The sequence below is a fragment of the Solanum pennellii genome, chromosome 12 (assembly GCF_001406875.1).
Source record: "Solanum pennellii chromosome 12, SPENNV200".
NCBI classification, from domain to species: domain Eukaryota; kingdom Viridiplantae; phylum Streptophyta; class Magnoliopsida; order Solanales; family Solanaceae; genus Solanum; species Solanum pennellii.
The window spans coordinates 7,815,695-7,887,783 of NC_028648.1; the positions used below are offsets into that span (position 1 = coordinate 7,815,695).

The 72,089-nt window shown below is 36.1% G+C and overlaps 2 protein-coding genes across 5 annotated transcripts in view; both read left to right on the forward strand.

Moving 5' to 3' along the window:
• The first annotated feature begins 1,068 nt into the window (after positions 1-1,068).
• On the forward strand, positions 1,069-38,207 carry LOC107007115 (brefeldin A-inhibited guanine nucleotide-exchange protein 5). 2 transcript variants are annotated; one of them, XM_027913658.1, is made up of 34 exons: positions 1,069-1,445; positions 6,441-6,516; positions 6,924-7,170; positions 7,655-7,776; positions 7,932-7,990; positions 11,949-12,006; positions 12,086-12,170; positions 12,282-12,488; positions 12,588-12,646; positions 12,752-12,821; positions 12,895-12,963; positions 16,260-16,382; positions 16,486-16,539; positions 16,623-16,705; positions 19,671-19,767; positions 19,888-19,986; positions 20,085-20,285; positions 20,449-20,559; positions 20,639-20,823; positions 21,808-22,434; positions 22,636-23,053; positions 25,189-25,428; positions 25,506-25,629; positions 25,738-25,886; positions 26,345-26,698; positions 29,210-29,376; positions 29,471-29,549; positions 29,634-29,730; positions 29,814-29,989; positions 30,725-30,844; positions 34,972-35,108; positions 35,221-35,566; positions 36,872-36,967; positions 37,600-38,207. In XM_027913658.1, exons 1-34 carry the CDS (start codon positions 1,334-1,336, stop codon positions 37,660-37,662), a joined length of 5,310 nt encoding a protein of 1,769 aa, XP_027769459.1. In that variant the 5' UTR covers positions 1,069-1,333; the 3' UTR covers positions 37,663-38,207. The 2 variants fall into 2 exon arrangements, with proteins under 2 accessions (XP_027769459.1, XP_015061075.1); XM_015205589.2 differs by having other exon boundaries at positions 1,070-1,445; positions 29,631-29,730.
• Positions 38,208-67,941: 29,734 nt separating this feature from the next.
• Positions 67,942-72,089, forward strand: part of LOC107006817 (U-box domain-containing protein 35-like) — a 6,026-nt gene continuing 1,878 nt past the window's right edge. Inside the window, exons 1-7 of one of the 3 annotated variants that reach the window (XM_027913413.1) lie at positions 67,942-68,304; positions 68,410-68,498; positions 68,587-68,708; positions 68,890-69,081; positions 69,183-69,265; positions 69,378-69,510; positions 72,032-72,089. The exon at positions 72,032-72,089 is cut by the window's right edge and continues 57 nt beyond it. In XM_027913413.1, the coding sequence (XP_027769214.1) occupies positions 68,115-68,304; positions 68,410-68,498; positions 68,587-68,708; positions 68,890-69,081; positions 69,183-69,265; positions 69,378-69,510; positions 72,032-72,089 (867 nt within the window). In that variant the 5' untranslated portion in view covers positions 67,942-68,114. Of the gene's footprint in view, positions 68,305-68,409; positions 68,499-68,586; positions 68,709-68,889; positions 69,082-69,182; positions 69,511-72,031 lie in introns of all 3 variants that reach the window. The other 2 variants (XM_015205336.2, XM_027913414.1) reach the window with 2 other exon arrangements.

Genomic DNA, 72,089 nt, shown 5'->3' on the forward strand with positions numbered 1-72,089 from the left:
TTTTTTGGATGTCACTAAATGATTGAATGCGTCCATAAGATAGAAAGTTGAAAAATAAAAACACCAGGGTAGTGTGGAACTACCATATCTTTTGAACACTCAAGGTCCCTTTTGAGACATCACATGAATCTTTTAGCCACTGAAAACTCTATAAATATCAAACTTATTTATTTTATAAGTTAAAAATTCTAATTTACATGACACCAATAGTTTAATGATTACATCAAACACTTGATTAACATATCTTTACTTCAACATAATGATCAAAAGTAAAAACATAAACAATAAAGTTTAAAACATGTACTCAAAACAAAAATCTATAGCATAAGCATAAATTAATGACCGTAAAAAACATACCAGGATTTGTAATAATAAAATGAAACATAAAGAAAAAATTCGAGCCCACTGAATGGACATTTTCCTCTTAAGGAAAATTTTCCATTCTAGTACCGAGGATTAAATAAATTGATCAACTCAGAACAAAATGATTCTATTCACAAGTATGTTGATACAAAAACAATTTTGTCAGTGAGTCACTCAATAGAAGCAATGTACATAAATATTTAATTGTGCAGAAGAACAAGAAGTTTAGAATTTTTCGTTATTTTAAAATGAGAAGAAATTCCTCTATTAATAGACTACAAAGGGTAGCTGAAATAAATGTTTATTGTGCCTTATCGGAAATGTCACAACTCTTTAGACAAATCACACTCTTTCATAAAAGTCATAATTTTTCATTAAAGTTGCAATTCTTCGTAAACATTGCAATTTTTCATTAAAAATTTCAATTTGTTTTAAAAGTCACAACTTTTCATAAAAATCACAATTTTTAATAAAAGTCACAACTTTTCATGACAAGGAAGACTAGTTTTGAAAATAAATAAGTTAAAAGGAAATCCTGATTTATGATGGCGCCATATAGACGGGTCTAAGGTCTCTTTTACATATATATATATATATATATATATATTTATTTATTTATTTATTTATTTTAGAAATATTTATACTTCTTAAAAAATAAAATTTACTAATATGAGGATTATCAAGTTCTTGGTGAAAAAACTTACAAAAGAATAAAGGAAGGATCAGTCTATAAATCAAAGAGAGTAAAATACACGGAATCTGTGTTCTTTTTTCTCACTTTTGTTAATTTATAAACAGATCCGGAGGTGGTAGCACTCTGAACCCACCTTCCCGTCGTCTTTCTTCCATTTTCAGATCTCTGAGTTTTCTCAACAAGATCTCAACAATTCTTCTTTCTACAGTGTTACAGGGATTGCATTGATGCTTTCAAATCGACCCTTTTGATTAAAGATTGAAAACACAAACAAAAATGGCTGGTGGTGCTGCGGGAGGTTTCATCACTCGAGCATTGGAATCAATGCTCAAAGAGTGTTCTAATAAGAAGTATTCTGCTCTTCAGATAGCTATCCAATCCTATATTGGTTCGTACCTTCATTTGCTTTGCTTTACTTGATTTCATTTCAGATCTTAGTTTTTTTTTTGTTCATGTTTCAATTTGGAAGTAGATTCAAGCCTTTGAGTGATTTAATGGAAAATGGAGAGGAACAATTTAGTATTTTTAGAACATTGGTGGTGGGAAAAATATTTATTAAGTGAGAATTGTTACTTAGTCATTTAGGTGAACACTATTTATACTTCTTGTAGCATGGGTGCCAACAGACATAAATATATACATGAAATATCTTATACAACGGATCATGGGTTCACTTGGCTCATATTTTATCTCTAAATTCTCCCCTGCCTGCAATCACTACTATTTAGAAAGGTTTCCCCCCCGAAAGTGAAATGCTTCTCTTGGTTGGTTCTGTTTGCTACAAGTGTATCATGGGAAGAGCCGAAGAGCAATATGAGGACAACAATTATCTGATTATTCGTAGCTCAATCTACTTTGTTGTCATGGTTTGATCATGATCAATTCACAAATGTGATTGTTAGAAGTGATTGGGAGTAAAAATTATAGAAGAATTTAGTATCCCAATATGGTTAGAAGTTCTCAAGTAAAAAACTTAAGGTCCAAAAGTGGAAGTTTGAAAATCACAAGCAACATGATTATTGTTTGAGCGATTGATGAAAATGACTAGTTAAGCTCCTTTTATTAAAAAAACTCATCATCATCTACTCTGGTAAGACATCATACTGCTGCTTTAATTATGAAGTCTCATGTGCTTGGAACCAGATATTCCAAATCTAACCAACATGTTTTAGATTGAAGAAAGTATCAATTTTGAAAATGATATTCTGAAGAATTGAAGTAACATATAAAAAGATATACAGAAAATTATCAGAGCTTTCCCTTCACTTCACCTTTAGGTTTCTTCTTCCTAGTTTCTCTAAAGATATGACAAGTGAAATACATGCCCTTCATCTGTGGGCTCAGATAGGCTACCACTGACCAAACTCTTGGGAGGCTCTTTCGCAATGCAGCACAATACTCTAATCAAAGATAATCATTGACTAGGATACTGGTAGACATGGGGAATTCAGTTTTCTTATCTTCAAGGATAAGCAATCCATTAGGAGATACTATCAAGGGGATGAATGCGCCAAAACACCTTGACGGTCGTAACATACGGTGAACGGAACTCAGTCCTGTGAAGCAACAAATATAGTGTTTATCGCGGGGAAGGCATGGTGGAGGATATGGAGGTGGCAGTCATGAAGGTGGATATGGCGGTGACTGTTATAATGACTGTATCTCGCTAGAAAGGTGGTGCTGGTGCCTCAAATGGGAACTGGATGAGTTAGATTTTCCGCTCCTTTTTGATTGTTTTGAAGTATGTGGGAACTGGGTTTGGTTGAAGTTCCATTATGGTTTATTAGTTCCTGTTACTGTCCTAGTGTTTGATTGGGATTGTTACTATATGAATCTGTAAGTCATTGTTCTCTGGAATCAACTAAATGAAGATTTACAGTTTTTAAAAAAACATGAGAACAATTGTTGAGAATTGATTGAAGACATGCCAGGATGCTGAATCGAACTTGCGGGAAGGATTACCAAAAAGTTACTAGAAATATAAACCTAAAATTTTTTTGATGCTAAAAATTGTTGGAAGTGGCTGGAAAATAGAATGGTTACTAGGATTTTACTGGTGGAATAGTTGTGGAATACCAGATAGGCTACCATTGACCAAAAACTTGGGAGTCTCTTTCGCCATGCAGCACAATACTCTAATCAAAGATAATCATTGACTAGGATACTGGTAGACATAGAGAATTCGGCTTTCTTATCTTCAAGGAAGGATAATCAATCCATTGGGGGATACTATCGAGGGGATGAATGGGCCAAAACCTTGACGGTCGTAACATCACGTTGAACAGGAACTCAATCCGCGAAACAACGAATATAGTGGTTACAGCGGGGAAGGCATGGTGGAGGATATGGATGTGGCAGTAATGAAGGTGGATATGGCTGTGACTGTTATAATGACTGTATCTTGCTACAAAGGTGGTGGTGGTGCCTCAAATGGAAACTTGATGAGTCAGATTTTCCACTGGTTTTAGATTATTTTGATGTAAGTGGTAACTGGGTTTAGTTAGATTTCCATTATGGTTCATTAGTTCCTGTTACTGTCCTAGTGTTTGATCGGTATTGTTACCGTTTGAATCTGTTATTCAATGTTCTCTGGTATCATCTAAATGAAGATTTACTATTTTCCCCCAAAAAAATGAGAGCAATTGTTGAGAATTGATTGAAGACATGCCAGGATGCTGAGTTGAACTTGATGGAAGGATTACCAAAAAATTACTAGAAATATAAACCTAAAATGTTTTTGATGCTAGCAATTGTTGGAAGTGGCTCGAAATAGAATGGTTACTAGGAGTTCTGCTGGTGGAATACCCCCCCCCCCTCCCCCCAAATAACAGAAGATATTTTTAAATTCGGGTTTTTCTATGGTTACTTTTCATAAAGTATACACAATCAATCCATACTACCAGTATTGGCCACACTACATATTTACACTTGTGACTAACACCAACCCTGTTTTGACATAACTACCTATTCTAACAGCTCCTTTGAATGGATTGTGAATGAGGCTATCTAGAGTACTAGGGAAACTATTCTGATTTATTCCCCCATTAAATTATGATTTACATCTTGCTTTTGTTTTTCTATGAAGAGGAAGGAATGCAAAATTTTAGGACGTGCTGCTTCTTTGGCTTGACGCTGGATTATATGGCTAGAAAGAACTCTAAAACCTCAAAACTAGTATATGCCGGTAGATTTGACTTGTAGAAAGTAGTACTGTTTTACTTCCTTTGTGGTTCAACGGTATGGGTGTGTTTGGGGGTATAGCCTGTTAGATTTTCAATGAAGGTGGAGGAAATTGTAGAGCGGAATGTCATTGTTGCTAATCTTACTGGTACTTTTGGGAGATATGTACTGTTTGATGCGCGATGAAACTAGAGGGATTTGTAGAACATAATGCTATTGCTAGTCTTATTAATCAATTTTTTGTTGCTAATCTTATTGTTGGCTTTTTTTACAGTTGAGGACATTTTTTTTTACCACATATTTTTTCTTATGTTCTTTTAACATATATATTTTTTTTCCAGTTTAAAACGTCATCATCATTATCATCAAGAACATCATAATGTATATGTTCTATATAACCATGAATAACCTGTGTATAACTATGTATAAACAATGTATCCACGTTGTTATATAGAAAATCAAAGGTTAAACAAGTCGTCTTCTTCATCAGTTTTTCAGCTGCTTGAATCGATTCAAATGAGTTTCAGTCGCTACAAATCTATATTTCCCAAGCTAGATTTCCAGATCTTGGATGAGTGGCGAATGATTACGTGAAATTGGCAAGGTTTTCCATTCTACAAAATAATTATTAATTGGATTTATTTTATTGTTACAGACGGAAACCAGAAAGGAGAAAAGAACAAGTTAATGACTAAAGATATGGATTAACAATCATTTGTGGAAAAGAAACAAAGATGTGTTTTTTTCTAAGTATAGCGGCTGCAGGTCTCCCTAGTCATAAAAAAAAATAAAAATTCCAAGATGTTTTCCAATATTAAAGAGAAAACGCCTTAGCAAATAGAAGATCTGAACGCAACAATTGATTCTGGCTAGCAACAGTGATTGATGAACGTAGAGAGACTTGGTTTTCTTGTCATTAAATGAAGGTGTGTGTGTGTGTGTGTGTGTGTGTGTGTGTGTATAAAGAGAGAGAGAGGGAGAGAGAGACAGATTGGGTTTGAAACTTGAATGAAAAGAATTTCAAGATATAGATACATAAATTGGCCTAAAAGCGGGTAGTTAAATAACAATTGGCCAAAATTTGTTAACTAGATGCCCATAGGCATCTGACCGTAATTTTTTCTTTCGTCTTCTGTTGGCTTGACATGACATGGATTTGAAGTGTCTTGAGAAAAATTTAGGATCACGTCAATATTAAGAGTTATATGAGAACTGTTAAAAAAGTTTGCGAGATCCTCTTAGTAAGGAACTTTGGTAACATAAACTGGTCAAACAAAAAATGCGGGTATTTCATGGAGAGCCTTCATCAACCTTCTCAAAGCTCTTGCATAAGTAGGAAAGTTGTACTGTTGTTGACAAACGCGGAGGAATTTTACCCCGTCTAAGATGTAGATGTACAACAACAAGAAAAGAAGGATATGCTTTAAACATGATACATGTTGACTTTGATTTGTAGTGTCTTCGGATATTTTATGATTACATGAATATTAATTGTCATATGAGCCATGTGAAATTTGTTTGCGATACTAATAACTTTCACAAAGACAATAGTTTATATTAGATTTGTCGGCTGACGCTACCAAAGTTCCTTTCGACTTAGTCTACTGTATAGAGGAAGTAATAGTTTGGTTATGTATCTGGATGCTGGGAGTGTTTGTTACAAATGATATACAATTTTGAGCAGGTAGTCTATTGACTCGAGTGAGGTTGAATGTCTCGAAAGCTAGTTTATGGGGGGATAAAATTTTCCAGATGGATGGCGTTGAATCACCCTAGGCTCTTATAAGATCATAAATAGACCATATATTGAAATTCAATATTGTTTTTGTTTCATTTTTCTTGTGTATTTCTATGCTTGTGTGGATCTGATTCTATTGCATCTCTTAGTGTTAAATGTGTCATTGAACTTCCCTCTGTAAATTTGCTGAACAGTTTCTGGATTTTGTTAGCATAGCCTCCCATTTTTTTTCTTCAGCCATTGTCCCTTATGGACACTGTTAGCTCCTTTTCTAGCATAGACAAATGTATTGTAGCTAACAATACTTCTTTTGTAACCATTACTTCTTCATGCTAGTAGAACAATTTTTGAAAAAAAGTTATTGAACTGCTTCTTGTTTTGGAACATCTTTTTTTGCTTCTGTCCCTTGTTAAATGAAGTGATTCTTCTGATTTACTGTGTATTCCGGTTTTGTCTGCTCTACAGACAATTCAAAAGCATCTAGTCAGCAAAGCTTATCCACTGAGAGTGATGCTGCAACATCTTCAGCTGTAGATCAGAGGTAGGCACTATCACATTGTTTGCTCTTATATACTTTATCTTCCAATCTTTAACTTTATTGTTTCTTGACTTTCTTCAGTTTCCTCCTATTATTAGCTCAGGGCATATATCTTTTTTTTCTGTTCAAATTTCATGCCATTGAAAATTATAGCTTCGACCAGATTTTATTTGCTACAGTCAAAAGTAGTTCGATTTTATTGAAAATTATAGCTATGGGTACTCTACTGATCAGAATGCTATATGATTTTTTGGTAGAAATGAGATTACAGTCAAAAGTAGTTCGATTTTGGATATTGTTTCTAATCCATTAGTTGACTGGGCTGAACCTCTAGTTCTATTATTTTTTCGTTGACTTCTCCTACTCTATATGTCATATTAATTTACTACACGGAATCACCTCTCATGCAGTTCTACTGACACTGGAGCCTCGGGAAATGAAGCAGCACCAGTTGACTCAACTACTGCTTTGCCTAGTGGTGAGGGTGCAGAACAGATAAGCAGGCCATCAAACCAAAGTGGAACTATAGTGACAGCTTTAGCTCAAGCAGGCAATACTTTAAGCCAAGCACAGGCAGAACTCGTGCTAAATCCACTTCGGCTGGCTTTTGAGACGAAGAATGGAAAGATCATGGAGCTTGCTTTGGATTGTCTTCATGTAGGTTCTTGCTGCTGTACTTTAGCATTCTTTTGGGGCTGGACACTTGAAAATTTATTTTTCTTTATTATTTATGTTAAGCATCATTAGTTTCTTCCTTCTTTAGAAATTCCTCGCCATCATCCAGGTTATAAACCTGGGTAGGTGCAATGGAGCTTAACAAGGGGGAGGGGACTGATTACTATTGAATTACAGCTATTTAATTTCATTTGTACATGCATCATGAGCCTCATTTGCTCTATTTATTTGTCGCTATCCTCAAAGCTGAGTCATTTATACCAGTCTTTCTGGTACCTGTTTTTTTACATTATATGCGTGAATGAGCATGAATGACTTAAGTGAATATGCCAACTGTTTCATATTGATAAAACAGGTATCTTCGTATATTTCATAGATTGAATATCTAAGAACATTCTTTCGGGTGCTCAGAGATTCTCAAAAGCGTATCCAAAAATCCGTGATAACTTTCTCTGTATATCTGCAGAAACTGATTGCCTACGACCATCTAGAGGGAGATCTTGGCTTAGATGGTGGGGAAAACGTGACGCTGTTTACAGACATCCTGAACAGGGTCTGTGGCTGTGTGGATAATTTGTCTACCGATAGGTAGAAACCTCCCTTTTTTGACTTTTTCTTATGTATATTTCCTTTTAAGTTATCAGCAAATCGTTTGCTCCTGTTAACTATGTGCCTCTTTTATTTGATATATATTTTAACTTAATATTTCTTGAATGATAAATCTCTTGAGGATTTCTATGCAGTACGACTCTTCAGGTTCTGAAGGTACTTCTTACCGCTGTAGCATCCGCCAAGTTTAGAGGTATGCAACTTTTGAAAGAGATTCATTTCTTCACCTTTTGTTACTCTTGAGACTTATCCCAACTACTTTATGTCTTTACCCTCTTTCTATCTTGAGTTTGTTCCAGATTCCTCAACTGGTTAATTTTATATATGTAGATGTCCAACTTTTGAAAACTAGGACTACCTTTGTCCCATTATCTTTGAAATTTGCACTGTGCCATATTTTTTTATGACACCATTCACTACTAATAGTTTCACTTCAATTTTCACAACTTTTGATAATTTAGCTTTATTTAGTAAATAAAATCTAGCTTGGATGTGATGTGCTTATTCAATTTTTGTTTTAAAATTTTCTTTCACCGTTACGTATAAAATATATGTAGGTCAAATTAATATCTTAAACTCTGTCAAAATTCGTCATATGAAATAAGATGGAGGAGTAATATTTTACACTCCTTTGTATCCTAATGACATCATTTTTGTCGGTGGTAAACTTAGAAAGGGTTATAATCATAGTGATCCTCCTATTTAACTACTTAGACCATTTTCAAGCACCTTATCTTTTTTGGAGCGTCCAATGATTTGATCTTTTAAGATGATTTTTCTTGCACTACTCTTTCCAATGTTTTTCGACTATAAAAATCCTTCATTGATTAACCCATAAACTGACCTAGGTAAATCCATGAATTCCATTGGATCATTCCTTCTGACTAAGCATATGAATCATGAATTGTCCTAATGACGATCAATCAATACTTTGTATTGAAAAAACTCTTCAAGGATCAAGCAATTTCCTTCACATCAAAACTAGAAGCTGCAATGGTGTTTGAGGAGGTACATAGGTGGAGAGGCCGGACAGATGGCATGACAGCTCTGGTTGTGTAAAGAGAAGGGCTGGAGAGGGGTATGATGCGATCAAAATTGTTAGGAGTTCTGATTCACCTATGGTGTGTGAACTTTTTGAAGAAGGCGGAAGATTTTTGGCCGCAGTTCCGTGGATGTGAGGTGTTGTATGAGTAATATGTCAAGAGCTAAGGTGTATGTTAAAAATGAGGGAAAAATTCCAATTTCAATCATCTCTGAGGATGGATGTAGGAGTTTTAGGGTACGGCTATACCCATAATTCTTCCTTAAAAGTGTTGGAGAATTCTGGGCAGAGGAGGGGAAACGAAGAAGGGAGAGGGAGAAGGAATAGGAAGGAGGAGGGGGGAAGATAGAAGGGAGGGAGATTTAATGAGGAGAGTCTGGCCTAGTAAAAAATAGGTCCTTTGCCATTTATGGAATGACGGAGCTGGGAAGATGAAGGAGATTTCAAATTGGTGACGTACAAAAATAGAAATAAGAGGGCAAAAGGATTACTTTACCCTTGGTTAACTGAGAAAGGGTAGAAAAAAGAATCAGGACCAGTTCAATAGCAGAGAAACGGCTAAATGGACTGGGTCAAACCGAAGAAACCCTAACAAAGCATTCAACTCATACTCGCAACCAGCCAGCAAAAGGGAAGAATTCGATGGGTGTGATTTCATATCAAGGGGCTTGGAATACCTCTACCATTGTAATACCTCTAAGAATGAGCCTTGTTTGAAAGATAAAAGGGTTCGAGGGCAGTGTTCACCTTCCCTATGTGATTCTGGCAAGGTCAATGACTCGATGGCCAGAAAAGTGATTTTGGTGACCTTGAAAATGGTAAGAAAAGGGTGGGGTCTGGTCGGAATAGTTTTGTATGGCTGGTGGGGGATTGGTTTTCACTGAAAAAGACATATGAAGGGTACTGTACTTGCAAACAGCAGGGTCAGTTTTCTACTTGCCAGATTTTGACCTCTGGCGACCTTGAAATTAGAGAAATCTAGCTTGGGACTTGCTTGGATGGCACAGACATCTTTGGACCAAATTATGGATGGAGGGCATTTTTGTTCATTTCACATAGTTTAAGGGTACTTTTGACCCATTCCAGTTCAAAAATTTAAGAGTTCATTAATAGCCTCATATATTCTCCTAACAAATACTTAACTAACATTTCACTCTTTTCTTATTCCCCGCGCTAGATCAAACTATAGGACTATTAAGTTTGGATGAATGGAGCATAATTTCAAGTGTATTGTTTTTTGATGACAAAATTTCAAGTGTATTGTTAACTATCACTCATTTAAACTATGTGTATAGTTAACACATAATTTTAAGTGTATTGCCAACATCACTCAATTATCCATCTATAGTTAAATTCGTTTAGCTTACATAGTCAAGCAGGTCCAACACAATGTAGTCAATTGCGAGATAACATTGAAACACTCAAGTGTCTGCTTGGACATTAAGCACAAATAAAACTGAAATGTGCAGTTTACTGTACATAAGTGCATAGTAAAATAAGCTAAGTTGCTCGAACTTGGGTGGTTATTTGATATCTGTGCTGATTTAAATGTCGGATTCTTCAGTCACTTATGTTTTAGGATTTGGGGTTATGGATCCGAGTGCAGGTACTGGTGCTAGTATACAACCAACAAGTGTATATTCCAACATATGAAGTATACATCACAATTAATTAAAATATTGAACTAAACCTAGTAAAGTTTAATTCTTTATAAACACATAATGTGTTATTCACAAGATATATGTAATAGCAAAATTTCCTCATACTTTGTATAACTATATATATATATATATATACATACATGACATTAACTTTTGGTTTTGGTACCTTCTTGGTACTTAGTCAATAAACCTTTACCTTATCAAAAAATAAATAAATATATATACATGACATAAATAAAAAAATCAGTCTAAACACTCGGACAATCTGTACTTCTCGGTTATAGATGTAGTCAAAGCAACCAAGGTAAGTTGACCAAATCTGATGTGGATCCCACACCCACACGCACATCGAGTCGACATGGTTGCAACAATATTGTCAAAGATGCGCTTGAAGTGTCCATAAGTCCTGAGGCGAGGCTCAAAACGCTCAACGCGTTTTGCCTCGCTTTATGTGTGCTTTAGTGTTGTTATCAAGGTTCTAGGCATTTTTTTCCTTGCCAATGAGCCTCTTCTAAATAGGGTCCCTAAATACTTGATATTTCACTTTATCTTAATCTTTGTTTTCAATTTCTTTGTTCATATACTTCCCGTTCATGTTTATAGTTACGGTTGCCAGTTTCAAAAAAAAACAATTCATGTTTATAGTTATTGTAATCCTTTTTTTTTTTGAGAAAGGTAACATTTATAGTTATTATTATTATTATTATTAGTCTTATTTACAATTATGTTTCTTTCTCAAAAAAAGTTATTATTCGTTTTGGACTAAACATATATATTTGTATTTTTTCTCCCTTTGCACCTCTTTTCATTAAAGTTCATGCTTCATTTGCGCTTAAAGCCCCAACAAACCTTAGAGCTTTTTTGCCTTTGATAACACTGGGGTGCGGCAAGAATTTTGAAGAGTTTGAACAATATAGAAAAAAGTACTATGTAATGCAAAAAAATTAGCAATATACACTAACAACAATTATATAGACCAAAAAAATGAAAAAAAAACAAGTGAATATATGAAGTAAAAATCATCTCAATTGAATTTAACCATTTTAAATTTCTGGTTCAAATGGAAAAACGCTGTTTTAAGTTCAGACTTCAGATCAGTGCCTAATTTCCTTTTCCCCCTCAAATACACACTCCGTGAGCATTGAATTCTATGCCTAAGTGCCTTGGTAATTGTACTTAAGTGCTGCCTAAGCAAACAAAGATCCCGATCTGTGCTAAGTAGTTTTATGGCTTAAGTCTCGAACAGGCATTTTGGCAACATTGTCCAATGTAAATGACGAAGTACAACATCTTGAAGTACCTTAATGTGTCCACCTTTTTAAAGCTATTGCATGTAACATTGAACATTTATTGCTTATTTGAATTAAAGTTGGTATGAATAGGATTTACTGCAAGTGGCAAACAGGAGTCCTTAAACAATTTTTCTGTATGCTTTGTCCAAAATGCAGTTCATGGGGAATCGTTGCTCGGAGTTATCAGGGTCTGTTACAATATTGCTCTTAACAGGTATTGGTGTAATCCTTTGTTTGAAGATGATTATTTTATATATCAAATGAAGCTAATGGCAATTTGTTTGGATGTTTAGCAAAAGTCCTATAAACCAAGCAACATCAAAGGCCATGTTGACACAAATGCTTAGTATTATATTCAGACGGATGGAAAATGATCTGGTATGTGAATGAATAGTGGATGAACAAAGTTTTTCGTTTCTTTGTTGAGATGGTAGAGGGGGGAATAGTGGATTCTACTTTATAGACCCTTAATAGCTTCTTGCAAATCAGGGTTCTAGATCAGATGGATCTGTTGCACACCAAGAAACTACTGATACTAATGGACCAAACGTAAAGGTTGAGGAAGTTTCACATAATGATCCGGAATATAAAGAAATAACAGAAGGGGGAGATGCACCTAACGTTGTTCAGGCTAAAGATGCATCTGTTGCATCAGTTGAGGAACTTCAGAGTTTTGTTGGTGGGGCTGATATCAAGGTGTACATACCTGAAACTTTACTATTACTAACACGATTACGGTATTGTCATGTAAAAGCTTATGATATGTACCTATTATGACCATTCCTTGGAATACAGGGTTTAGAAGCTGCTCTTGAGAAGGCTGTGCATCTTGGAGATGGTGAAAAGGTTACAAAGTATGGTTTCGCAGTTGAGGAAATGATTCTCGTAAAGAGAACTTGTTTTATTGTGATGTTTAACTTCAATTTTCAAATCTCGTGACAATTTGTAACTTTAACCAGAGGAATTGAGCTTGAAAGCATGAGTCCTGGAGAGCATGATGCCTTACTTCTTTTCCGAACCCTTTGCAAGGTTTGCATGACTGGTCATAGATGTAAGGTTTAGGAAATCTGTGAATTTTGTGTTAATAGAAGTGCGTTTGCAGATGGGCATAAAGGAAGACAATGATGAAGTTACTGTTAAGACACGTATTTTGTCCCTGGAGCTACTTCAGGTGAGCTTTCTTCTACATGCTGTTGAGTCATTGTTTCCGATGGTTTCTTAATGTATTACTCCTTCTGTCCCTAATTACTTGTCCACTTTGCCTTAGTTGTCCCTAATTACTTATCTATTTTGACAAATTAAGAAAGGGCAATATTTTTACCTATTATACCCTCAATTAATTACTCCCTACGTCCCATTTTATGTGACACCATTTCCTTTTTGGTCAGTCCCAAAAAGAATGTCACATTTCCTTATGTGGTAAGTATTTAAAGGTATAATTTCTTTTTTACCCTTGTTGGTCCCACTTAATTTTAAAAATAATACTCAAATACATTTATGATGTGAGAGGAAAGTGAGTCTACTTTTGAAGGGCAATTTGGTAAACATTTCAAAGTCTTCATTTATTTCTTAAACTCCATGCCCGTCAAATGTTGCCACATAAATGAGACGGAGGGAGTACTTTGAAAATGGTAGAACTTTTTGTAAAGCTTAAATTTTTAATTCACCCACTTCATAATTAATAGGGGTAAAATGGTAAAGTCACTGTGTCAATTATTTTTTTTTAATAGATGTGCCATTTCAAAAGTGGACTAGTAATTAGGGACAGGGAGTATTTTATAATGCATCATATTATATTGTATTGTGTTGTTAAAATAATGTTTGGATAGGTTGTATTTTCTGTTGTCATTTCATAACATTTTTCTTGTTTGGTTTGACTATATTGTACTGTATAATAGCTGCTAAGTTTATTAAAATGCCTTCATCACTTTAAATACTGTATTTATGAACAATTCAAAACTGAAAAAAATGAAAGATAATCATTAACAAGAATTTGGAAAGGATTACCTATATCGTAGCAAGGAGGAGTGCTGATGAAAAAGGTGGGGAGAAATATGAGGAAGACAAAATATAGTAAATGATATTATAAAGTAAAGTAAAGTAAGGGATAAGATGAGATTTTTTATATAATAGTAAGTGCCAAATGTGACAGAACTATTGCAGGAATCTAATGACACCAAATTAGTTGTTACGTAAAATGAGTCTTCTGATTGTTAAATAACAGTAGATTTAACAATACAATACAGTATGAACTCACAATCCAAGCAAGCATATAGTGTTTCTAGCTTAAGTGCCCGTTTGGATAATATTTGGTCAACAACAACATACCAAGTGAAATCCCACCAGTGTGGGGTCTAGGGAGGGACCATACCCCTACCTCGTGGAGGTAAAGAAGAGTTTGTTTTCTTAGGGCCCTTAGCTCAAGTATAACATATCAAAATTGGTATGAAAAAGGAAAACAGTAGTGAAAAAACAAATCAACTAACCAGGAAACGATAACAACGCCAAAATAATGTAATAACCAAAACATAATCAACAAAAGCGATGGTGGGAGCAAAAGGAAGACACCATAAGAATATGGCTAAACCCTCAAAAACACTCCTTACCTATTAATCTTCTACCCTAATATGTGGCCTCCACACCCTCCTTTCTAGGTCATGGCATCAGTAATTTGGAGCTGCACCATATCCTGTCCAATCACTTCTTCCCATTACTTTTTTGGCCTAACCCTACCTCTACGTCTCCTGGTACCCAATATATTCAACCTCTTGCACCTCCTCACCGGGGCATATGCACATCTTCTCTTTACATGTCCAAACTATTGTAGTCTTGAAAAATATTTTTGGTTGAAGTTGAAAAAATGAGTATGTAAATTTGAAGTTGCATTATATTTGGGCATGAATTTTACTTGGGAAAACATAGTTAATCCCTCGCGAGTGAAAACCAATATATACTAGCATCTCTCTCGTATTTTGTTGGTGTAGGATTTTCTTGGACTGTTACACCTTTTTTTTAGCGATTCTGCATCATAGTTGAGGTTTGCCCCCACTAAGTCCTCAATGATATAGGATTTGCCTAGGCTCAATTAATACTCTGAGGTTTGCTCCACTGTTCACCATCCATTGCCCAAGATTGGATACCAAGTGACTTTGATGCCATATGCAATAACCCAACTCACTAATGAATAATGATATAGTTTGTTTTTGGACTAGGGTCACAGTTTTAAATGCTTCATTGGGTCTTAAGGAATTCTTCCTTATACCAACTATATATCTCCCGTGTTTAGCCGATGTGGCATCTGGCTAGGGTGTTACAGAGGCATATACTCAGATATAATCACCAACATTGCTTCTTCATCTTTTTCATTTTTAACCTTTTCCACCAATATCTATTGGTAGTCATTTCTATTCTCTCTTCAGTTTCGATGGTGGGCTATCATGATTTCTGATCACATCTCACGTTGAGTTTACTAGTTTTAAATTAACGTGCTATTTTGTTTATAAGAATTGAAAAAGGGAGTTTCAGGACAAACGCTACCTGGGAAACTTGTAGAAACCGCATTTGCAATCTGAAGCTCACTGGAGATAGAGCAGATATAACTTTTCCATTCCCCAGAACCAATTTTAGACTAGTAAATCCAAGTCCCTAATAGAATATCAAAGAAAGCTGAAGCTGTCTGGTTCTGAAGTTTATCCAGAGCAGTAAGGAGGTGAATTTCAAACTGAATAGTGGGAAGTGAAAGCTTGAAGTTGTATAGTGAAAGAGGCTTAATGCTATTGCTGGGGTTGATTTCTTGTTTGAAAATGGACATTTTCTTTATATTATATCAGTTTGTAGTCCAAAAAAAAAAAACTAGAAAAGAAAAACTCATGTATTAAGTTCTTTGATCTACATAAGAAACTTGGAGATGCTGGTTGACTTACCTTAAAAAATATAATGAGTGAATAGAGCTAGGAAGGGCTGTAAATTTTCAAAGATCAGTTAGTTTTTGTTATTTTGAAATCAAGTATCATAGGAAGGGCTGTTGTCAACAGATGATATGGGCGACCTTCAAAATGCTTTTTCTAGCCCTCAGTTAATTACTGTTGCTGGATATATTCTCTTAAGCATTTTTTTTCTATAACAGTTGTCATATTCTCTTCCTTGTTGCTCGTCTCTTTCCTTATCACGGGGATTCTTTTGAGCGTAAATCTTTACGATTATACTCTAGACCTCTTAGGTGAAATTGACCGGAATCCCCGTCTTCTACTAAATTATTTTTTGCATCATACTTTTGCTATCGACTATTGTTTTGGTGCAAGATGGCAATTGTAAATGATGTTGAAGGCACATACTTCATTTTATCAGCTTACTGCTATTCATGTAAAACCTTAGCAGTGTTTTACACCAGCATTTGCTTAGCGCTGGTCTCAATCAATGAAACTTTGTTACTTACTAAAAAAAATATTTTTCTCAATCAAACCGCAGGGTCTTTTGGAGGGAGTTAGTGATTCGTTCACGAAAAACTTTCAGTTTATGGACTCCGTCAAGGCTTATCTTTCATATGTTTTACTAAAAGCATCAGTTTCACAGTCACCTACCATATTTCAGGTTAGTAATTTTGCTTTCTGAAACTATACACTCATGTTATTGATATTCTTTTGGAATTCTTCAGATTCTTAACTCGCTAACAACTGTCCACATAATTTGGCAGTATGCTACAGGAATTTTCTCAGTCCTATTATTGCGATTCAGGGAATGTCTCAAGGTACACAGTGTTTACACTTCCTATTGAGATTTAGCTATCTATTTCAAAATTTGAGAGGTTGCAAATTAAAATTTGATTTTCAGGGTGAAATTGGTATCTTCTTCCCCTTAATTGTTCTACGTCCACTGGATGGCACAGACCTGAATGCAAAAACAAGTGTTCCACGGTATTGTTTTTGCTTAAATGTACATAGTTCATTATATAGCTTTGCACTTGTTAACTCCACCGTGCCTTTTGCTTTTTCCAAGTAATAGAGTCCCACCGAACTACATGAAATACTCAATATTCTCAATCTTTATGTAGTTCATGAACTTTATTGATACATTTGAAGGATGTTACGTTGCATCCTACAGACTATCAGGGTGATGTTGCAAAAATTGACCAACTACACTAAGTTAAAAGAAAAGTAAAAAAAGATATTCGGGGATGTACTTGTTCAACTTACCAACTAATCTGCTATAGCATCTTGGTTAAACTAAGATTCTTGTCCTGAAAATAGCTTGACATTAGGGTGAATCAATTGATATACTCAGTCATGCTTGTTTCATTCACAATATTGGGACATATTCCTTGATGAGATGATCACACCTGATGTATGAATGATATATATGTCCAAAAGGTACTTGAGTTGTTTTTACCATATCAAAAAAAGTACTTAAGTTGTTCTTAGGTCCCTCTCTGGAGTGAGTGAAGTGCCTTAGGCCTCATTATTTTGCATTGAGATTAAGACATCTGAATGTACATTTGAATGATTAAGATATTGTTTCTAAATCTGAACACTGAATGATTAAGACAGTTGGTTTTTCAAATGTGCATACTTCGTTGATTTTTAAACATGGTAAATATACAATTCAAATAAAAGTAATTATATATATATATATATATATATATATAATAAAATCATTATTTGATTAACCAATGAAATATTTATGTTTGCTACTGATGGTAGAGATGGTTTGTGGTGGTGGTGGTGATAATTGTCAGGGTGGGGGTGGTTGGTGTTATAGTTACTAATGCTATGGTGGCGGTTGATAGTGGTGATGGTGGTTGATGTTAGAAGTTGGTGGTGATGGTGATGGTTGAAGAATGTGTGGTGGTTAACAGTGGTGTTGGTGGTAGTTGGTTGCGGTGCTAGTTGTGATGATGGAGATGTTGGTAGTAAGGATTGATCTGAATGGTTGTAGTGGTTGATAATGGTGGCGGCGGCGGTGGTGGTGGCAGTGGATATAAATAAAATGATGGTGGTAGTAAGTGTCTTAGCGATTGAGTGTAGTGGTTGGCAGCAGTGTTGGTTTGCGGTACTAGTTGTGATGATGGAGCTGGTTGGTAGTGAGGATTGACCCCAATGGTTGTAGTGGTTTTTAATGGTGGTGATGGCGGTGGTGGCAGTGGATATAATTATAATGATGGAGGTGGTAAGTGTCTTAGCGACTGAGAGAAGTGGTTGTTAGCGGTGTTGGTTGCTACTGGTGGTTGTGATGGCAGAGGTGGTTGGGGGTTGATGAAGGTGGTTGTGGTTGTGAGGGTAGATGTTGGTAGTGGTGGTAATTGGTGATTGGGAATAGAGTGGTGGTGAAAATTATCTGCACAAAAATGCCTCTAATGATATTAAGACTTTGTGCAAGATCTTCATGATCTTGACCTATTCAGACCAAAATAAGTGCATAACAAATGAGGCCTAGTGTCTGAATGCTTTGTTGGTCATCTTCTATAATAGCTCTCATCCACAAAGCGCACCCCTGATAATTGTGTCTTTCCAACAGGTAGAGCCCCTGGTAATTGTCTTAGAGCGAAGAGTGCATAAGGAGAAGAACCAAGGCTTGTCGTAGATAAGAGTTGTATACGATAAGTTTGAGTTTTGAATGACATATGGCTATCCTATCATCCGCCTTCCTCAGATGAGAACTCCTTCCTAATGTGCCAGATAGCTACTTTTGCATGTATGGTACAGCATGGTTCCACTTTGTAAGAACCCCGAATCAGTCTCTTGAAGCTCATCCTTTTCATCATAATGGATCCGCTTAGAGACCAACCTTGTGTAGAGCATTGGTATAGAACAAAATGTCATGACTTAATATCGACCAATCCAAAATGCTGACCTACAGAATTGAAACATCCCACCTAAGCTAGTGGAGACTTTTTCAGATCATAAAGTGACAGTCTGTGTTGACATACTATACCATACTCTGCTTGGGTACAAAATTAGATGGTTGCTCCATATTGACCCCTTCCTTAATGTTATTTTGGAGAAATTCATTCTTGACTGGCTTCGCATGCTACCTCGTGGATAGTTTGAGGGAGAAGGACGGGAGCCTTTGGCAAAGTGGAGAACTCCTTGCACCTTCATGATATTTGTTTTATGTATGTTGGTGCTCACAGGAGATATCTGGCTATGTATATGAGCTGATCTTGTATATGGATAAACTGAATTCTGGTTGTCTGGCAATAATTGATACATCTTTATTTGGAATTCTATTCTGTTTTCCTCTCTTTCTATAAATTAAGCTTATAAAAAACTTAAACAAGCTGCCAATCATTATAAATAAGAAATATGTGATGAATTTTTGCATGATTGAGGAATAACCTCTTATCCTTTATTTCTACTTGGTGCATCCAAGTGGTTCCTTTATGTAGATGATTGGGTGTCATCCGTAAAAAACTTTATCTTTTTTGTAGGTCTTTTTTTTTTTTTGAAACTGTTAAATTTTTTTGAAAATTAATGGTCAATGAAGCGGGAGAATAACCATGAGCTCTCAGGTTCGAAGCCCCAATGAAGGCAAAGAAAACACTTGGTGATTTCTTTGCATCTGCCTAATCTTTGGTGGCATAGTAACCCGACACTGTGCAGTGCTGGTGGGAGATAGCAAGTATTCAGTGGAATAGTCGTGATGTACTCAGGCTGACTAGTACACACCATCATAAAAGAAGTGATGACACCACACTAGCATTAAATTGTTTAGAGCTATCAAATTAAGCTCTTTTCTTTTTAAGAACCCAGATAAAAATTAAGAGAATCTCATGGTATTATCAAACAAAGTTGCGTAGATGGTTACCCTGGACTTGTGTCAATCACTGCATTCATGCAAGCTAGAACAGAAACATTACAATCTTTGTCATTACTGTCTTTGCAGGATGCTAGAGAAAGTTTGCAAGAATTCCCAGATGCTTGTTGACCTTTATGTGAACTATGATTGTGATCTTCAAGCACCTAACTTATTTGAGCGAATGGTCTCTCTCTCTCTCTCTCTCTCTTTCTCTCTCTCTATCTCTCTCTGCAGTGGGTTGGCCTTGCAATATCTTGGTTATTGTATGACCTAAATGTCCCCTCTCTATTTGTTTTACTTATAGGTTACCACATTATCCAAAATTGCACAAGGAATGCAAAGTGCTGAGCCAAATTCAGTTGCGACATCCCAGATAGCGTCAATCAAAGCGTCCTCTCTTCAGGCATCTCTTTAAAATACCCTCTTCTTGAGATTTTGTTGGAATTTCAATATTATACTTCACCCTTACAGTTTCTTTTGTGCTGCTCTTGACCTTTATAGTGTCTTGTAAATGTGCTAAAATCTCTTGTCGAATGGGAGAAGCGCTGGTCAGAGCCGGAAAGGCTGAGCAACAGGAATCAGTCTTCTGAAGATGAAACTTTTAAGGGAGACTCTGATAAGATGAGAGACGTGGATGATTCAGCCAGTAATTTTGAGAAACTGAAAGCCCACAAATCTACTGTTGAAGCAGCTATTTCTGAAGTATGTCTTTTTGACCCATTCTCATAGAAAATGAGGAAATTATCAGTCTTTGATTCTTCTGTTTTATTATCTATTTGGATAAAGTATCTGGTTGGTGCTGCCTTTATTTACTGTATGTGCCTGGGATGTATTATTAATGTTTGGTTTCTTCGAAATAATGCAGTTCAATCGAAAACCCACAAAGGGAATTGAACATCTAATATCAAATGGGCTGGTTGAGAACTCACCAACTTCGGTTGCTCAATTTCTCAAAAGTTCTCCTAGTTTGGACAAGGTGAATTATGCCCGTTTTGTTCCTCTTTTGCCTCTCTAAATTGACTTGTATAAAAATTCTGACTGTACTGGAGTTTCAGGCTATGATTGGTGACTACTTGGGTCAGCATGAGGAGTTTCCTGTGGCTGTCATGCATGCTTATGTTGACTCTATGAATTTTTCTGGAATGAAATTTGATTTGGCAATTCGTGAATTTCTTAAAGGGTTCCGGCTTCCCGGGGAAGCTCAGAAGATAGATCGTATTATGGAAAAGTTTGCAGAGCGGTAGGTACTCATTTAATGTTCCCAATATCATTGAGATGTCGTCCTTCTGTCCATGCCTTATGCATACATTTGCCGACCAGTGGAAATTTGTCCCCGTTTTTTAATCTTTGAGATATTGTCCTTTTGTCATAATACATATGAAAATATTATGAACCAGATAGAAGGTGCCGAGGATAAACAAAAAGCTGAGTAATTGAGAGTCTTTGAACATGATTAATCTCTGCCACTCATGCTCTTTGGCTTAAGAACAGTGAAATCTCCTTCTGCATCATGTCTGAGTCCTCAAATAGACTGATCCATGGGGTCCTGTATAGTGCACCAGACAAATAGTATAAGGACAAGCACTAAATCATTCAGCAGTATTTTAATGCTGTTATTATGGAGCATCCACTGAGTAGTGATGAAATATATAGTGCTGCATATCTTTGGGCTTAGGGTATGCACAATAACAGACAGATAAGATTGATTATAACCCTCAGACAAATAATCATTGTGAATGATGATAATATGGTTGGGAAATAGTGTAGATTGACTTTAGCAAGTGGAAATCTGCCCCTTTTTTACTTCAAATGTTACACAAATTGCATTTGGGCGGAGTTGTACCTTTGTCTACTTGTGGGATCTCATTTGCCTTAGTAACAAACTTATTCTTGTATCAAAAGAAAAAAAAGCTTGCTGCTGGAAAACGTATATGTTGAAGTTGTCCTTTGTGAAATAAGGGCCAACAATTAGAACTATTTTTGTAGATAAGCATATATCTTAATTTTATGTCAAGTTGAATAGCAAAAAATCGGAGAGATGTAAGTGCCAATGATCAAATCTATTCAATGTAGACGAGGATTAGAAACTGTTATATCATTAGCCACTTGATTTCTGTAGTAGGTGTTTCTGAAATAAATGATGGATGAATCACTTGCATTGGTAATCCAAATCCATCATTCATAACAATGTCTATTGCTTGGCTGAACACTATTCTTTTAACAGTTACTGTGCGGACAATCCCGGCTTATTCAAGAATGCAGACATAGCATATATTCTAGCATATGCAGTTATAATGCTGAATACAGATGCTCACAACCCATTGGTCTGGCCAAAAATGTCGAAGGATGATTTTATACGTATAAATGCCACTGATGAAGCAGAAGATTGTGCTCCAAAGGAATTGCTGGGGGAGATCTATGATTCAATTGTTCAAGAGGAGATAAAGATGAAAGATGATCCTGTTGGCCTAGCAAAAAGTAGCAAGCAGAAGCCTGAAGCTGAGGAGAGAGGACGTCTTGTCAATATTCTCAACCTTGCACAGCCTAGAAGGAGATCTTCAGTTGACCCAAAATCCGAGAGTGAAGCTATCATCAAGCAGACACAGGCTATTTTCCGAAATCAAGGAGGAAAAAGAGGAGTCTTTTATACTTCACACAATACCAAACTTGTACGTCCAATGATTGAAGCTCTAGGATGGCCACTGCTTGCCACTTTAGCTGTTCTTATGGAGGAAGGAGATAACAAAGCACGGGTTAGCGTGTGCATGGAAGGATTTAAAGCTGGAATACACATCACACATGTTCTCGGGATGGACACCATGCGATATGCATTTTTGACAACTCTTCTTAGGTAATCTTTTGGGCATATCTGTTAATTTCACTCTTTCAGTGGTTCTGATAATTGAAGCGATTTGGACCATTTTAGTATTTACTTCCCGAAAAGTTAGCTCTTTTGTCTTTTTTATTCTGGAGCAGGGGTTTGGTGATGGATGAGGATAAATTTATGCTTTCCTGATTAGAGATTGATACAACCTTAACAATTTCTTTGCAGACTTAATCTTTTACATGTACCAAGGGATATGAAAAGTAAAAATGTGGAAGCACTACGGACCCTTCTGGCTATATGTGATTCAGATGCTGAAGCTTTGCAAGACACATGGATCGCGGTGCTTGAGTGCATTTCCCGGCTTGAGTTTATAGTAACTAATCCTTCAATGGCTTCAACAGTTATGCAAGGATCTAACCAAATTTCCAGAGATGCTCTGCTTCAATCTCTTAGAGAGTTGACTGGAAAACCTACCGAGCAAGTATTCGTGAATAGTGTTAAATTGCCCAGTGAATCAGTGGTTGAATTTTTCAGTGGTTTGTGTAAAGTCTCAGCTGAGGAATTAAGACAATATCCTGCACGTGTTTTCAGCTTGCAAAAACTTGTTGAGATCAGCTATTACAACATGGCCCGCATTCGAATGGTAATTGCTCCACCCATTCAAATGATATTAGTGTTGGGTAAATTCTTAATGTTGACCTGATAAGTGATTTGGTTATATTATTTAGTTATCCATCTCTTTACCTCTTGTTGCCTAGTGCTACACAACACTTATGACAACTAGTGCTAGTGTAGTTCTAATTGTGGCTCGAGGGATAGTCATACTCACTGCAAACTTAATGTATTTCAAATATGAAATTTACTGTGCATGTGGAATTATTTTTCGTACTTGATTTACTAAGAGGGAGAACTAACAAAGTCAGCCTTTTTATAAACTCATAAATGCAAAGTTCTTATCTATTCTTTACTTGTCTATTACTCTTCTTAGTTTTAGAAGATTTAAATTCAATGTCTCTTGTGATGTTCGTTTTCATGTCTACTGTTCTTTTTTATTTTTACTGTAGATCTACTCTGGTGCCTACTGGATATTTTATTTAAAAATGAATATATATTTGACTGTTTTATGATGTTTGCATGTGTCTTGGGAGGTTTTATCCTGCAGGTGATTTATGTTAGTGCCAAAGTGGAGCTCACTCAAATATATGCTATCATGAAATTTCAATCGTATTTCTTGTTTATTCTAATTTAGTGGTTTACTTTAAAAACATTTTTTTTTTGATGAAGTAGTAATATAAATGTCATCAAGAAGATGCATATGGCAGAATAGTTACAAAAGAGTGAGATTGTCATCTCTGTTACAATGAGAGCCATGCTAAGGATAACAGAGCTAATAAGTTCCAAATTTTTTTAATGAGAACCTACAGGTGATAGACTATCCCAACTACATAAATCTGAAAGACATCTAGCCTTACGGGAGTGGTTTGGAGTTGATATTGCATCAAAAAATATTCTATTCCTCTCATTCCAAACACACCAAAAAAGTACTAACAGGAATCGTATCTCAAACTTGTCTGGTGAATTTATCAACTTTCCAAGCAATCCAACTAATGCAGTCATCCTTGATACTGTCAGGCATGACTCATCTGAAGCCAAAAATTGTAATGAAATGTTTAGCTAGGAATCCACTTGAAATGGAAGCAATTCTTTTGATTAATGGAACAAAGAAGTAAAATAAAAATGATGTGGAGAAACACTTTTTAATAAGCGTGAAGTTATCTGAAATAATAGTTTTTATTGAATGTTGAGGGAGGCATGCTCTTCCCACTTATAGTTGTTTAATTTTGGCTAATATTGATATCATTGGTATATTAACAATTAGTATTTTGATAGAACAATTTTTTGAGAAAGATTTAGGTAGAACAATTTGTTCTGTGTATTGTGATAGACGTTTCTATGGATTTATCTGATACTTGTGTTTCTCAATATTATTGATTTGTTTGCTCACATACAATGTTATGAAAGGTGCGCCTTAAGCCCTGAACCAAGGCTCTAAACGTGTTGATCGCTTCAACTTGCTTAATGTGCGCTTCAGTGTCGTCATCAAGGTTCTAAGGCATACTTTTCCTTGCCAATGAGCCTTTCTGAAGATATAACACTGAACAATTGATATTTAACTTTATCCTGCCTTTTTTTAAATTTATTTGTTCACATATTTGTCATCATGCTTATAATTATTAGTCTTGGACTAAACATATATATTTATAATTTTTTTCTTGCTTTGCGCCTTTTTTCATTGAAGCCCATACTTCGCTTGCGCTTAAAGCCCCAACAAGCTTTAGAGCGTTTTTGCGCTTTTGCTTTTGATAACACTGATCACATAAAGAATGTCATCACCTAATGGGTGCTTTTCCACCTCAAACTGCTACATGGATGACTAGTCTTACTGATTAATTTATTATTTGTAGCGTGACAATTTTCTCTATGGATTTCTCTGATGCTTCTTTTTCTCAATGTTATTGATTTGCTTGATCACATTAAGAACCTTTGCACCCAAGTGAGTGCGTTTCCACCTCCAATAGCTAATTGGATGACTAGAATTACTAATTCGTTGAACTTCATTTGGCTATGAAGCTGCATCTCTTGTGGTACTATAGGAATCAGCTTAGCATCAATAACTAGTATGAGGTGGTGCATAATTTTGTTAGTGGCAGTGAATTAATTTATTGATGATAACCACCTTGCATTTCCCTAAGATGTTTGTCTGAAATGACATTCCAGGTTTGGGCAAGAATATGGTCTGTTCTGGCTACTCATTTTATTTTTGCTGGGAGCCATCCTGAAGAGAAAGTTGCTATGTATGCCATAGATTCTCTTCGGCAACTTGGTATGAAGTATTTGGAGCGTGCTGAACTTGCCAATTTTACCTTCCAGAATGATATCTTAAAACCATTTGTCGTTCTTATGCGAAGCAGTCGAAGTGAAACTATAAGGAGACTTATTGTGGATTGCATTGTGCAAGTACGTACGCGTCTTACCTTTTCTTGAGTTACTTTTTTTTTTGTGGGGGAGATATACTGATTCCTGCATGGTAGCAGATGATAAAGTCGAAGGTGGGAAGTATTAAGTCTGGTTGGCGAAGTGTGTTCATGATATTCACAGCTGCCGCAGATGATGAACTAGAGTCGATTGTTGAGAGTGCTTTTGAGAATGTTGAGCAGGGTATGGAGAGCTCTTTTCATTTTAAAAATTGCTTCTGCATGTTTCTCACTTTTCAGATTCCACTGCAGAAGGCATAGTTATTGTATTAATGTTGAAATAATGTTGTAGTTATATTGGAGCACTTTGATCAAGTAGTTGGAGATTGCTTCATGGACTGTGTCAATTGCTTAATCAGATTTGCTAATAACAAGACCTCCCACAGAATCAGCTTGAAGGCAATTGCACTACTCCGTATATGCGAGGATCGTCTTGCAGAGGTTTGTTGGCTGGGTCTCACTTAGTTGAGGAGGCTTCCCCTCCTTGTCAATTCCACTTTCATTCATTATTTTATTTTCAATTAGTATCCCTAGTATGCCATGTATGGTTTATGGTTTATGTCTTCATGACAGTTGCTTTTCGAAGTAGGGGGTGGGGGGGAACCCAAGCAAATGTGTAAATTAAGCTTAAATTTGAAAACTTTGCAAGAATCACTATAATGGAATGCCCCAGATAATCTAGCAATTTATATAAACAGGGTATATCTAACTCTGACAAATGGGATATATGCGATATTTAGGTGACTATTTTAGGTGTCATATGTAGAGATCTTCTCTTACTTCCGATTACCATCCTTATGCTGGCTATCTGGCGTTCAGTTACATAGTTAAGGCTCTGTTATCCCCTAAAGGAATTGCAGAAGATTTTGCTGATCTATTCAGTGTAAAATGAATTTCAGGGTCTTATACCTGGTGGTGCTCTGAAGCCAGTTGACACTACTGAAGATGAGACGTGTGACGTCACAGAGCATTTTTGGTTCCCAATGCTGGCCGGTCTCTCTGATCTGACCTCTGATCCTAGACCAGAGGTTAGAAACTGTGCACTTGAGGTTCTGTTCGATTTGCTGAACGAACGAGGTGGCAAATTTTCATCCACATTTTGGGAGAACATTTTTCACCGCGTTCTATTTCCGATTTTTGATCATGTCAGACATGCTGGAAAAGAGAACCTGAGCTCTACTGATGAATGGCCACGTGAAAGTAGCATTCATTCACTCCAATTGCTGTGCAACCTGTTCAACACTTTTTACAAGGTATGAGAAGTGGTTGATAAGGAATGTGTTAATTAGCTTCTACTTTTGAAAGCTAGATTTTCCTTATTTGATCCATACAATCTGTTTTAAATTCAAATAATTAAAAAATGATGAGTTTAAGTCCAATTCCCGACCTTCTGTAGAGTAATTATTTGCCTAATGACTTGCGTATGTGTGATAGTATGGGGCTATGGGCGTGCTTTTAGTGTGATCTTCTGACTTGTTTCTCATCTCCTCAGATCTTACTATGTGGGGGTGTTTCCCCTGTTCTGTCTGTGTTATTTTATTACTTCCCAGTATGCTTTGGCAACTGTACTAGGCTAAACCAGTGTGCCCATTGGTCTACAAAACCAAGCTAGTGTGTGAATCAAAGTACTTTGTTATCAATTATTTGACTATTATAACCATGCACTTGCATCATATTCTTTGTCCAGCATTCTCCAATTTGGATGTTTGCTATATGGTGTAATCAATTATCTGAATTGCTTGATAAGCTGTTGCCTAACACCAGCATCGGGGGTAGTTACATTTGGAACTGCTAGGCTAAACCAGTGTGCCAATTGGTCTAAAAAACTAAGCTAATGTGTCAATTCATGTACGTTGTACCCATCTGGTGGACCTCCTCCACTCGTGCGAACATAGATTGCTTGATACTCGTCCTTTTTACGCCCCTCACCTGGGAAAATGTTGTTTCTTAAGCGATTTCACTTACTGTTGAAGTGTTGGTTAATCTAAGGTTTCTGATGAAAGGAAACAACTTAAAGTAATTTAATACATCTGCTGCAATTCCCTTCCATCCAAATAGTAGAATATCGTGGATTGCTTTGGCAAAGTGTTAGAAAAATTGTTGAAGATGAATTTGAATAAGAAGGTTTAACTTTTCTCTTTTGTTGATGATGGTATGAGTGTCATGGAGCTGTCTATTGGTTCTTATGGTTTAGAAAGAATTGTTTAATTTTATCAAAATCAAGTTTTCTATCTTGATAAGAACTTCTCAAGACTTAATCTACGGTTTGTGGTAACGCTTATGGTCATTATATTTGTTAAACTTCACGTGTCCATAGGTATTTGCTACCTCTCAACCAATTAGACATATTTCTTTGGATTTGGCACTGAATGTTAATAGACCAGGTAAAAGCAAATTCCAGCTTTTGTGTGAGGCCCATCATAGGTAAATATCACACTCAAGTTCCTTCCGCTTTCTGGTGCTGTAATCTTATTGCTGATTATTTCATGAAAAGAGAGATGCTCTCTTTTCTCACTTGTTCTCTGTTTAAAGCAGGGGAGGGATATGGGCCATATTAAGTTGATGTATCTAGGTATAAGTGGAAAGTAGGGTACTTATTTTTGGTTACGTGGGCAAAATTTTGGACAACCCAAAAAATAGACAAAATAGTTAATTTAGAATCAAAGGATTATCCTTTCCCACTCATGCCACTGCAATATCCGTCTTCTCTGATACGCGCTCTGTCCCATTTTATGTCGCACCATTTGACTTGGCACGGTATTTAACAATAAAAAGGAAGAGTTTGGGAACTTGTGGTCTAAAACAATTCTTAGATATTTGTGTGGTTGTAAATCATTTCATTAAGGGTGAAAGGAGAATTTTAAAGTTACATTGTTTCTAATTATAGTAAGGTGACATTCTTTTTGGGACGGACTAAAAAGGAAAGGGTGTCACATAAAATGGGACAGAGGGAGTAAGTAAGATTTTCTAATACTAGCCGAATTTTAAACTCCTTTATTCATACTTGAGCTCCCTCTAATAGTCTACGAAGGCTTTTCTATCTACTGCTTTTGGTAACTCCCTATAGCACACAACTCATATTCAAAATTTAGAAATTTTAATCTCTACGTAGAACCTGATGAGAAAGATAACTTCATCAGAAGCGTGGTGTTGTGGTGTTGGTCCATGCTTGATGATTGCAAGAGCAACAGTCCTGGGCTGAAGAATGAGGCCAAGTCCTAGATCACTTTGAGCTCATGGTTTACTTGTATTATGTATGTTGTGTCACCTAAAATTCCAGTTTGTTGAACTTCTGAAGTGGAACTCACAAAATATTGCCCCCTGATTTTGCTGTATTTTGCTGTTCATACCCAATAATGGAATTTGATAAGGAGTCTCATGTTGAAAGTACAGCTTTACATGTATCGCGCATACGAATCCTCTGTTATGCAGTTCATCCCCAATAGTGAAATTTGTTTTAGAGACTTACTTAGAAGGTGCACCACTATCACTGTGTGTATTGTGTATGCAGGCCATCTGTACTTTTTATATCAATATGTGGTTTTATTAAGATTTATAAGATTGTAAATTTGTAAATAACAATTTTATTTACGAGAAGCCTACTGCAGCAGATTATGTCTTATATTTGGCAATTGGCACCAGATTGTCATGCCCTTGTTTCTTGAGGAATTGTGGAATTGATCATGTGATTTCTTTAAAAAGTATTGCAATCTCTATTTTCTGAGGTTTTGAAAATTTCTAATTCATGAGTATTTTGGTTGTAGAATGTGTGTTTCATGCTACCCCCACTGCTGGGTTTGCTTTTAGATTGTGCCCAAAAATCTGATCAGTCTGTAGTTGCAATCTCTCTCGGTGCGTTGGTGCATCTTATTGAAGTTGGTGGACACCAATTTAGTTACAATGATTGGGATACCTTGCTGGAAAGCATAAGGTGCAATTCTAATTTTATTAAGTTGTCTGTTCTTTCGATCATTCTGGTAGACTATTTTATTCTCATTGTATGGTTGATCTATTTTGTGTCTCAGAAATGCTTCATATGCAACCCAACCCCTTGAGCTTCTGAATGATTTGGGTTTTGAGAACTCAAAGCATCAAACCACACTGGTAAGAAATAAGAATTGAGATCATTTGCTGATAATGAATTTTGAATTTTTGCTAATCTTGAGTTTTGCTGGATATAATCAGCATAATGTTACTGAAAATGGAAATGATGGTGGCCATTCATCAGACGTGCTGGAGGATACTCATGGATCAGAGCGTCCTGCTGATTTGGAGGAAACTGGAGGTTTCTGCTGAGGAAATTCAATCATTTTATTCTTTCTCTATCGATTATTGCTTGCAAATAGTTAAAGAAAATAATCTTTGTAGGTATGCCCTCACCATCTGGGAGATCTGAGAAACCTACTGTTCCAGAAGGTCTTGACCGTAGTCAAACAATAGGTCAGAAAATTATGGGAAATATGATGGACAACCGCTTCATCAGAAGTTTCACCTCTAAACCAAAGATTCAGGCTTCTGATATTTTACCAACTTCACCGTCAAAGGTATTGCAGGATTTTTGGTTGATTTGCTGTCCTAACTGTTGTATGTAAGTTGGAAATGTCCCAGAAAAAAAATGCATTTGCCAGAAATTTGGGAACGCTGTTGCCTACAATTTCATAGAATTCTCAAATAAAAACTCCTTCTCTTATAAATTAAAGAACGTAGACATAATTCATTTTTTGGTTGGTTGCTATGTTAATTCACATGTGAATATATCTCTGTTAAATGCGAAGTCATATGCTATTGCTATACCAAGATGACGCGTTATAAGATAATTAATTATGCAGTTTTGCGTAAGTTGGCAAATTAGTCATCATTTATTCACTAATATACTCTTATAATACAAAAGAGCTGGTTCATTTACTGCGTTAATTAAGATTCTTTTTCTAGTCAAACTATGATATTCATTTGAAACATAGAATTCTTAAGAGTGCATACTATAGTGATATCCTTGCCTAAGATAGGATGATGCTAATGTTTCAAAAACTATCCAGCAAAAGGCGATTTTTTTTCTTTTCTCACATTATCTAAAGAGAATATTTCCAATAATGGATGTCTTGTTGATATTCTTTCTTGTATCATCAATGTTTCAAGAAAGTAATTGGTGAATATCTTTGTTGCATTTGTTATTGAGCTACAATATTAAGGTTGCATTACCTATTTTAGTACGTCCACTGAGTATTATTTTATATTATTTTGATGTGTTTCTTTTGTTTGCTCTTCTATCTAATGTATAGCTATTAGCTGATCATGCGGAGCCTGAAGCAAAAGACGAGGATGAAAGTTCAATGTTGGCTACTATTAGGAGCAAATGCATCACACAGTTGTTACTTCTCAGTGCAATTGATAGCATTCAGGTATTGCTCGTCCTTTTCAACTGCAGTGCTAAATTTCTCTATCTAATGCTCCAAAGAAATCATTGGAGCTGTTGCAATAGCTTCTGATATTGATAAGGCCTATGTTTTGATGGTTAGTTGACTATAATGTGGTAAAGGATCCTACTCTTACCAGTCGTCTGCTGCTATTATTTTTTCCCCTATCAACATTTATATGGCTCAGAGAACTTTAAGGGGTCGTTTGGTAGGGTGTATAAGAATAATGCTAAATAGAGTGTATTAGTAATGCTTGTATTAGTTTTGTTTGGTGTATTAAAAAATAGTATGCATTGCATAATTTTAAAAAAGATTTGACGCAACTTCAGCTTACTGGGGACATGACCTTAGTCAGGAAGGTGTGGAGGACACGTATTAGGATAGATGATTAGTAGGTGGTGTAGTGTTGTCTTGCTTTGGGTAGTTGGTGTTTGCCATTGCACTGGTTGTGTTAATGTAGTTCTTGTTTTGATATTCTTTATAAATTTATTATTGTCTTCAATAATCTATCCTAGTAAGTTGTTCATTGTGTTTCGGTTGTTGTACCTTTTTTTTTGTTGATTGTTGCTCCATTCTGGTAGACTTTGCAGTTTGCACTTTTGTGACTTGCTATATTTTCTACTTTGTATCTGGGATTGTTGCATTTGAGCCGAGAGTCTTTCGGAAACAACCTCTCTATCTCCACGAGGTAGTGTAAGGCCTGCCTACATTCTACCCACACTAGACCCCACTTGTGGGATTTCACTGGGTTTGTTGTTGCATAAGATTTTTTTAAAAATATTTATTACAAAGATACCCTCCACAAATATGTGGAGAAAATATAAAATTTTTTTAGGTGCAATTGGGTCTTTAACCATGCTAATGCATGCATTAAAGTCCCTTGCATTATAATACCATGGATTTTCATAGGCTGTGTAAGTGTACCAAACAAGGTGCTATTAATATACAAAACTAATGCATGCATTATTTCTTCTAATATACTTATACCCAACGACTCTTAAGTGTCATTTCCATATGATGGCCTTATAGATGACAAAGGGGCCTTACATGATTCAAAATGGTAGCTTCTGTATTCAAAGTGACCCTCAATATATAAAAGGACCTCATTTGTAACAGTTAGCTGTTTTAGTTATTTTTATGAGCACAGATATGTTGGTATTTACTATTTTTTTTGGGATGGAAATCTGACCGCTTGTGAATAGCTAAGGATAACTTTTCATATTTTACTAGGGAAGTCAATAAAGAAACGGATGGAAAAATTCTGTTGAAGAATAATGACGTTGTTTTCTAATTTTTCCCTTAATGAGTAAATGTGATAGAAATGATTTTTCTTATCCAATATGTGACACCATAAGAGGGTTGTGTTCAATTGGAAACTATTGAAGAAATCAGAGAGTAAGTCATAAGTATCTCTGAATTGAACTGAAAGTGGCAATACCTAAATGGAAAAATGATATATTACTAACTAACATGGTTCCTTCACTTGGCTTGAAGTGCCTGTATTAAATGGGTATGGGCATTTGTGCAGAATCTTCAAATTATGCCGAAAGTTAGCAAAAAGTTGCATGCACCTATAAATTTATAATTCATGAAATATAACTTATTCCTTTTTTTCATAAAAAATAACCGAACGCATATGGATAGCTATATTTCCGTCATGTATTATTTTGGGGATATACCCTATAATGCAGTTAGAGTATTACTCCATTTGTTTATGTGAATAACCATGGTGTTTGGGCTAGCTTGTGCGCACAGAGTATTACCCAATTTTACATGGCTATAGTTGACTGAATGGAGGTGGACTACTGTGTTTTCATTGTACAAACAAGGGTGATATCCAAAATTGTAATAATTATAGGGGTATCAAATTGCTAAGCCATACTATGAAGGTTTCAGAGAATCAATTTGGATTCACGCTGGGGTGTTCGACTACTGAAGCCATTTACCTTGTGCGGATAATGGTGAAGTATAGGGAAAGGAAGAAGGACTTTATATGGTGTTCTTTGACCTTGAAAAGGCCTATGACAAAGTCTTGAACGATGTTCTCTTTGAGGTATTTGGAGGCTAAGGTGTTATGATGGTGTATATTATTATGGCGATAATAGACATGTAGGATGGAGCTAAGACTTAGGTTAGAACGGTCAATGGTGGGAGAACACTTGGAGCACTTCCTAGTTGAGATGGGGCTACATCGGGGATCAGTACTCCCCTTTTCTATTAGCCTTAGTGATGGATGAGTTGACACAGTCTATTTAGGAGGAGGTTCCTTGGTGTATGTTATTTGCGGATTACATAGTATTGATTGATGAGACACTAGACTGAGTTGATGCTAGGCTGGTGGTTTGGAGTCGAGACTATGGAGTTCAAACGGTTCAGGTTGAGCAAGACTAAAATAGATTATTTAGAGTGCTAATTCATTGTTGAGTTGGATGATGCAAATGTGGAAGTGAGGCTTGCCACACAGGCTATCCCAAGAGAGAGTTTTAAGTATCTTGGATCCCTACTCCAGGGTAGTATGGACATCAACGATGATGTTTCTTATCGCATTGGGGCGACATGGATGAAATGGATGCTTGCCTCTAGAGTCTTTCTGTAATAAGAAGGTACCACCTAAACTTAAAAAGGTAAGTCTTATAGAATGGTGGTTAGACTGTCCTTGTTGTATGGGGTGAAATGTTGGCCAGTCAAGAACTCACATGTCTAGAAGATGTTTGTTGCGAAGATGAGGATGTTGAGATGGATCTGTGGCATACTAGGAGCGACAATATTAGGAATGAAGTTATTCGGGATAATGTAGGAGTGACCTTTGTGGTGGACAAGATGAGGGAAGCTAGGTTGAGATGGTTTGGGCATGTGCAAAGGAGGTGATTAACGCCCAGTAAAGAGGTGCGAGAGGTTGGTTGTAGGGGGTACTCAGAGGGGTAGAGGTAGGCCGAAGAAGTGTTGGGAAGAGGTGATTACACAGGACATGACACAACTTCATATTGCCGAGGACATGGCTCTAGATAGGAAGAAAAGGAGGTTGCGTATTAGGATAGAAAGTTAGTTGGGGTGAGTGTTGCCTTGATGTGCGTAGGGTTAGGCTTGTTAGTGTATGAAGTAGTACTAGTCGTACCTTTGTAGTTCTTGCCATATTTTGTGTTGTGTTTTCGACCACACTATTTTGTTGTTATTATTGTTCCTTTCTTTCTTTCTTTTTGACTGTACCCTACTTTTCTTATTAGCGGTTATACTTTCTTCATTATTTTCTTCTTCTTTTACTTTTGGATTTGATGTCTTGAGCCGAGGGTCTTTCGAAAACAACCTCTCTACCTCTTCGAGGTAGTGGTTAGATCTGCGTACACTCTACCCTTCCCAGGCCCCACTTACTGGGATTTCAGTGGGTATGTTGTTGTTATTGTAATAGTTGATTTTATATGGAATTGTGAAGGTTTTCTACTTGGATTATTTTTCAGATTATTTTTTTCCCTGAGGAATGATGAAAGTACAAGTCCTTAGTTTTAGGGTGAAATTGAGATTACATGTCTGGATGGGGAAAATTGTTATGGTTTGGTAAACTAATCTAGATAAGCCATATGATTTTTCAGATTATTTTTTTCCCTGAGGAATGATGAAAGTACAAGTCCTTAGTTTTAGGGTGAAATTGAGATTACATGTCTGGATGGGGAAAATTGTTATGGTTTGGTAAACTAATCTAGATAAGCCATATTACATTCAAACAATCTGGTGAATCATTAAAGTTGACATTGTCATTACAAATTAAAATAATGGACGGAACAAGAAACTTAAAAGCATTTCACTTTGAAGAGCTTTGAACAGAGTGACTGCCCAAGAGTTTTGACAACAAAAAAATAGGAAGAGCAATTGTAAGCCTTCTCTGATCTTGGTAATATATAATGTGAAAACTGTGAATATACTGCATCCTGAACTTGGTGGAGTGTCCCATGGGCAGCTATAGCTGTTGCCTAAAAGTTTCTTTTGGAGCGAGTCTCTATATTTAAGATCTCTGCTCCATTTGCCATTCTATTCATCGTACTAACATTATAGTGCAACTTTGTAAATATTTTTCTGCTCTTCCTATTTCTCCTTTTTGATGTGCTTCAAAAATGCAGAAGAAATACTGGAACAAGTTAAAACCAACACACAAGATAACTATAATGGACATCTTGTTCTCTGTGTTAGAGTTTGCTGCATCATATAATTCGTATTCCAATCTGAGATTGCGGATGCGCCAAATACCTGCTGAAAGGTTGGCATCATTTGCTATGTTATTTCCACAGATTCAATTTTCTCCTCCTTTTAAAACCAATATTTTTCAAATTGCTTCCAAGTTGTGTTTGATTTACCTTATTGTTGCACAGGCCACCATTTAATCTTCTCCGCCAGGAATTAGCAGGAACTTCCATCTATCTTGATATCTTACAGAAGACGACAGCTGGGATCAATTCTGTAAGGGAAGAATCAACTGAAACTAGCGTTGCTCAGAGTGGAAATAGTTTTATGAATAATGATGCAGCTTCTAGTGATAAGTTTCAAGAGCAGGGATCAATTAAAGAAGATAAGTTTCAACAAATTGCAGAAGAGAAACTGGTGACATTTTGTGGACAGGTTCTGAGGGAGGCATCTGAGTTCCAGTCCTGCACGACAGAGAGTGCTAATATGGATGTTCATCAAGTTCTGGAATTGCGTTCTCCAATCATTGTTAAGGTTGGGAGTGCATGATTTGTTAAAGTTTCTAGCTTTGTCTTTATTGCCTTTTACTGCCTTTAACTAACTAATGTGTCATCAAGGCTTTGGTCTAGTGGTAAGAGCTGTGATGAGTGTTCTAGGTGCCTGTCACGGGTTCGAACCCTGTCACGGACAAAAGCATGGTACTTTAGTGGAGAGGGTAGGGTGTGTGCTCATTATACATTGAGTTTCAAACTGTGCACCACTAACCCTCGGGGATTTCTTGGTTACAAAAAACTTATTTCAGTTAATCATCAAATTCTTTTTTGGTAGCTCACTTCTAGTAAGCCTCTTCTTTTTTTCCCCTTTGGAACTTGTAGAGGGTACATATTGTTAAAACATAATTGAACAGATAAAAGTGTCTCCTTTACAATAGTTTTAAATTTTAGATGAGGTGGTCACATAATTCAACGTGGTATCAGTTCAGATATAGGTTTTAGGCTCAAAATCTTACTGCCACCATTAACAACAGCATTTCTTCACACTTGATTAAATAAAAAAGATTTTGGCTTTCATGTGAGGTATGTTGAGAAATATTAAATAAGAAGAGTGTCTCCTACTAATAGTTTAAACTTTTAGATGAGGAGGTCACACTATTGAACAAGAAAACATGTGTTACGATTGTAGCATATGGCTTCATTGCTAGTGTCACATTCAATATAGAAATTTGGCAATATTATTTCAGCCAACAAGGTATAGTTTATGCTGTACAAATCTGCTGGTTGCTAGGGGATCGAGTCCATCAATCAACACAAACTTGGAAGATGCTGGTTCTCATACCAAAGCTGAATGCTTTGCTCATGACTACGTTATACCCAATTGACCATCAGTCTCTGTTAGCATCATTCCCTTTAATGTTAAGATATTTTAGCCTTAGAAATCTCACAATCTCTCTTGGTTATTGTTTCCTTCTAGACAAATTTCTCATTTTTCAATAACAGAAAAGTGTTCTATTGTTAAGACAGAGACCACTTTGGGTTGAATCACCCTGTTCCTGACTTACTATTCAAAATCATACTGAAGTTTCAGTATGCTACTTGAAACTCTCACTTCTTGTTTCAATCTGTTTTTCTTCTCCTTATTACCCTCTCCAACACCTGCTCTACCACATCATTATTGCTATAAACTCAGGAGGTACTGGTGCGTTGATGGTACTTTTTGCTTTGAATTGGGTTTGTGTCACATTTCTGAGTTCTGTACATTCATTTTCTGTTAATTTCTATTAGATTTAGGAATTGCAGTGGTGGTTTTCTCATGCATTCTTTTATTTGAATTGTCTTTCAGGTGCTGAGGGGTATGTGCTCTATGAACAGCCAAATATTCAGGAGTCATCTTAGAGAGTTCTATCCTTTGATTACTAAACTTGTGTGTTGTGACCAGGTAATCTTTTCCCTAAAATGTTAATATACAAAAGAAGTCTTAATTAATTTCTTAATAGTAGCTCTTTGTATGAAGTGTATTTTTGCAATGGTAATGATACTAGTTGGGACTATAATCATCGTGGATAATGGGTACCAGTTGCATGTGAAATCATTCTCCACATCGCAAGTAATGGGACCCTTTCTGTTTTAGTTTATTGGAAAGATCAGCTAACCTAAACTGTTTGTAGTCTTAGTTATACCCCTGAAACTTTTTGTAGTTTTAGTTATCCCCCCTGGACTTGACTATTGATAGGATTTACCGTCTTCCTTCCTTTCCCCTTGGACAATGCCCAAGATGTGAGAGACCCTGCCAGGTGAATTTGTTTGAACGCCTTTATGTAGGCTAAGTTTTTTTAATTAGCAAAACAAAAAATTTTGCTTGAGAAAGAAATAAACAGTTGAAACAACTAGTCATTGCATATCAAGAAGAAATACACAGCTGAAAGTCTATTATTAGGCTTAAATGATTTTTTATTCAGCTAAAGATAATGGAGTTTTGGCCATTATTTTTAACAAATATGCAGTTGGAAATTGCTATTAATCGTTTTTTTCCCGTCATTCCAAATTGCTAACTGTCTTGTTCTACTTCAGATGGATGTACGTGGATCCCTTGCAGATCTTTTTAATATGCAGTTGAATCCGCTGTTGGCTTAAGATGTGTTGAGAGTCAAGTGAGGCATGATTTTCTATAAAAAGCTCAGGAGGCTGAATCGATAATTGACGTACTACTACTCTCTACTGTTTTCCTCAGCATATCGATATTTTAATAGTTTCTTCAGGTTAGATTTGAAGACTTGTAGAACAAACTCCCTCCTCTTGCAATAGACGGAGAGATAAGATTCACACATATGTATGTACACCGTTATGATAGTGACAATTTTGTTGAAGTTGCAGAAAATAACTGCCTTGATTGTGCAAATTAGGCATCGATTTTATCAGTCTTTGTTCCTAATTTTTTCTGAAACAGTTGCAGGCTTATGTATGTTAGAGGCCTAAACATAAGTATAGAGTGATATTACGCTACTGAGAGTCATTGTAATGTACTATTTGAGTTAGTTTACTCAGATAAACGAAGGTCTTGCCTGTGTTTCCTAAACAGGTTATATTGATGTAGTGAGTTTGTAGTGTTCTGTCTGTAGTCTCACTATTGTAGAATAATGTAATTTTTATTCTTTCTTGTATTGAAACTGTTAAAATTTCGTACAATGCTTCATCACTTTTGAAAGGTTTACCTAACATATAGTCCGAAAATCTAACATATATTTCTTCAAAGGTGTATCAAGGAAAAAGAACTCTTGTGTTTAGTCGTTTTTTGACATTTCTTGCTTGAGTTTTTTGACCAGCACCCGAGATGGGAGACTAGTCGGTTTTGGGACTCCCATCTAAGGCTTAGTCATAGTTAAAGCTGTTAATATTAGATTAAGGCTTAGTCATAGTTAGAGCTGTTAATATTAGATTTGTTGAGCTAACCCAATCTTAATCGACGTAGTCGTTTTTTCCATATCAATAGTGATGAATAAGCATGGAGGTTAGCTCTGTTAATATTAGATTTGCTGAGCTAACCTAATAGTTTCTTCAGGCTATATAATTGACGTAGTCGGTTTTTAGCCATATCGATAGTGATGAATAAGCATGGAGGTTAGCTCTGTTAATATTAGATTTGCTGAGCTAACCTAATAGTTTCTTCAGGCTATATAATTGACGTAGTCGGTTTTTAGCCATATCAATAGTGATGAATAAGCATGGAGGTTAGTTATGTTAATATTAGATATGCTGAGCTAACCTAATAGTTTCTTTAGGTTAGATAATTAAACTGTTTTTTTATCGATTTTCGTGTGCTATAGTCCATGAGATTTTTATGATCTAGAATTCCGACATGATTTTTGTCAAAAAACTACATAGACGTCCATTATAATTTTATCTATGGAGTCATTGGTTACTACAATAAAACAACCTATTTTTAAGGTCAAATGATAGCTGGTAAACCCTTCATTTTGCTGATTTTCATGTGCTATAATCCACATCGTTTTTTGTGATCTCGAATTCGATATGATTTTTGCCAAAAATTTGCATGGATGTCCGTTAAAACCTTATCTATTGAGTTAGTTGGTCATCACGGTCAAAACGAACCATTTTAGAGGTCAAACGAGTCCTAGAGCAAGTAAACTCAATTTTACTTGCTACTCCGCCATCTTTTTTGATCTTGAATTTTGACGTCTTTTTTCCTGAATATTTACCTGTACGTCCATTAAGACCTTAGCTATAAAGCCGGTTGATCACCACAGTCAGAACGATCTATTTTCAAGGTCAAACGAGACAGAGCAGGTAAACCCCTCATTTATCGATTTTCATGTGCTATAGTCCATGTGATTTTTGGTTGTCTGAAATTTCGATGTAATTTTTATTGAAAATTTACATTTACGTCCATTAATACTTTATTTATGGAGCCTGTTGGTCACCACGACAAAAACAACCCATTTTCAAGGTCAAACGTCCCCAAAACAGGTAAACCCCTCATTTTACCATGTGCTATAGTCCATCATCTTTTTTGTTGATTTGAAATTCTGACGTGATTTCTGGAGAAAATTTACATGGACGTCTGTTAAGACCTTATCTATGCAGTCGGTTGGTCTCTACGACCAAAATGACCATTTTCAAAGTCAAACACGCCCAAAGCAGGTAAACCCATATTTTGCTATTTTTCCTGTGCTATAGTTTATCATATTTTTTGGTGATCCAGAATTTCGACGCCTATTTTCTAAAAGTTTACCATTATGTCTGTTAAGACCTTAGATATAAAGTCGAATGGTCAGCACGGGCAAAACGACTAATTTTTGAGGCCAAACGAGCCCAGAGCAGGTAAACCTCCATTTTGCTAATTTTCATGTGCTATAATCCCCCATATTTTTTTGTGATCCAAATTTTCGACGTCGTTTTTGCTAAAAATTTACCTTTACGTTCGTTCAGACCTTAGCTATGGAACTGGTTGGACAACATGGCTAAAACGATCCATTTTCAACGTCAAACGAGCCCTAGAGCAAGTAAACTCCTTATTTTGCTATTTTCGTGTGATATAGTCCATGATATTTTTGTTGATCCAAAATTTCGACGTAATTTTTGCCAAAAATTTAAATGGACGTCAGTTAAGACCTGATCGATGGAGCAAGTTGGTCACCACGGTCAAAACAACCCATTTTAAAGGTCAAACAAGCTCAAGAGCAGGTAAAACCCTTATTTATCGATTTTCGAGTGCTATAGTCCACAATCTTTTTTAGTGATTTGGAATTCCGATGTGTTTTTTGTCGAAAAATTACCTGAATTTCCATTTAGACCTTATCTATAGAGCGAGTTGATCACCACGACAACAATGATTCATTCTCAAGGTCAAAGGAGTCCTAGAGTAGGCAAACCCCCAATTTTGCCAATTTTCATGTGCTATAAGCCCATCATTTTTTTGGTGATCCGAAATTCAGATGTCTTTTTTGTCGGAAATTTACATGTACGTCAGTTAAGACCTTACATATGCAGTCGGTTGGTCACCACAGCCAAAACGACTCATTTTCAAGGTCAAACGAGCCCACAATAGGTAAACCCCCAATTTCGCTAATTTTCGTATATTATAGTCCACCATTTTTTTTGGTGATCTAGAATTTTGACATCTCTTTGGCCAAAAAATCACCTTTATGTCTGTTCAAACCTTAGATATGAAGTCGGTTGGTTAAAACGGCTCATTTCAGAGGCCAAACGAGCTCAGAGCAGGTAAACCCCCATTTTGCTAATTTTCTTGTACTATAGTCCACCATTTTTTTGGTAATATGAAATTTTGACGACTTTTTGTCAAAAATTTACCTCTACATCTGTTAAGACCATAACAATGGAGCCGGCTGGACACCACGGCCAAAAAGACCCATTTTAAACGTCAAACGAACCCTAGAGGAAGTAAAGCCCCTATTTTGCTATATTTCACGTGCTATAATCCATTGAATTTTTGTTGATCCCGAATTTTAACGTATTTTTTGCCAAAAATTTAAATAAGACGTCAGTTAAGATCTTATCCATGGAGCATGTTGGTCACCACGGTCAAAACAACCCATTTTAGAGGTCAAACGAGTCCCAGAGTAGGTAAACCCCAATTTACTGATTTTCGAGTGTTATAGTCCATCTTTTTTGGTGATCCGAATCTCCAATGTTATTTTTGTCGAAAAATTACATGGACGTCTGTTTAGACCTTAGCTTTGGAGCCGGTTGGTTGCCACGGCCAAAACGACCCTTTTTCAAGGTCAAACGAGCCCAGAGTAGGTAAATGCCCCATTTTGTTGATTTTCTTGTGCTATAGTCCATGAGATTTATGGTGATCTGAAATTCCAACGTGATTTTTGCCGAAATATTTACATGGAAATCTGTTAAGACCTTATCTATGAAGCTAGTTGGTCACCACAGTCAAAACAGTCCATTAAAGAGGTCAAACAAGCTTTAGAGCCGGTAAACCTCCAATTTTGATAATTTTCGTGTGCTATAGTACACCATTTTTTTGGTGATCCTAAATTCCGACACGATTTTTATCGAAAATTTACCTGGACTTTCGTTACGACCTTATCTATGGAGCAAGTTGGTTACCATGACCTAAACGACTCATTTTAGAGGTCAAACGAGCCTAAAGCAGGTAAAACCCCAATTTGTCAATTTTCGTAATCTATAGTCTACCATCTTTTTTGGTGATTCAGAATTCTGACGTGATTTTTGTTGAAAAATATTCTTGGATGTCTGTTCAGACCTTATCTATGAAACTAGTTGGTTAGTACGACCCAAACAACCCATTTTAGAGGTCAAACGAGCCTAGAGCAGATAAACTCTCAATTTCACAAATTTTCGTGTGCTTCCACCATCTTTTTTAGTGATACGAAATTCCGTCATGATTTTTGCCAAAATTTTTTCTGGACGTCCGTTAAAATATTGTGTTCGAAGTCAGTTGGTCACCACGGCCAAAGCGGCCCATATTAGAGGTCAAACGAGCCCAGAGCAGGTAAACACCCCATTCTATCAATTTTTGTGTGCATAGTTCACCATCTTTTGGTGATCTGAAATTCCGACGTGATTTTGCCAAAAATTTGAATAGACGTCCGTTAAGACCTTATCTATAGAGCCAGTTGATCACCACCGTCATAACAACCCATTTTAGAGGTCAAATGAGCCCAGAGCAGGCAAACTCCCAATTTCGCCTATTTTCTTGTGTTATAGTCCACTATCTTTTTTTGGTAATCCAAAATTCCGACGATTTTTTTGCCAAAAATTTACCTATACATTCGTTCATTCCCTATTGATGGAGCTGGTTGGTCTTTACGGCCAAAAAGGTCAATTTTCAAGCTCAAACGAGCCCAGAGCAGGTAAATTCTCCATTTTACCAATTTTCATGTGCTATGATCGACGAAATTTTTGGTCATCACGAATTTCGACGTGATTTTTGCCGAAAATTTACATGAACTTCCGTTAATACCTTATCTATGGAGCCAGTTAGTCACCATAACAAAAAGATCCATTTTCAAGGTCAAACGATCCTAGAGTAGGTAAATCCCCCCATTTTATCAATTTTCCTATGCTGTAGTCCACTATCTTTTTTGGTGATCCAGAATTCTGACGTGATTTTTGTCAAAAATTTTCATGGACGTCCGATAAGACCTTATATATGAATCCACGGCCAAAACAACCCAATTTACAGGTCAAACGAGCCTAGAGCAGGTAAACCCCCAAATCATGCCAATTTTCATGTGATATAGTGGGCCATCTTTTTGGTGATCATGAATTCCAACGTCTTTTTAAAAAAAATTTACCTGTACGTACGTCAATACCTTAGCTATGGAGCCGGTTGGTCACCTCGGACAAAACGACCAATTTTCACGGTCTACGAGCCCATAATAGGTAAATCCCCCATTTTGGTATTTTTCGTATGATATAGTCAATGAGTTTTTTGGTGATAAAAACTTCCAATGTAATTTTTATCGAAAAATTACATAGACGTCCGTTAAGACCTTACCTATGGAGTCAATTAGTCACCATGACAAAAACAACCTATTTTAAGGTCAAACGAGCCCTAGAATAGGTAAGCCCCCATTCTGCCAATTTTTGTGTGCTATAGTCTACCATCTTTTTTGGTGATCTGGAATCTCGACGTGAGTTTTGCCAAAAATTTACATGGACATCCTTTAAGACCTTATCTATGAAGCTGGTTGGTCACCACGGCCAAAACGACCCACTTTCAAGGTCAAATGAGCCCTAGAGCAAGTAAACCCCCAATTTTGCCAATTTTCTTGTGCTATAGTCCATCGTTTTTTGGTGATATTGAATTCTAAAGCTTTTTTCCAAAAATTTACATGTACGTCCGTTAAGATCTTAGCTATGAATCCGGTTAGTTACCATGGCTAAAACGACCCATTTTAGAGGTCAAACGAAACCTAAAGCAGGTAAACCCCCTATTTCGCTCATTTTCGTGTGTTAGTCCAAAGTCTTTTTTGGTGATCCAAAATTATGAAGTCATTTTTACCAGTAATATTCCTCTACGTCCGTTAAGACCTTAGTCGTGGAGTCGGATAGTAACCATGCCAAAACGACCCATTTTCAAGGTCAAATGAGCCCCAAAGCAGGTAAACTCCCCATTTGGCTAATTTTCGTGTGCTATAGTCCACCATCTTTTTTCATAATCTAGAATTTCGACATATCTTTTGCCAAAAATTTACCTCCGTTAAGAACTTAGCTATGGATCCGGTTGGCAATACAACCAAAATGACCCATTTTCAAGGTCAAACGAGCCAAGAGTAGGTGAACCCCCTATTTTGCCGATTTTCATGTATTATAGTCCATGTGATTTTCGGTTATCCAAAATTCTGATGTGATTTTTACCAAAAGAATTAAATTGACGTCCATGAAGACCTTATCTATGGATACAATTAGTCACCATATTAAAAACGACCCATTTTCAAGGTCAAACGAGCTCTAGAGCAGGTAAACCCCCCCATTTTATCGATTTTTTTATGTGGTATAGGACATCGAATTTTTGGTGATCCATAATTCCAACTTGATTTTTGAAATTTACATGGACGTCTGTTAAGACGTTATCTATGGAGCCAGTTAGTCACGATGATGAAATGACCCATTTTAGATGTCAAACGAGCCTAGAGCGGGTAAACCCCATATTTCGCCAATTTTTGTGTGCTATAGTCCACTATCCTTCTTGGTTATCCGGCATTCCAATTGGAATTTTTACTTAAAATTACATGGACGTCTGTTAAACCCTTATCTATGGAGACGGTCGGTCACCATGGAAAAATGACTCATTTACAAGATCAAACGAGCCCTAGAGCAGGTCAACCACCCCATTTTATTTTTTTTGTATGCTATATAGTCCATGGGTGTTTTGGTGACCTAGAATTTTGACGTGATTTTTGCCAAAAAATTACATGGACGGGCGTTGAGACCTTATCTATGGAGCCAGTTAATCATCATGGCCAAAACGGTCCATTTTAGAGGTCAAACGAGCCCAACAGTATGTAAACCCCCCATTAAGTCGATTTTCATGTGCTATAGTCCACCACCTTTTTGGGTGATCCGTAAATCTGACATGACTTTACAAAAAATTTACATGGGCGTTGGAGAAAGTTGGTCACCACGGCTAAAACGACATATTTTAGAGGTCAAACAAGCTTAGAGTAGGTAACCCCCCTATTTTGCCTATTTTTGTGTGCTATAATCCACAATATTTTTTGGTTATACAGAATTTCGACATAATTTTTACCAATAATGTACATGTACATCTGTTAAGTCCATATCTATGCATCCAGTTTGTCACCATGACAAAAATTACCCATTTTCAAGTTCAGACGAACCCTAGAGTAGGAAAACTCCATATTTTGCCGATTTTCCTCTACTATATAGTCCATGAGAATTTTGGTGAACTGAAATTCCTATGTGATTGTTGCCAAAAATTTACATGGACGTTCGTTAAGACCTAATCTATGGAGCCAGTTAGTTAACATGGCCAAAACGACCCATTTTAGAGGTCAATAAAGCCCTAGAATAGGTAAACCTCTCATTTTGCCAAGTTTCATGTGCTATGTATACCAACTTTTTTGGTGATCCGGAATTTCGACGTGAGTTTTTATCAAAATTAACATGGACGTTCGTTAAGACCATATCTATGGAGACAATTGGTCACCATGGCCAAAACGTCCCATTTGAAGGGTCAAACGAGCCCTAGGGAGGTAAACCCCATTTTTCGATTCTTGTGTGGTATAATCCACCATATTTTTTGGTAATGAAGAATATCAATGTGATTTTTACCAAAAATTTACATGGACGTTCGTTAAGACCATATCTATGTAGACAATTGGTCACCAAGGCCAAAACTGCCCATTTTAGAGGTCAAACGAGCCTAAAGAAGGTAACCCCCCCCACCCATTTCGCTAATTTTTGTGTGTTATAGTCCACCATCTTTTTGGTTATACGGAATTCCGACGTGATTTTTGCCGAAAGTTTACATGGACGTCTGTTAAGATCTTATCAATGGATTCAGTTGGTCATTACGGAAAAAATGACCTATTTTCAAATTGAAACGAGCCATAGACGAGGTAAATCCCTATTTTTCCAATTTCCGTGTGCTATATATAGTCCATGGGATTTTTGGTGATTCAGAATTATGCGTGATGTTTGCCAAAAATTTACATGGATGTTCGTTAAGACCTTATCTATGTAGCCAGTTGGTCACCATGACCAAAATGACCCATTTTAGAGTTCAAACGAGCCATAGAGCAGATAAACCCCCTCCCCATTTTACCGATTTTCGTGTGCTATAGTTCACCATTTTTTTGGTGATCTAGAATATCGACGTGATTTTTGCCAAACATTTACATTGACGTTCATTAAGACTATATCTATGGACACAGTTGGTCACCACGGCTAAAACGACCCATTTTAGAGATCAAACGAGCACAAAAGTAGGTAAATTCTCCATTTTGCCAATTTTTGTGTGCTATAGTCCACCACCTCTTTTGGTGATACGGAATTTCGACGTGATTTTTGCCAAAAATTTACATGGACATTCGTTAAGACCATATTTATGGATGTTATTGTTCACCACGGCCAACCAACTCATTTCAGTGGTCAAACAAGTCCAGAGCAGGTAAACCCCCTATTTCGCCAATTTTCGTGTGTTATAGTCCACTATCTTTTTTGGTTATACAGAAGTTTGACATGATTTTTGCCAAAAATATATATGGACATCCATTAAGACCTTATCTATGGAGTTAGTTGGTCACCACGGAAAAATGATCCATTTCAAGGTCAAACAACCCATAGAGCAGGTAAACCCCCATTTTTTACCGATTTTTGTAGGCTATATAGTATATGGGATTTTTGGTGATTCGATATTCCGATGTGATTTTTACCAAAAATTTACATGGATGTGCGTAAAGACCTTATATATGAAGTGAGTTTGTCACCACGACCAAAATGACCCATTTAAGAGGTCAAACGATCCCAAGAGGAGGTAACCCCCCCCCTCCCATTTTGCCGATTTTCGTGTGCTATAGTCCACCATCATTTTTGGTGATCCAGAATTGTGACATGATTTTTAATGAAAATTTACATGGATGTTCGTTAAGACCATATCTATGGATACAGTTGGTCACCACAGCCAAAAAGGTCCATTTTAGAGGTTAACTGAGCTCAAAGCAAGTAAACCCCCTATTTTCGCCAATTTTTGTATGCTATAGTCCACCATCTTTATTGGTTATACGGAATTCAAGGTGATTTTTGCCTAAAATTTACATAGACGTCTGTTAAAACCTTATCTATAGACCCTGTTTGTCACCACAGACAATATGATCCTTTTTCAAGGTCAAACGAGCCTAGAGCAGGTAAATTCCACATATTATTGATTTTCGTGTGCTATAGTCTACCATCTTTTTTGGTGATCCAGAATTTTGAAATCTTTTTTGTCAAAATTTACTTGTACATCCGTTAAGGCCTAGTTATTGGAGCCGGTTGTTCACCTCGGTCAAAAAATCCATTTTCAAAGTTAAACGAGCCCCATAGAAGGTAACCCCCCCCCCAATAGTCCATGAGTTTTTTGGTGATGTGTAATTCTGACGTGATTTTTAACGAAAATTTACATGGACCTCCGTTACGACCTTATCATAGAGCCTGTTGATCACCACGGCAAAAGTAACGCATTTTCGAGGTCAAACAAGCCCTACAACAGGTAAACTCACCATTTTGTCGATTTTGATATGTTATATATAGTCCGCTATCTTTTTTGGTGATTAAAAATTTTGACTTGATTTCTGCCTAAAATTTACATAGACGTTGAATAAGACCTTATTTATGGATTCAATTGGTCAACACGGTCAAAACGACCCATTTTAGAGGTCAAACGAGCCCCATAGATGTAAAACCCTCATTTCACCAAGTTTTGTGTGTTATATTCCACCATTTTTTTGGTGATCCAGAATTTTGAAATTTTTTTGCCTTAAATTTACATGTACATCTTTTGAGACCGTAGCTCTGGAGATGGTTTGTCACCACGGCCAAAATGACCAATTTTCAAGGTCAAATGAGCCCCAGAGCAGGTAACCCCCCATTTTTCCGATTTTCGCGTGCTATAGTCCATGGAATTTTTGGTGATCCAAAATTTCGGCATAATTTTTGCCAAAAATTTACATGGACATCCGTTAAGACCTTATTTGTTTAGCCAATTTGTTACAACGGCAAAAACGACCCATTTTCAACGCTAAATAAGTCCTAGAACAAGTAAACCCCTAATTTTACCAATTTTCGTGTGTTATAGTCCACCATCTTTTTTGGTAATCTTGAATTTCAATGTGATTTTTGCCAAAAATTTATATGGACGTACATTAAGACCTTATATATGGGGTCATTTGTCACCATGTCGAAAATGGCCCATTTAAGAGGTCAAACGAGCCCTAGAGCATGTAAAACCTCGAGTTCGCCAATTATCGTGTGCATAAGCCACCATTGTTTTTGGTGATCCAGATTTTTGACGTATTTTTTATCGAATATTTACTTATACGTCCGTTAAGACCTTAACTATGGATCTGGTTGGTTACCATGGCTAAAACGACCCATAAGGTCAAATGAGCCCAGAGTAGATAACCCCCCATTTCACTGTTTTTCGTGTGCATAGTCCATGGGTTGTGGATTATCCGGGATTACGACCCATTTTAGAGGTCAAACGAGCCCTAATGCAGGTAAACCCCCTATTTCACTAATTTTCGTGTGTTATAGCATACAGTATTTTTTGGTGATCCAAAATTCTGAAGTCATTTTTACCAGTAATATTCCTCTACGTCCGTTAAGACCTTAGTCGTGGAGCCGGTTGGTCACCATGCCAAAACGACCCATTTTCAAGGTCAAACGAGCCCCTTTTGCAAATTTTTGTGTGCTTTAGTCCAGTATTTTTTTGGAAATCCGAAACTCTGACGTGATTTTGCCAAAAATTTATATGGACGTCCGTCAATAGCTTATATATGGACTCAGTTTGTCACCATGAATATAACGACCAATTTTAGAGGTCAAATGAGCCCCAAAGCAGGTAAACTCCCCATTTGGATAATTTTTGTGTGCTATAGTCCACTATCTTTTTTCATAATCTGAAATTTCGACATATCTTTTGTCAAAAATTTACTTGTACATCCGTTAAGAACTTCGCTATTGAGTATGGCCAAAATGACCCATTTTAAAGGTCAAACGAGCCTAGAGTAGGTGAACCCCCCATTTTGCCGATTTTCATGTATTATAGTCCATGTGATTTTCGTTTAACCAACATTATGATGTGATTTTTACCAAAAAAAATTAAATTGACATCCATGAAGACCTTATCTATGGAGCCAACTAGTCACCATATTAAAGACGACCCATTTTCAAGGTCAAACGAGCTCTAGAGAAGGTAAACCCTCCATTTTACAGATTTTCATATGCTATATTACATGGAATTTTTGGTGATCTATAATTCCGACTTGATTTTTGAAATTCACATGGACATCTGTTAAGGCCTTTGCTATGGAGCCAGTAAGTCACGAGCCTTGAGCGGGTAAACCCCATATTTCGCCAATTTTCGTGTGCTATAGTCTACTAACTTTTTTGGTTATTCGGCATTCCAATGAGAATTTTTACTAAAAATTACATGGAAGTTTGTTAAACCCTTATATATGGAGCCAATTGGTCACTATGGAAAAAATGACTTATTTACAAGGTCAAACGAGCCCTAGAGCAGGTCAACCACTCCATTTTGCTGATTTTTGTGTGCTTTATAGTCCATGGGTGTTTTGGTGACCTAGAATCCGACGTGATTTTTGCCAAAAATCTTCATGGACGGGCATTAAGACCTTATCTATGGAGCCAGTTAATCATCATGGCCAAAACGGTCCATTTTAGAGGTCAAACGAGCCCAACAGTATGTAACCCCCCCCATTAAGTCGATTATCATGTGCTATAGTCCACCATCTTTTTGGGTGATCCATAATTCTGACATGACTTTTATCGAAAATTTACATGAATGTTCATTAAGACCATATCTATGGAGAAATTTTTTCACCACGGCTAAAACGACACATTTTAGAGGTCAAACAAGCTTAGAGTAGGTAAACCCCCCCCCCCTTATTTTGCCTATTTCTGTGTACTATAATCCATAATATTTTTTGGTTATAAAGAATTTCAATGTACTTTTTGTCAAAAATATACATGGACATCTGTTAAGATCATATCTATGGAGCCAGTTTGTCACCATGAAAAAAATTATCCATTTTCAAGTTTAGACGATCCCTAGAGTAGGAAAATTCAATATTTTGCCGTTTTTCCTCTACTATATAGTCCATGATATTTTTGGTGAACTAAAATTCCTATGTGATTATTACCGGAAACTTACATGGACGTTCGTTAAGACCTAATCTATGGATCCAGTTAGTTAACATGGACAAAACGACCCATTTTAGAGGTCAATAAAGCCCTAGAATAGGTAAACCTCTCATTTTGCCAAGTTTTATGTGCAATAGTATACAAACTTTTTTGGTGATCCGGAATTGCGACGTGAGTTTTTATCAAAATTAACATGGACGTTCGTTAAGACCATATCTATGGAGACAATTGGTCACCATGGCCAAAACGTCTCATTTTAAGGGTCAAACGAGCCCCAGGGAGGTAAACCCCCATTTTTCAATTCTCGTGTGGTATAATCCACCATCTTTTTTGGTGATCAAGAATTTCAATGTGATTTTTACTAAAAAATTTACATGGATGTTTGTTAAGAACATATCTATGTAGACAATTGGTCACCAAGGCCAAAATTGCCCATTTTAGAGGTCAAACGAGCCTAAAGAAGGTAAACCCCCCATTTCGCTAATTTTTGTGTGTTATAGTCCACCATCTTTTTAGTTATACGGAATTTTGATGTGATTTTTGCCGAACATTTACATGGACGTCTGTTAAGACCTTATCAATGGAGTTAGTTGGTCATCACGGCAAAAACGACCCATTTTCAAGTTGAAACGACCCATAGAGAAGGTAAATCCCTATTTTCCCAATTTTCATGTACTATATAGTCCATGGGATTTTTGGTGATTCAGAATCACGCGTGATGTTTGCCAAAAATATACATGGATGTTCGTTAAAGCCTTATCTATGGAGCCAGTTGGTCACCATGACCAAAATGACCCATTTTAGAGGTCAAACGAGCCATAGAGCAGGTAAAAATCCCTCCCAATTTTACCGATTTTCGTGTGCTATAGTCCACCATCTTTTTTGGTGATCTAGAATATTGACGTGATTTTTTCCAAAAATTTGCATGGACGTTCGTTAAGACCATATCTATGGAGGCAGTTGGTCATCACGACCAAAACGATCAATTTTAGAGATCAAACAAGCACAAGAGTAGGTAAACTCCCCATTATGCCGATTTTTATGTGCTATAGTCCACGACTTCTTTTGGTGATACAGAATTTCGATGTGGTTTTTGCCAAAAATTTACATGGACATTCGTTAAGACCATATTTATGGATACAATTGGTCACCATGGCCAAAACAACTCATTTTAGAGGTCAAACAAGCCCAGAGCAGGTAAACCCCCTATTTCTCAAAAATTCGTGTGTCATAGTCCACCATCTTTTTTGGTTATACAGAATTTTGACGTGATTTTAGCCAAAAATTCATATGGACATCCATTAAGACCTTATCTATGAAGTTAGTTGGTCACCACGGAAAAACTACCCATTTTCAAGGTCAAACAACCCATAGAGCAGGTAAACCCCCGTTTTTACCGATTTTTGTAGGCTATATACTATATGGGATTTTTGGTGATTCGATATTCCGACATGATTTTTACCAAAAATTTACATGGATGTGCATAAAGACCTTATATATGAAGTCAGTTTGTCACCACGACCAAAATGACCCATTTAAGAGGTCAAAAAAGCCCAAGAAGAGGTAAACCCCCCCCCCCCATTTTGCCGATTTTCGTGCTATAGTCCACCATCATATTTAGTGATCAAGAATTGTGATATGATTTTTGCTGAAAATTTACATGGATGTTCGTTAAGACCATATCTATCGATACAGTTGGTCACCACAGCCAAAATGGTCCATTTTAGAGGTTTACTGAGTTCAAAGCAAGTAAACCCCCTTTTTCGCCAATTTTTGTATGCTATAGTCCACCATCTTTATTGGTTATATGGAATTCCAATGTGATTTTGTCAAAAATTTATGTGGATGTATGTTAAGACCTTATCTATGGAGTCAGTTGGTCACCACGGCAAAAATGACCCTTTTACAAGTTTAAACGAGCCCTAGAGCAGGTAAACCCTATATTTTGCAAATTTTCATATGCTATATAGTCCATGACATTTTTGGTGATCCAGAATTCCGATGTGATTTTGCCAAAATATTACATGAATTTTTGTTTGGACCTTATCTATGGAGCTAGTTGGTCACCACGACAAAAACGACCAATTTTAGAGGTCAAACGAGCCCTAGAGTAGGTAAATCCCTTATTTTGATAATTTTCATGTGTTATACTCCACCTTTTTTTTTCAGAGATCCAGAATTTCGATGTGATTTTTGCCAAAAAAATCACATAGACGTTTTTTTAGTCCATATGTATCGAAAAAGTTAGTCACCATGGCCATAACGACCCATTTTAGAAGTCAAACAAACCCAGAGAAGGTACACCCCTCCGTTTTATCGATTTTTTTGTGTTATAGTTTGCCATTTTTTTATAATCTAGAATTTTGACGTGATTTCTGTCGAAAATTCACATGGACCTTTGTTAAGACCATATATATGGAGATTGTTTGTAACCACAACCAAAACAACCCATTTTAGAGGTCAAAACGAGCCCAAGGCAGGTAAACTTCCAATTTTGCCAATTTTCGTGTGCTATAGTCCACCATTTTTTTTGGTTATATGGAGTTTTGACATGATTTTAGCTGAAAATTTAGATGGACATCTGTTGTGGCCTTATTATGGAGCCAATTTGTCACCACAGAATAAATGACCCATTTTCAAGACCAAACACGAGTTCTAGAGCAGGTAAACCCCTAAATTTTACCCATTTTTGTGTGCTACATAGTCCATGGGATTTTTGGTGATCTGGAATTTCGACATGATTTTTACCAAATTTTACAAGGACATGCGTTAAGACCTTATATGGAGCCAATTGGTCACCACAATCCATTTTAGAGGTCAAACCGAGCCAAGAGCAGGTAAACAACCCATTTTTCTGATTTTTGTGTGCTATAGTCCACTATCTTTTTTTGGTTATATGTAATTCCGACGTGATTTTTGCCAAAAATTTACATGGACGTGCGTTAAGACTTTATCTATGGAGAGAGTTGGTCACCACGGCCAAATGACCCATTTTGAAGGTCAAATGAGCCCCTGAGCAGGTAAACCACCCATTTCACCATTTTTCGTATGCTATAGTCCATCATCTTTTTTGGTTATATAAATTCCGACGTGATTTTTGTTGAAAATTTACATGGACGTCTGTTACAACCTTATCTAGTGATCCAGTTTGTCACCGCGGCAAAAACGACTCATTTTCAAGTTCAAATGAGCCCTAGAGTAGGTAAGCCCTCTATTTGCCAATATTCGTGTGCTATATAGTCCATGAGATTTTTGGTGATCTTGAATTCCGACGTGATTTTTATCGAAAATTTACATGGATGTTTTTTAAAACCTTCTGTATGGACCCAGTTGGTCACCATGACAAAAAAGACTCATTTTAGAGGCCAAACGAGACAAAAGTAGGTAAACCCTCCATTTTGCGATTTTTGTGTGCTACAGTCCACCATGTTTTTTTGTGATTCGGAATTTTGACATCTTTTTTGCCAAAAATTAACATGTACACCCTTTAAGACCTTAGGTATATACTCGGTTGGTTACCACGGCCAAAATTACCCAATTTCAAGATCAAACGAGCACAGATCAAGTAAAACCTCCATTTTGCCAATTTTCGTATGATATAGTCCATAGGATTTTTGGTGTTTCAGAATTTTGACTTGATTTTTGTCGAAAATTTACATGGATGTATGATAAGACCTTATCTATGTATACAGTTGGTCTACACGGCAAACGATCCATTTACAAGGTCAAACGAGCCAAGAGTAGGTAAATAGTCAACATTTTTTTTGGTGATCCGGAATTGTGATGTGATTTTTACCCGAAATTTACATGGACAACCATTAAAACTTTATCTTTGGATCCAGTTGGTCACCATGGCCAAAACGGCCCATTTTAGATGTCAAACAAGCCACAGAGCAAGAAAACCCCTGATTTTGCCAATTTTCGTGTGCTCTAGTCTACCATCTTTTGGTGAATTCCAACATCTTTTTTAATTTACCTGAATGTACTTTCAGACCTTAGCCATGGAGCGAGTTTGTCACTTCGGCCAAAACGGCCCATTTTAGAGGTCAAACGAGCCCATAGCACGTAAATCCCCCATTTTCCCAAATTTCCTGTGCTACAGTCCATGGAAATTTTGGCGATCTGGAATTCTGATGTGATTTTTAATGAAAATATGCATGGACGTCTATTAAGATCTTTTCTATGGAGCGAGGTTGACACCAAGGCCAAAACGTCCCATTTTAGAGGTAAAACGAACCGTAGAGCAGATAAACTTCGCATTATGTCATTCTTCGTGTGCTAGTCCATCATCTTTTGTGGTGATCCAGAATTCCAACATGATTTTATCAAAAATTGACATGGACGTCCGTTAAGACCTTATTTATGGAGTCAATTCGTCAGCACGGCTAAAATGACACATTTTAGAGGTCAAACGAGCCCTAAAGCAGGTAAATCCCCTATTTCACTAATTTTCGTGTGTTATAGTATACAGTCTCTTTTGGTGATCCAAAATTCTGAAGTCATTTTTACCAGTATTATTCCTCTACGTCCGTTAAGACCTTTGTCGTGGAGCCTGTTGGTCACCATGCCAAAACGACCCATTTTCAAGGTCAAACGAGCCCCTTTTGCAAATTTTCGTGTGCTTTAGTCCACTATTTTTTTGGAAATCCGAAACTCTGACGTGATTTTGCCAAAAACTTATATGGACGTCCGTCAATAGCTTATATATGGAGTCAGTTTGTCACCATGAACAAAACGACCAATTTTAGAGGTCAAATGAGCCCCAAAGCAGGTAAATTCCCCATTTGGCTAATTTTCGTGTGCTATAGTCCACCATCTTTTTTCATAATCTGGAATTTCGACTTATCTTTTGCCAAAAATTTACCCGTACATCCGTTAAGAACTTAGCTATGGATCTGTTTGGTCACTACGACCAAAATGGCCCATTTTAAAGGTCAAACGAGCCCAGAGTAGGTGAACCCCCCATTTTGCCGATTTTCATATATTATAGTCCATGTGATTTTAGGTTATCCAAAATTCTGATGTGATTTTTACCAAAAAAATTAAATTTACGTCCATGAAGACCTTTTCTATGGATTGAGATACTGATGCAAGTTCTTCCCTTCTGAATCAGATAGATTCATATCTGAAAGAGGTTGACAATAAGTTCTTTCAAAACCAATTAGTCACCATATTAAAAACGACCCATATTTAAGGTCAAACGAGCTTTAGAGCAGGTAAACCCTCCATTTTACCGATTTTCATGTGCTATATTCTATGGGATTTTTGGTGATCCGAAATTCCGACATGATTTTTGCCAAAAATTTACATGGACATCCGTTAAGACCTTATTTGTTGAGACAATTTGTTACAACGGCAAAAACGACCCATTTTCAAGGCTAAATAAGTCCTAGAGCAAGTAAACCCCCAATTTTACCAATTTTCGTGTGTTATAGTCCACCATCTTTTTTGGTAATATTGAATTTCAACGTGATTTTTGCTAAAAATTTACATGGACATACGTTAAGACCTTATATATGGGGCCATGTTGTCACCACATCTAAAATGGCCCATTTAAGAGGTCAAACGAGGCCTAGAGCATGTAAACCCTCTAGTTTGCCAATTATCGTGTGCATAAGCCACCATTGTTTTCGGTGATCCAGAATTTTGACATATTTTTTACCGAAGATTTACTTATACGTCCATTAAGACATTAACTATGGATCCGGTTGGTTACCATGGATAAAACGGCCCATTTTCAAGGTCAAATGAGCCCAGAGTAGATAACCCCCCCATTTTACTATTTTTCGTGTACATAGTCCATAGATTCTTGGTTATCCAGGATTGCGATATGATTTTAGACAAAATATTTACATGGACGTCCGTTAGACCTCATCTATGGAGTGATTTTGTCACCACGACAAAAAGACCTATTTTCAAGGTCAAATGACCCTAGAGCAGTAAACCTCCAATTTTGCCGATATTCGTGTGCAATAGTCTACCATCTTTTTTGGTGATCAAGAATTCTGATGTGATTTTTACCTAAAATTTACATGGACGTCTTTCAAGACCTTCTCTATTGCGCCAATTGTTTACCACGGCCAAAATGACATATCTTAGAGGTTCAACGCGCTCCAAAACAGGTAAACCCCCCATTTTACCGATTTTCGTATGCTATCGTCCACAATCTTTTTTGGTGATATAGAATTATAACGTCTTTTTTTGCCAAAAGTTTACCTATATGTATTTTAAGACCTTATATATGGAGTCGGATAATCACTACGGCAAAAACGGTCCATTTTCAAGTTCAAACGAGCCCCAAAGTAGGTAATCCCCCCATTTTGCCAATTTTCGTGTGCTATAGTCCACCATTATTTTGGTTATCTAGAATTTTGAAGTGATTTTTGTAGAAAATTTACATGGACGTCCGTTTAAGCTTTATCTATGGAGCCAGTTGGTCACCACAGGCCAAACGACTCATTTTAGAGGTCAAATGAGCCTAGAGAAGGTAAATCCCCCATTTCACTAATTTTCTTGTGCTATATATAGTCCACCATCTTTTTTGATGATCAATAATTCTGATGTCTTTTTTTGTCTAAAACTTACTTGTACGTACTTTAAGACCTTAGCTATATATTTGATTTGTCACCACTACCAAAATGACCCATTTTCAAGGTCAAACAAGTCCAATGAAGGTAAACCCCACATTTTGCTGATTTTCCTGTGCTATAGTCCATGAGATTTTTGGTCATCTTGAATACCGATGTGATTTTTCCCAAAAATATAAATGAACGTCTATGAAAACCTTATCTATGGAGCCAGCTGGTGATCATGGCAAAAACGACAAATTTTTAAGGTTAAACAAGCCCAGAGCATGTAAATCCCCTATTTTGCTGATTTTTGTGTGCTATATTCAACCATCTTTTTTGGTATCCAGAATTTTGGCGTTGCAAAAAATTTACATGGACATCCATTAAGACCTTATATATAGAGCATGTTGGTTGCAACGACCAAAATGACCCATTTTAGAGGTCAAACGAGCCCCAAATCAAGTAAACCCCCAATTTCGCCAATTTTTGTGTACTATATTCCACCATATTTTATGCTGATCCAGAATTCCGACGTATTTTTTACTAAACAATTGCCTATACTTGCGATAAGACCATAGCTATGGAGTCGGTTGGTCACCATGGTTAAAACATCCCATTTTCTAGGTCAAATGATCCTAGAGTAGGTAAATTTCCCATTTTGCTGAATTTCATGTGCTATAGTCCATGGAATTTATGGTGATCCATAATTCCAACATGATTTTTAGAAAAATTTACATGTATGTCCGCTAAGACCTTATCTAAGGATCCTTTTCGTCACACAACCAAAATGACCTATTTTAGAGGTCAAACGAGACCTTGAGAAGGTAAACCTCCATTTTACCAGTTTTTATGTGCTATAGTCCACCATCCTTTTTAGTGATCCGTAATTACGACGTGATTTTTCTTAAAAATTTACATGGACGTTCGTTAAGACCTTATCTATGGAGCCAGTTGGTCACCACGGTCAAAACGACCCATTTTAGAGGTCTAATGATCCCAGAGTAGGTAAACCCCTATTTTGCCGATTTTTGTGTGCTATAGTCCACCATCTATTTTGGTGATCAGGAATTCTGATGTCGTTTTTGCCAAAAATTTGTATGGACGTCCGTTAAGACCTTATCTATAGATTCAGTTGGTAAACAAGGTCAAAACATCCAATTTTATAGGTCTAACAAGCCCAGAGCAGGTAAACTCCATATTTAGCCAATATTCTTGTGTTATAGTCCACCATCTTTTTGGTATCCGAATTTTCGATGTCTTTGTTGTCATAAATTTACATGAACGTCTTTTAAGACCTTAGATATGGAGCCTATTGGTCACCAAGTCCAAAACAACTCATTTTCAAGGTTACATGAGCCTTAGAGAAGGTAAGCCCCCCATTTTGCCGATTTTCGTATGCTATAGTTTTTGGATTTTTTCTGATCTAAAATTTTTCGACGTGATATTTGTTGAAAATTTACATAAACGTTTGTTAACACTATATCTATGGAGCCAAGTGGTCATCACAGAAAAACATCCATTTTAAAGGTCAAATGAGCCCTACAGTGGTAAACCCCCCATTTTGCTAATTTTCGTGTTCTATAATTCCCCTTCTTTTTTGGTGATTCATAATTCCGAAGCGGTTTTTGGAGAACATTTACACGGGCTTAAATTAAGACCTTATCTATGGAGCCAGCTGGTTATAACGACCAAAATTGCCCATTTTAAAGGTCAAACGAGCCCTACAGCAGGTAATCCCCCTATTTCGCCATTTTTCTTGTGCAATAGTCCAATATTTTTTTTGGTGATCCAAAATTACGACGTCTTTTTTGCTGAAAATTAACATATATGTCTGTGAAGACCTTTTCCATGGAGTCGGTTGGTCACCATGGCCAAAACGACCAATTTTCAAGGTCAAACAAGCCCAGAGCATGTAAATCCCCTATTTTGTCGATTTTCGTATGCTATAATCTATGGGATTTTTGGTGATCCAGAATTCCGACATGACTTTTGCCTAAAATTTTTATTGTAGTCCATTAAAACCTTATATATGGAGTCAGTTGGTTAACATGGAAAAAACACTCAATTTTCAAGGTCAAACGAGACTCAAAGATCGTAAACCCCTATTTTTGCCGATTTTCATGTGCTATAGTCCACCATCTTTTTGGTGATATGCAATTACGACGTGATTTTTATTGAAAATTTATATGGACGTCCGTTAAGACCTTATCTATGAAGTCAGTTGGTCACCATGGCCAAAGCGACCCTTTTAGAGGTCAAACGAGCCTAGAGCAGGTAAACCAATATTTCGCCAATTTTCGTGTGTTATAGTCCACCATCTTTTTTGCTAATCCGGAAGTCTGACGTCTTTCTTGACAAAAATTTACCTGTACGCCCGTTAAGACCTTAGTTGTGTAGATGGATGGTTATCATGGCCAAAACGGTCCATTTTCAAGGTCAAACGAGCCACGAGTAGGTAAATCCCTCATTTTGCCAATTTTCGTGTGATATAGTCCATGAGATTTTTAGTGATCCAGAATTCTGACGTGATTTTGGCCGAAAATTTACATGGACATCTGTTAAGACATTATCTATGAATCCAGTTGATCACCATGGCCACAACGCCTATTTAGAGGTCAAACGAGCCTAGAGCAGGTAAACCTCCCATTTTGCCAACTTTCATGTGCCATAGTCCACCATCTTTTTTGGTGATCCATAATTCCGACGAGATTTTTGCCGAAAATTAACATGGATGTCTGTTAAGACTTTATCTATAGAGCCAGTTGGTCACCACGACCAGAACAATCAATTTTAGAGGTCATACGAGCTGCAGAGCAGGTAAACCCCTTATTTTTGCCAATTTTCAAGTGTTAGTCAATGGGATTTTTGGTGATCTGCAATTCTGACGTGCATTTTGCCTATAACTTATATGAACATCCGTTAAGACCTTATTTGTTGAGTATATAGGTCCCCACGGCCAAAAAGACCTATTTTAGAGGTCAAAACGAGCCCAAAGAAGGTAAACCCCCTTATTTTGCCGATTTGTTTGTGTTATAGCCCATGGGATATTTGGAGATATGAAATTCCAACGTTATTATTTCCAAATATTTACTTGGATAGCGCTAACAGCATGGCCAAAGTGGCCCATTTTATAGGTAAAACAAGCTCAGAGAAGGTAAACCCCCCTATTTTATCAATTTTCGCGTGCTATAGTCCATAGGATTTTCGGTGATCTTGAATTTCGATATGATCTTTAACTAAAATTTACATGGACGTCTGTTAAGACCTTATTTATGTTGCTAGTTGGTCAACAAGGCCAAAACGGTCCATTTTAGAGGTCAATCAAGCCCCACAGAAGGTAAACCCCTCATCTCGCCAATTTTCGTGTGCTATAGTCTACCATCATTTTTGGTGATACAGTATTTCAACTTATTTTTTTGCCATAAATTGTCATGTATGTCCCTTATGACCTTATCTATGGAGCTAGTTGATCACCACGATCAAAACGACCCATTTTAGAGGTCAAACGAGCCCCAAAGCAGGTAAAGACCACATTTTGCTGATTTTCGTGCGCTAAAGTCAATCAAATTTTGGTGATCTCGAATTATGATATGATTTTTGCAAAAAAATTACAAGGACGTCAGTTAAGACCTTATCCATGTAGCCAGTTGGTCAACACATCCAAAACTGCCCATTTTAGAGGTCAAACAAGCCCCGGAGAAGGTAAACCTCCCATTTTGCCAATATTTGTGTGCTATGGTCCACCATCTTCTTTAGTGATCCGGAATATCGACTTGATTATTGCCAAAAATTTCCATGGACGTCTTTTAATTCCTTATCTATGCTGCCGGTCTATAACCAATAGTAAAAAAAGGTACATTTTCAAGGTTAAACGAGCCCAGAGCTGGTAAACCCCCAATTTTGTCAATTTTTGTGTGATATAGTCTACCATCTTTTTTGGTGATCCAGAATTACGATGTGATTTTGCTAAAAATTGAAATGAACGTCCATTCAAACTTTATCTATGGTGACAGTTGGTCAACACAGCCAAAACGACCCACTTTAGAGGTCAAACGAGCCCCAGAGCAGGTAAACCCCCAATTTTCGTGTGCTATAGTCCACCATCATTTTGGGTGATCCAAAATTTCAATGTGATTTTTGCCAAAATTTCTATGGATGTACGTTAATACCTTATCTATGGAGTTAGTTGGACACCACGGCCAAAACAACCCATTTTAGAGGTCAAACGAGCCCTAGAGCAGGTAAATCCCCTATTCAGCCAATTTTCGTGTGCTATTATCCACCATCTTTTTGGGTGATCCAAAATTTCAACGTGGTTTTTTCCAAAATTTTTATGGATGTACTTTAAGACCTTATCTATGGAGCTAGTTGGACAACACGGTCAAAACAACCCATTTTAGAGGTCAAACGAGCATCAGAGCATGTAAATCCCCCATTCAACCAATTTTCGTGTGCTATAGTGCACCATCTTTTTTGGTGATCCCAAATTGTGACGTCTTTTTTGCTAAAAATTTACTTGTACGTCTGTTACGACCTTATTTATGGAATCGGTTAGTCACCACGGTCAAAACGACCCACTTTCAAGGTGAAAAAAGCCCCAGAGCAGATACAACCCCCCCCCCCAATATTTTTTCGATTCTTGTGTGCTACAATCCATTGAATTTTTGGTGATCCAAAATTTCGACATGATTTTTATCGAAAAATATACATGAACGTTCGGTAAGACCTTATCTGTGGAATCAGATGGTCACCACGGCCAAAATGTCGCATTTTATAGCTCAAACGAGCCTCAGAGCTATAGTCCACCTCTTTTTTGATGATCCATAATTGCGATGTATTTTTTACCGAATATTTACTTGTACATCCGTTAAGACCTTTATGATGGACTCAGTTGGTCACCACAGAAAAAACGATCCATTTTCAAGGTCAAACAAGATCTACAGCAGGTAAATTCCCTATTTTGCAATTTTTTATGTGCTGTAGTCCTTGGATTTTTGGTGATCCAAAATGCCAATGTGATTTTTGCCTAAAATTTACATGGACGTCCATTAATACCTACTCTATGGAGCCAGTTGGTCACTGCTGCCAAAACTACCCATCTTAAAGGTAGAAAGAGCCATGGTGTAGGTAAACCGCCTACTTTGCCAATTTTTGTGTGCTATAGTCCACCATCTTTTTTGGTGATCAAAAAATCTGACATAATTTTTGCTGAAAATCTACATGGACATCCGTTAAGGCCTTATCTTTGGAGTCAGTTGGTCACCACGGCTAAACAACCCATTTTAGAGGTCAAACGAGTCAGAGCAGGTAAACCCCCTATTTTGCCAATTTTCGTCTGCTATAGTTCGCCATCTTTTTTGGTGATCTGGAATTCCAATGTGTTTTGCCAAAAATCTACATGGACGTTCATTAAGACCTTATCTATGGAGATGGTTGGTCACCACGACAAAAACGACCCAGTTTCTACGTCAAATGAGCCCTAGAGTAGGTAAACTCCCCATTTTGCTGATTTTTGTGTGCTGTAGTCCATAAGATTTTTTCTGATTCAAAATTCGGACGTGATTTTTGCAAAAAAATAACATGGACATCCGTTAATACCTTATCTATGGAACCAGTTGATCACCACAGAAAGAAAGACCCATTTTTAAGGTCAAACGAGCCCAGAGCAAGTAAACCCCCTATTTTGCCGATTTTCTTGTGCTATAGTCCACCTCTTTTTTATGGTGATCCGGAATTCCAACATCATTATTCGCAGAAAATTTACATGGACATCTGTTAAACCTTAGATATGGAGCAAGTTTATCACAACCGCCAAAACGACCCATTTTTGAGGTCAAACAAGCCCGAGCAGGTAAATCCCCAATTTCACCACTTTTCGTGTGCTATAGTCCACCATTTTTTTTGGTGATATGAAATTCCGACGTCTTTTTTGCTGAAAATTCACAAGTACTTCCATTAAGAACTTAGTTATGGAGCTGCTTGGTGCCCATGTCCAAAACGGCCCATTTTAAAGGTAAAACGAGTTCCAGAGCAGATAACCCCCTTATTTTGTCATTTTCCGTGTGTTATAGTCCATAGGATTTTCGGCGATCCCGAATTCCGATGTGATTTTTGCCAAAAATTTTCATGAACGTCCATGAAGACCTTATCTATGGAGTCATGTTGTCACCACGGCAAAAATAGCCCATTTTAGAGGTCAAACAAGCCCCAGAGTAGGTAAACCCCCCATTTTATCAATTTACGTGTGCTATTGTCCACCATCTTTTTTGGTGATTCGTGATTCTGACATGATTTATGCTAAAATTTACATGGACGTCCTTTAAGAGCTTATCTATGGAGATAGTTAGTCACAACAACCAAAACAACCCATTTTAGAGGTCAAATAAGTCCAGAGAAGGTAAACCTCCCATTTTGCCAATTTTCGTATGCTATAGTACACCATTTTTATTAGTGATTTGGAATTCTGACGTGATTTTTGTCGAAAATTTGCATGGACGTCTGTTAAGATCTTATCTAGGATATAATTGGTCACCACAGCCAAAACGATCCATTTTAGAGGTCAAACGAGTCCCAAAGCAGATAAACCCACTATTTCACCAACTTTTGTGTGTTATATACCACCTTATTTTTCGGTGATCCAGAATTCCAGCGTCTTTTTTGCTGAAAATTTACATGTATGTATCTTAAGACCTTTGGTATGGTGTCTATTGGTCACCAAAGCCAATACGGGTCATTTTAAAAGTCAAACAAGCCTAGACAGTTAGAACCCCCGTTATGTCGATTTTCGTATGCTATAGTCCATGAGATTTTTGGTGATCTGACGTGATTTTTGCAAAACATTTACATGGAAATCCGTTAAGACCTTATCTATGGAGTCGGTTGGTCACTATGACAAAAATGACACATTTTAAAGGTCAAACTAGCCTAGAGAAGGTAAACCCCTCAGTGTGTTGATTTTCATGTGCTATAGTCCATTATATGTTTTGGAGATCCGCAATTTCGACGTGTTTTTTTTTAAAATTTTCATGGACGTAGGTTAAGACCTTATCTATGGAGTCAGGTTGGTCACCACGGCCAAAACGACTCATTTTACAATTCAAACGAGCCCAGAGCAGGTAAACATTGTATTTCACCAGTTTTTGTGTGCTATATTAGTCCATCATTTTTTTTGATGATCCATAACTCCAACATCTTTTTTGCTAAAAATTTACCGGTACGTCCTTTAATACCTTAGCTATGGAGTCGATTGGTCACCACGGTCAAAACGGCCCATTTTCAATGTCAAACGAGGCCCAGAGCAGGTAAACTCCTCGTTTTGTTGATTTTCGTGTGCTATAGTCCATCATCTTTCTGGGTGATCTAGAATTTCAACGTGATTTTTATCGAAAACTTACATGGACGTCTATTAAGACTTTATCTATGGATTTAGTTAGTCACCATGCCAAAATGACCCATTTTAGAGGTCAAACGAGCCCTAGAGCAGGTAAATCCCCCATTTTGTCAATTTTTCGTGTGCTATAGTCCACCATCTTTTTTGGTGATTCAGAATTCTGATGTCTTTTTTACCGAAAAATTACTTGTACATCCGTTAAGAACTTAGCTATGGAGCCAGTTAGTCACCACGACCAAAACAACCCGTTTTCAAGGTCAAACAAGCCCAGATCAGGTAAATTCCCTATTTCACCAATTTTCATGTGCTTTAATCAATGAGATTTTTGGTGATATTTTTGTAATCAATTTGATTGATTAGTAATTTCGATCTCTGATTGTTGACTAATGTCAAACGTTGATCTAAATACACTTAAACTTCCAACCCAAAAGCTCAAATTCACATAAAGACTCCAAATTTGAAACGACAACATTTTCTAATCAAATTTTGCATTCTAAAATTGATAGAATTGATCTAGTTCTAGTCTGAGACTCGTAGTTCAGGATGTTGACTAGAGTCACTTATGTCAATTTAAGAGTCTCCAAATCTCTAAAAGTCCAAAAAATACAACTTTTCGATTGGTTACAAAACAAGCTTTATAAACTGATCCAGCATGACTCGGGGGCCCTATCGAGAGGGATAAAATGATAATTTTTTAAAATATTTCCAAAAATGACCTTTAGGGTCATCAAATATACCCAATTCCTATTTCACACTTAATTAGAAACTGTGTTTGGCTAAAAACAATTCTCCCACCTTTTTCTCAACTATACTACATGTATTTCTCTCATAGTCGTGATTCCAACAATTTAGCATGATTTACTTTTAATTTTTTCAAGTTCAAATAAGAAATTTCCTTAAATTTGTGTTTTTAATATTATTATTCATATCAGGTAAATGTTTTAATTAACGATAAGTGTATCTACATATTTCTTCTTGCAATTGAAAATACTGTTACTAAAGAAAAACCGACCAAACATAAAACATCAAAGAGGTATATGATTCATTAATGTATCTACTATATCATGATACATCGTGTACTAAAAAGATGTTATGATACATAGTATATCAAAAAAGTATCATGATACATTATGTCTCAAAAGATTATCATGATAAATCATGTCTCAAAAAAGTATCATGATACATCGGGTATCAAAAAGGTATCATGATATATCGTGTATAAAAAAGTATCATTTTGTAATAGGCTTAAGTCATATACCGCCCCTCAAAGTTGTCCGCATAATTCACTTAGACACCTCAACTAAACTTGTACCTATTAAACACCTAAATTGTTCAAAACATGTACCTATTAGACACAAAATGCTGATATGGCAAAAAATGTCTATTGCACTTCTCTAAAGCGCGTGAAAAGACTTAAAATAGTGTCTTTTTTTATTTTTTTTACATTTTTTTCTTCTTTTATTGACACTTGGCATTATAATTAACTTAAAAAATATTTTCTTCTTTATTTACACTTTTTTCAGAAAAGAAAACACCCCACTCCCTATCTATCATCTTCTTCATAATTTAGTTTACAAAACTTTCTTCATTTTAGCTCTAACACTGTTTTTTTTTCTTTTTTTTTATATACAAAAAATTTATATCTTCCAAATATGAATATAAATGAAAATCAACTATAAAGATTCAGATTTGAAAGAAAGTCTTCGTATGATTTATTTCAAATCTCATAAAAACAAGGAACAAGTATGAAGAAGATGAAAAAAGATAAATGATTTTTACGTATAAAAATAGTTAGCCGATATTTATTTATCACAATTTTTGAACAATGACTTTTACTCAAATTCATATGTGGTCATTAAATTTATCAAAAATGATATAAAAAAATTTGAAAGAAATAATTTTGGAGCTATCAATTTCATTTTGTCATCGATGTAGAGTTGAATAACCGCCAACAAAAGTTTCTTTCTTCTTCACTCTTAGTATGAAAAAAAAAATAATCTTGAAGTTATTTGCAAAGAATAAGATTTTGTAATTTGAGAAATAATGTGTTTTGGGGAAGAAGATGAAGATGAAAGGGGGTTGGAGTGGGATGGGGTAAGGTGAGGTAGAATAGGTTGACATTTTCGTTTTTCTTTTTCTTTTTTAAAAAATTAGATATTAAATGTGTATTTTTTTTTTTATAATTTTTGGCCCAATGCCAAATGTTATTTTTTAATTAGTCATGTTGCCACGTCACCGCAAATGTATCACACACTCTTTACATTTTTTGTTGATTATAAAAAATGTCTAATAGAAAAGATTATTATATAGGTAAAAGTGTTCAATTGGTACTAGTATTAGTTGAAGTGTCTAAGTGAATTATGCGGAGAACTTTAAGGGGCCGCTGATGACTTAAGCCTTATGTAATATATCTAGAAGGTATCATGGTATATCATGTATTAGAAAGGTATTATTATGTAATGTATCAGAAAAGTATCATGGTACATTAATGTATTGAATATGTATCATTATATAATGTATCAGAAAGGTATCATACTACATCATCTATCGAAGATGTATTATGACAATAAAAATGTATCAGAAGTGTATCATGATACATCATATATAATAAATGTATCATGACACCATCAATTACATAATCTAAGCAATTATTCTTTGTGTTCCAAATTCCGGAATGTCATATCAAAACTTGAATGCTTGACATAGTTGATACACATAAATAATAGATAACTTTGATACTTCAATCCACAACCCCAATAAATAAAAAGATAAAGAAACCAATGAAATAAATAAAATTGTCAGATTTTATTTTTGAATTTATTTTGGGATAAATTGTTTCTAGTATCTCATTAACAATTTTACAACAAATCAATAACGTAATTTAGTAAATCAACATAATTAGCCACATTATTGTGTTAATTATTCGCGTCAGTTAAGGAGTTGTGTATTTAATGGCAACAACATGGATTGTATATTTGATACAATTGTGCCAGAACTGTGATACAAAAAAGAAGAAGTGATATTGTTATGTAAATAACAAAAGTCTCAATGAACTACATAATATACACATATATTATAAACTTGAATGAATTTTATCTTCAATCAAAACATACATATCAGTCTTTTTTCGATTCATTCAATGAGAATAGATTCAATTGATTACTCTTTTTCTTTTTTTTTTGCGTACAAGCTTTTCCCTTAGGATTCAATGTCGTTGTGGAACTTTAGAGAAAGTAAGAATGAGAGTAGTTTTTATGACTAATACAACTGGTGTAATGGTGAAATTGCTCCACTCATTATCAGTCTTGATTCAAACCAAGAATTGGATTTTAGTCTGAGCACCAATAATACTAAAGAAAAAATTACATGAATTGGTACATTTTTAAAAATAATTAATGATTTTAGCGATACTTTTTGTTTATTACCATTTATAGCAATATTGTATAAATCTGTAATATGTATTAAAAGTGAATTATGTATTCAATATATTTGAATTATAATTATTTTTGAAATATATTATGTTTGTTTGATAAAAAATTGTCACATTGTATCATAAGTGTATTAAAATGTGTGATAAATGTATTATCTATCATTAAAATTTGTATTATATTTGAATAATAAATTTATATTTGTAATATGTATTAAACTTGTATTACAAATGAATTAAAAGTGGTCAAGTGAAAAGAAATGTTATTACTATAAATGGTAAATATTTTTTTATCATAGTATATTTATGTAAGTTTCCTAATTCTAAACACCAGGTGGAAACCAATTTTTCTTTTTTTAGTTTTTATGATTGTTTTAAGAATGACACATGAGTGACATGTGATACTCACGATAGTTTTTAGTCAATTTATGTAAGATTAAATGTGAGTATTTTAGACTAAGAGACTAAAACTTATATTTAAAGGACAAAAATAAGTCAACCCAAGAAAATAAATAATGTTTTCTAAAAACTCAACATTTCAAATCATTCAAGAATGGTCATCCTTCTAATCAGGCAAAGGTTTAGAGAATTCTTGATGACCATTATGTTTTCATTATTGATTTGACCAAAAGTAGAAAGACAAACAAAAGACAACAAGTAGGGTCAATTTTTTTCTTCTTCCAAATTCATGTTGGGAACATTATTCCCCCTCTTTAATTCTTGACAATTTTGATCAACCTACAATTCATTTTGCTCATTTCTACTCAAAAAGTATATATAATCTTCTTGTTTTTTGAATATGGTGAGCCTACATGGATTGCATGAAGAAAGATTGGTAGCTGTGGCCATTGATAAAAATAAAGGAAGCCAATATGCACTTAGATGGGCTACTGAAAATGTACTTACAAAAGGCCAAAAGGTTACATTACTTCATGTTCCTCAAACTCAAACTACATCAGCACCACAATCTCCAACATATAATAACAATGGTATGCATAAAAAAAATGATTTATTGATTTTGTTATGATCAATTATATTTCATATCATAATGTACATGTCCTTGTTTTTTGGATTTGTGTTTTCTTATGTATTAGGAGGCAATGATCCATCAACTGGACAAGATTCAAATAGCCAATGTACAGATTTGTTCCTTCCTTTTCGCGTCTTTTGTTCTTTCAAAGAAGTGAGAAACTAATTTATTTCGCGAAAATAAGATTTTAGAATAAAATGAAAATAATATTATGACATTATTCTTTTACACAAATTTTCAGATAGCTTATGATCTAATCATACTTGAAGGTCAAGACATTGCAAAGTCTCTCATCGACTATGTTTCACTTTATAGAGTTCAAAATTTGATAATTGGTTGTCCATCAAAGAATGGAATTTCAAGGTACTTTTTATTTTTATTTTATTTTTAATATATATGCAAACGTTTACCATTGAGATAGTAGTCAGGTTTGCATACACTCTACCCTGTTCAGACCCCGATTTCTGGGACTATACTGAGTATGTTGTAATATCTATGCAAAAGTATGTTAGAGATACTAAAAAGTTTCACTTTATAATGACAGACTTTTCACTAAAAGTGATGTTGCAAATACTGTAATGAAGAAGGCACCAAGCTTTTGCAATATTTACATAGTTTCCAAAGGGAAAATCAGTTCTACAAGAATGGCTTCTCATCCGTTGAAACGAAAATCCTCGAATCCTAGCATACGTATCCCACCACAACGCAATTCCAACTTTGATGCAACGAATTTAATGTAAGTGTAGATTGTAAGTTTGAGATTAGTCATAGTACAACAATAACGTCCTAGTGTAATCCAACAAGTTTGATACATGACATTTCGTGGAAATTAAACAGGTCTCCGTTTCCGAGGGTGAGTATATCAACCAACAAGACATCAGATGAGGTTTATGTGGCAAAAGCTGATAATTCATTTTCAGGTTCTGATAGAATGAGCACAGATAGTAGTACTTTGTTCCTGGATTGCTATGATAATTTAGGAAGTGAAGTTCATTCTCATCGTCCCTCAGTATCTATGAATTTTATCGACAGCAAACACGTTGGAGAGCCTACGAGGCTGTCTGGTTTTGGTCCTACAAGGTTGGTTGATCATATGCATTCCGCAAATGAGTTTCTACTATCTGAACAGAACTGTGAAGAAAATTCATCGTCCGCCGATAAAATTGTAAGCTTCAAACTTCTTTCACCTCTGCACTTTGATAGATTTCACAAAAACGATGAAAGATAAAATATTTATTAAACTCCGTCAAATATAATCCCATGAACAACACCACAAAAGCTACATCAAACACAAGAAATATATATTAAAAAAAATAGTAGCGAAAATTTCATCTTTATTATAAGTTGCACCAGACTCTAGAATAGACCAAAAAAACAGAAATTATACCTCTAAATATGAGTTCATATTAAATCATAACAAATTTTCATGCAAGAACAAGGAAGAGGGAGGATTATGTTTGTTTGACAACTAATGTGAATGTTACCATAACAACACACACAAATAACAAAAACAGCTGAAGGAGCACCTTATCTCACAACCAACTTCTAGGAAGGGTGCTATGAGGAAAATTAGGCATCCATAATAAAGCTAGTTACATATAAGCCTATAAATCGAACTGCTGCAACTATGAGCTTTCCTTCCAGTCTTTAAAAGATCTAATATTTCCATAATATCCGTCTTAATCTGTATCACAACTTTTTCGGTCTATACACTCAAGTGCTTGAATGTAGTTGGTTCCTACCCTTTCAAGTGTAGTAACAATTTCTCTCTCGGTGGCTGCCACAATCTCCTTTTCGAACTGCTTCCAATACTTCCTTCTAGTTTGCTCCAAAACAGTTTTCACTTCACCAGTTTGAAGTTGTTTTCCCGTCCAATTTGATGGATCAATTATCAACCGTTTGATCCAAACACAATCTGCAAATAAATGTAGTGATGTTTGGGTAGCCTTCATATTGCATAAGCAACAGTCATTAGTATTGATGGGTATTTTCAAGTGTCTAAGTCTTGCTTTAGTAAGTAACCTCCCCTGTACAGCTAGACAGAGAATGAATTCGTGTTTAGTACAGTGTCTAGTTATAGAATAGCTTCCATTAGTAGCTAGTTAGAATATACATGTCATTTGTGTACCAATTTATCATGTCATTCTTTAAAGAATAGAGCTTGTTTGAGCACCAACTACAATCATTAGGGGTGCACCAAGATGTTAATATCTTACGTCATATACAATCCGTGAATCCATTTGACTCACAATGAGTCCTATTTTGTTAAAATTGCCACAAGAGTTTGCCCGTATAGGCAATGTTCCAGAATCTGCACCCTTTAATGTTCACGCCACCATATTGTTTTACAGTATGAACCTCTTTTATAACATTTAGAGGAAGAATGAACACAACTCCCTAGAAGCTATAAATGGAGAATAAAACATACAGTAATAATTTGTAATCTACCAGAATACGATAGCATCTTAGCGTAGCCATTCTTGATCCTATGAGCGATATATTTTATAGCGGTGAGTTGTTAACATTCCAATTTGCTCGATGTTCTGGCTGTGTAACTTTGTCTTGATAGATAGTCTGCAATCATATTTTTGTCAGTTGACAGACCCAAATATATGACTACTAGAAAATGTGTGATTCTTAAGAGTAGGTCCTTATTCTGCTCATCATTTCCAGAAATGAACATATTTGATTTGTCTATGTTGGCTATCATCCCAGTGACTCTTGTGAAATGGTACACATCAAAAGATTCAAAGATAAGTTTGTGATATTATCATTGTATATAGATGATATATCAATAGGTGCAACTGACATTGATTTTGCAAAAGAAATAAAAGAGTGGTTATTATTTTTAATTGTTATTGGATCCAGTGTAGCTATAGTCTCGAGGGACATTAACAAAGAGTGTTATATGTCGCTAAAAAGATGTTTTAATGGCAATTAAGCTATTACCGTTAACTAATTGACAGTAAAGATCATTTTTTATGTAGTGTACGACATTATATCCGGATCCTGTAATGTTTATGGTTGTTATTCTTTCATTAGTTTCTGTTTTTTGGATCGGTCTAGCCTTAAGTAGTTATTACTGTTGTGACTTGTGAGTATAGATAAATACTAGCTCTATTTTGTGAGTCACTCCATATTGTTGGATCAAGCTTTCGCCTATCCATTATTTATCACTACTTACCTTGTGAGAATTCGGGCTATGTCCCAGTCCCAGTATGACTGATCATTTGAACAGACTAGCTAATTAAGCATTATTGGCTTAGTCAATTGAATTTTTTATTGACATGCAAAGTGATTTGGTGTATCAAATCATTGATTCTAATGTATAATTTGATCTAATATGGCACAATCCAATCGAGGTGAAGAGTTAACTGATACTCGTGGTTGTAGGGTTTAACAAGCTATTTGGTGGACTAGTTGTGGTCCACGAAGTTGGTCCATATATACTATCACTGAAGTTGTTAGTGGAAGGTAGTGAAATTGGGTAGTTGAAGAGTTATTCACCTAAAAAAATGACTTAAAATCAATTGGACTTTCAAAAACATATTTTTGAAGGACACATTCATTAACATCATAAAGAAGCTTTTGTCTTAAAATTACTGTAAGTGTATGTATATATATATATATATATGAAATTAGCATTATCTCATTTTCTTGAGGAATCTTAATATTTGACATGTTAGATTTTTTTTCCAGAAAGAAATGGAAGAAAAGCTGAGAAGACTAGAGTTGCAAACAATT

Bases quoted from the DNA above. Each gene is read 5' to 3' on its own strand.
- LOC107007115 (XM_015205589.2), top strand. From the start codon at position 1,334: ATGGCTGGTGGTGCTGCGGGAGGTTTCATCACTCGAGCATTGGAATCA. The intron at 1,446-6,440 runs GTTCGTACCTTC...TCTGCTCTACAG, and splicing joins AGCTATCCAATCCTATATTG to ACAATTCAAAAGCATCTAGT. The intron at 23,054-25,188 runs GTAATTGCTCCA...ATGACATTCCAG, and splicing joins ACATGGCCCGCATTCGAATG to GTTTGGGCAAGAATATGGTC.